The sequence below is a fragment of the Aphelocoma coerulescens genome, chromosome 1 (assembly GCF_041296385.1).
Source record: "Aphelocoma coerulescens isolate FSJ_1873_10779 chromosome 1, UR_Acoe_1.0, whole genome shotgun sequence".
NCBI classification, from domain to species: Eukaryota; Metazoa; Chordata; class Aves; order Passeriformes; family Corvidae; genus Aphelocoma; species Aphelocoma coerulescens.
In genome coordinates, this window is record NC_091013.1 from 116973479 (window position 1) to 117045567 (window position 72089).

Consider the following 72089-nt stretch of genomic DNA (forward strand, 5'->3'; position numbering starts at 1 on the left):
TACTACAGCAAAAATGCAATGAGGGGGAAGTGGTTTATGAACAATTTGATGTGCATGAGGTGTCTTGAAGCCCAGGAAAAGGTTAACAAAGATATTACATAAAAATAAGCTCAAAAAATTTTTTACCATGACAATTTAGCATTGGCTTTGGTCACCACCTCTCTGGAGCTGAACAAAATGGAACAGCTCCTTCCCTTTCTGCATGCTAAGGGCATGATAGGACAGGGCTTGTTGTTTGTAGAATAATGGTCAAAACAACTTTGCATAACCAGTTGCAGTTAAAAATGATCTGCAATATTTGCATCAAACACTTACGTGGAATGTTTTTGGCTTATACTTTGATTGTGGTTTAGGCTGAATTTCAACAGAAGTTTTTAAAGCAGAATTGAACCAACATTACATCATCTGAAGCTAAAAAGGAGTTTTACATAGCAGAAAAATTTGGATTCATACATCGCCCACGGAGTTGTTTTGTTTTTTCCTTAAAAACATGTAAAAAGATAATTCAGCAAATTTCAGTCACATCCATAATTTGTCTTGCATCACAGAATTTCCAACAAATTCAATGGTATGTGAAATATGATAACAGAAAGGCAACCAAACACTTATTGTTGTTCAGTCTGAGGCTTGGGAGAATTTTAATTCTCTCATTTAAATTTACTAAAGTTACAACTGTATTCTTTTTACAGGATATTGTTGGGGGGTTTTTTGCCTAGTTCGTGTATCATATTGGAATTGAGGTAATCTCCTTCTTATTTTGAATTCTGTAATTCCATTCATTCCACAATTAAACGAGTCACTGTGTGGTAATCTGGTGATTCTCACACTATCACCCCAACAAGGCTCTATGAAATAAAGTGGGGTTATCTGTGTGCTAATCCTGCAAAATCAAAATGGAAAATGTACAATAAATATATAGGTCATAAAAAAACAGGAATATTTAGTTTCCTGGGCTACTTCCACAGTTGTATAGATTGTATAGATTATTTGAAGGGGAGCTATAGCAGTGCACTCTGCTGACTCTTGGAAAATCCAGCAAATATTTTACAGGAGGCATCAACTGCTCAGCTTTGTGTGTAATGCTGAACTTTTACGAAATGTATTATTATTAAGGATTAACTACAGCATTACCTTTTAATAGGATCTTAAATCTTTAATTACAGTTCAATATGGTACCGACTAAAATTGCTTTTGGAATGAAATGTTTTTGTTAAATGGCAAAAATACTAAATTTCCTTCAGAAGTAAAGAAATCACAACTTATTAGGGAAAGGTTAAGGCATGCAAAATTCCCACTGACTTCAAAATTTGCTGGTGTCTGTCCACTGACTAACACAGAATTTACCCAGTCTGCCACTACTATTTTTAATACTTTTAATGTCATTAAAGTGTCAGGTCCCTCTGTGATTCTTATATTTATATATTTTTTCAACTCACAGTAGTGTCAGCTCTAATTATGTAAGAGATCTCATCCCAGGGAAGGGGCTTGGCAGGGCATCTTTTCCTGCAGTCAAAGATCAAGGCAGAGGAGAAACAACAAATTGGTGAAGAGACAGTTTCCTTCAGGAAATGAGAAGGTCCATTGAAATTTTATTAAAAATACAGCTGGAATTTCTTGCCAGTTGAGACATGAATGTCCATGGCTATCATTGCAGCTGCAGTTTCAGCTCCAGCTCGGTTTCTCTGCAGTGAGCTTTCCAAACATTTTTCTCCTCAGGCTCGGGGGCTGTGTCCCGGGACAGGGCTCAAATGCTGTAGTGAAGGGAAAGTTTGTCAATCATGCAAACCTTCAAATTATTGACTGAATGGATATTTCAGGCATGTCCCAAATGGATAATTTCTCTGACAAAAGTTTTAATTCTAGTTGTGTTCAGTTCAGAGGGCAGACATGGGACAAACATCATGGTTTCTCCAGAGAGCCCATAATGCATTTAAATCCTTTCCTGTTTGTTTAGTCTTCAACGTATTTTGTTTTCAAAACAGCCACCGACTTTTATGTGGGAGCATTCTCTGGACCATACCCTTGGATCACACCCATGAGTGGGAAGGCCATGCATCCTACCCACTCCTAAACTTTCATTCATGAAATGAAAGAGGAAATCTGTGCCGAAGACAGGGAGTTGCACGAGGAAAATGTGTCCTGAAGAGATGTGTAAAGAGGTAACGCTCCAGCTGCAAGGAAAGGGGAAAAGGGGACTCTGCTTTCACAGCAAATATTTTCCAGCCCACTGATGGCAAACCCAGTGTATCCTTATAAGGGTGCACAAGGTGGGGAATTCTTTCACACTCACCGATAAACTGGGCAAGGCAAAATTGTGTGTGCCTTTGGTGAAGCTGCATCACAACAGCTGCTGGTTTAAGCAGCTCTTTCCGCTCTGTGTAAGGATAAAAGATCATTGGCAAGCGAGGTTGGTGTTGGTCCCAAGGCTGTTCCACAGGCTGTCAGTTAAAAGCTAAAATTAAAGAGATTTTGCAAGTGAAACCGAATTGGCCTTCTTTGTATGCAAAAGGGCCTCACTGTAAATCAGGTGTGTAAGTCTGTTCACATCACAAAGATGTACACATCTGATTAATGCACATCTGCACCATTCTTCTTACCCCTCTCCTGAGCCCCTCTTGACTGCTGTTACTGTCCCTATGTCTTTTTTTTTTTTTAAATTGTTTTTTAACTGTCTCTGCTTTCCTCTCAGATCTGGGAGCACCAACACAGCATTTCCAAGGTAAGGTTGCAAAGTGTTTGTGCAGGCAAACAGCAGTGTCACAAGGCTGGGGAGGAGGATGAAATAAAGGTTGCCTAAAACCTCAATCTAAACCAGCAAACAATACTCCACATTAATTAAAGCATTATTATTTGTTGCAGATGAAAGGAGCAGAATTTGATGACTGAATTGTGCATAATTCCCAAGAACAGCAAATTTTGATTTTAAGGGGGTTTTATCAGATTTTTTAAAAAATCTTCAGTTTTACCCTGGGTTTTCAGTGCTTAGCTCTGCTTAACTGCAGAATGACCTTCAGTTACTGGCAGATCCAGTGTTGAACACCAGCATATGTTGGGCATACATGCAAAAAAGTTATAATTTAAAAGTTATAACCTAAAAGTTATAACCTACTCAAGTTTTTTCAGTCTATCTTCACAGCCCATTTCTTCAGGCAGTGCAACTTGTGATTTTGATTTTTATTATACTGCTTGGAAAAGTACAGGCAGCTTACAGTGACAAAGCCCCCAACAATCAGAAAGTTTGCAATTTTCTTCTCCTAAGAGGTTGCCAGCTTATTAGAGTAAGTTTGTGAATGAATACCACAAGTAATTTGCCTAAATTTGTGTAAAACTCATGTATGAAACTTCAGATTATTTTTTATTGTAGTTACCAAGCCTTCATAACAGAATAGGCAATTAATTAAATATTTTCTTAGCTTACACTATCTTCTGAAGGATTTTTTTCTAACAAAATATTATTTTTGAAAATAACTATGTGGATAGCTTTTAGGTGCTTTTTGGGTGTAGGATTTTTGTGTGTGTATGTTAGTCTCCCTGCTGAATGTACCTTATAATGTCAGAGAGACTGAGAGTTGATTTCTTACTCCATTTCCTCTAGCTGTAATTTACCACAGGATTGTAGATGTATGTGAGCTATAACATAGGGAAGGGAAAAATAGTATTTCTTATTATATTGATATTATTGGCTAGACTGGGTAAAAGACTACTGGCTGAAGCTCCAGGTCTGGTGGAACACATGTCATTTTTTTTTTTAATACAGCATTTGACAGGGCTGTACTTTTTATTTTATTTCTTCATTAATGTTTTTATTCATGGCAATTAACTGTTCCCCTTGGCACAGACGGCCCCAAAGACATTGCCCCTCACTTGTGGGTGGAGGGGTGAGTTGTTCATCCTGGTTGTCACAAAGCCTATTTTATTCCAGTTTTTTTTCTCCCATTTTCCAGACCATACAGCTCTTCCGTCTGCTTTTGTCTTTTTCTGCACGTATCTGAGCCAGAGAGCTGATGCCCTGTGTTTTCCTAGGGAAGTCCACCTATACTTTCTCTGACATGAAACTAAACCAGGCAAAAGTCAAAATTTACGCTCTGGGAAACAGCTTCCACTGAAAAGTGCTTGTGGCTATGAGCATGCTGTATTTTCTGCAGGAGAGGTAATATTTTAAAAATAATACTCTCTAGAGCCTGGGACCCCATAGGAACCCCTCTATTCTGCTGGATCACTTGTGTTTCATTCTGCCTAGCCCTCCTTACCAGAGTCTCAATTTATTCCCATATTTTACCAAATTTCTGTTGTGGGTACATTCCCACGTCCTTCACGGAAAATGAGCTGAGGTTTTGTATGAATGTTTTGGGCTTTACAGTTTGTTTTTTTAGGCACACTTGCTGCACAAAGACTGTGCAGTTGCAGTAGGGAGACACAGCACTTCTATTTCAGATCCAGCCACGGAGAGGTTTCTTTTCCTTCAAAGCAGCTTCTTTTTGAGATCCTTGGCCACAGGAATTGTGGCAGCAATTACCTGGCCCTGGGTCTGCTGTGAGTGCTCATGCCCTGAAGGGAAAGCAGGCTTTATCGCTGCTCTTCCTGCCAGTCTCTTTCTCTCAGAGCCTTGGAAGAGAGCACAGCATCTCAACAGAGCCACCCTAATTAGAAAGAGCCAACAAGTTGCCACTTCATTTGAACTGCCTCTTTTCAGCTGCTTCTTTGGAGGGCACAAATCCCATCAAAACAGAAAATCACTGAGTGGCATTACCATTTTTACTGGGGTAGGAAGTGGGTTTCTACTCTTTCAGCAGAAAGCAGAAAAGGGGACGCAAATACGCAAACACACAGAGACTCTTACCAGTTTCTTTAGGGAAAGTTTCATTTTTGGGACAGTAGTTCCAGACTGTTTGTCTGAGATGTGGTTTAAAGACTATGCCCCTAATTAAAATGCAACAAATCCAATGCTCCAGAGCCAACACAACAGTGTAAGGGAATTGTGGCCAACCTTCGACAGAGACTCTCATTCTTTCAGCAACTGATGTAGCTGTGTTGGCAGTGGTGAGCACAGACTGAAGAAGGAGCCAAAACCATATGAAAAATACATAAAATGACAACCTGCTGTCACATCTCCTCAAGTTATGATCTCATCTTTATTTCCAAGCCAAGTCAGCCTTTACCTTGTTAGTAGCACTGATAAGGGACACCGATCACATTGGCAGGAAGTGGAATTTATGGACAACTAATTGGTGGTGTCATTCCCTCCACCTTCATAGCCCAAATCAGTGTTGGAACTTATCCCTGAAATTCAGTTTGGATATTTTGGGCTGCCATAGGGTGACACAGCACCCAGATCCTGCCCCTAACACTGATTAACTTTCCCACAGCAGGTTTCACCAGAGAGTCCTATTAATCAGAGATGCCCTGCTCAGGTTCTAAACTGGGTAATTAATTTTTCCCTGCCTGCATTACCTTTGTAGTTTCAATTACTTTACAGCTTTTTTCCCCTCTTTTTTTTTCTGTTAAAACACGTTTTCCTGAAATGGTGTGCAGTCTGTAATTGCTCTCATACATGAATCCACCTCAGATATATCTATATTTGAACCAGAAAAATTATGTCCCTCCCAACATTTATACAGCCCTTGCAGACACTCTAGGAAATGAAGAAAATGTCTGCTTCCTTGGTGATATAACAGCAATTCAAGATATATCATCACCATACTTTGAAGTAAATATACCCACATTTTTTATGCACTTGAAAATGTATAAGTGGTGCGCCATTGCCCTCAGCATAAGAGCCCCAGAGACCTGGAGAAAGAGAGGGTGCAGGCCCCAAATATTTTGTTTTTTCTGGGGCACAACACATCTTTTAGCTGCCACAGCTCTTAACTGTTCTTGTAGCTCTTAGCCATACTCTTCGCTATTACTCCAAAAATAAATTTAACCTGTAGCTTAGTTCACCAGAGCTATCCAGAAACGTGGACATAAATTCCAAACAGTCAAATAAAACTTCATGCATTACATGAGGACACAGAGCAGAAAGTTTTGATTCAAGGCCGATACTGTTCAGGTTGTTGCACACATATAATTTCCATCCCTCTGAGAGATTAAAAGGAAGAAATAATTTAAAAAAAATGTTGTTAGTAGGCCTATCACTGAGATCTGTGCCAGGGGAATATTGATTTGGCACTGCTAACCTGCAGGAAAGGCAGGAGTTCCTGCTTTTGCTATAGCAGTAATAAGGTGAAGCTGCACTCCTCAATGATGTTCCTTTCCAAACACAAACAATCAATATTCAGGACCACTGTTCCCTACTGGAGAATTCCCCAGCAGGAGAAGATGGGGAATGAATTGTTCTGCCCACATGGATTTTAACACATTCACTGTGGGGCTGTGTTGGTTCTGTGCTTTTTACCCTGTGGACACTGTGAGGGGGTTCTTAGGTTTGATGTGCTCAGGTTTGGCTTGTGAGGCTGGTTCAGATGCTGCTGTGAGATCAGCACTGCTGGGGATCCCCAGGTGAAGTGGACACTGAATTTTCATGTAGCAGTACAGACCCTTTTAGCACAGCACCCCGCACACAAAGCATCAGAGCTGCCAGCACAGGAGGGCACTGGGGCAGGTCTGCAGTGGCCTGACAACATTAAGGGGGGGCAGAGACCTTCCCTTATCTCATTAATTTCCAGGGCTTGGTCAGTGTAAGGAGGAGAGAGCAAAGGGAGAGATGACATATGGAAGGGGAGGAAAAGAGAACAGGTAACAGAAGAGAAGCAAACATTGTGTTTGCCTTGGGATCTGGAACTGCTTTTCCTGCCTCGTAGAGCAATGTATAAAATTAACTATTTTCATAATTAAAATAATAATATATTGGTACTTCTCCAGCAAAATGAATTTTCATATTTGGAATGGCATTCAAATTCCAGCTTTTTTTCAGCACAGATGCAACACAAAATTTGGGTCCAGTGTGAGTCCTTGAGGGTCTATGTTTTCAGGTCAGCAGCAGTGATTCAAGTGTGGTATTGTGGTTTGAGTGTCCAATGCTGGGTTCTTCCTCTGTCCCATCCTCCCATCTCCTGGTAGAGTTAAGTAGGAAAAGACTTTGAGGCCACGTGCTGAGGACAGCTCTTCCAGGCACTCTGAAGGCTCAGCAGTGCAGGTATCAGGACCTAAGAATTTCTAGTTTAGGGCATAAGTGCAGCATGTAGGAGCTATTCCACAATCCTCCTTCCTGAGGACAGGAATCATGAAGTGTGGATGCAGAAATGCTGAATATTTCTCTATACAGGGCTTTCTTCAGTTCTGAAAGATCACCAGGCATCACCCCAGCTGGGAGTGCAAAATGGCCAGTCACTACAAGTGCTTTTCATACTTGGTTTTCCCACTATAAAAAAATCTAATTTTCCTTAATGTCATGCTGCCAGTACATTATCATCCACTTCTGTGCCCTTTCTGCTGCTGAAATGGTGAGAAAAGCATGTGGGAGCAGGGAATTGAGTGTGAGTCGAGGGCCAGTGTCTTAATCATTACAGTAATCTACTTTTCTGCTTGCCAGCAAAAATGAAGAGCAAGAAAATTGAAAGAGACATCGTGGCTTTTTCATTGATTTTGAAACATTTTCTACTTTTTCACACTGTAGACTTGATTCTAAACATTTGTTAATGTCACGGCTGCAGAAAGGCTCTACTGAATCCCCATTTCTCTTTCTTTTTTTCTTGCAGATTAAACACCACAGAGAGCTGCAGGAACTGCACCCAGCACTTTCCAAAGTGGTATTCCCACAGCTGTGAGGCTGGGAATGTCCCACTGATAAAATTCTTGCTTGGCTCAGCAGCCACAGGCAGCTCAGAGTTCAGCTGCCTTTCTCACACTCTTGGTTTTTGGCTTAGCTTCAACCTTAGTTTGCAAAGAGCTGTGTCTAGAATGTCCTGTCACAGCACCCTCACAACCTGCCCCAAATTTTCCTTTCCTTGGGCCAGCCATATGAAATCATTTCCATGACAATAAACAGCTCACTTAAAATAAAAATACCAACTGTGAAAATAAAACACCCCTTTTATTGCCCTGGCATTTCAGTACAAACATTAAATTAATTTTTTAAATGGTAGTAAAGCACAAAACAAGAAAAAAAAATGCTTTGATTTGGGTCTTTGGCTCCCACTAGACCCCAACACAAGTGAGTTTCACATAAGGAGTGCACATAAAGAGTGCACTGTTAGGTTGGCCAAGCCTATAAAGGCAAAAATCAATAAAAATCCATAGGTCAAACTAGTTATACCATATTTTGTTTATCTTACTTTACTTATTTCCAGTCTCCAAGGTCTTCATAAATAATTTTGGTTTTGTTCCTCGCTCTGCATTTCACTCCATTTCGTGAGGTAACCTTGTTTAAATCTGTATGAGTTTGTCTTTGGGAGGGGATCCTGCCAATACTCTTGTGTTTACATAATATCTTACAACTAATTTTACCAGAAAATTCTCTCAAATCACCAGGAAATTCTTGAAGAACAATTGAACATACTTGTTTTTTGGAAATAATGCTAGGAAATTTCCTTTCTGGTTAGAGGAAGTTTAAGATGGAAATCACTGTAAATATAAAACAAATCTAACTCTGTAAATGTGTTTGTCACCTAAAGAGTTTATAATATACTATAAGAATTGCTGGTCAGATGTCTACCCATCAGCAAAATAAATACTTCTTGAAATGGCATAGGCAAGTGTAAGAAAATTATTAAAATATTAAGGGAAAAGAAAAATTTATCCTGTGGAACATATCCGTGTGCTCCAACTACTACCTCCAGCAGGGAGCTAGGCTTTGCTCTGTAAAACTGTGCAAAATTGTAGTTAATCTAACAGTAAATTAATCACACACAAGTTTAAATACTGAAATGAAATAAACACATTTCTCTTGACTTTCTTTTTCTATTATTTTTTTAGTGCTATATTTACATGGATCTTGATAAGAAGAAAATCCACGTATTCTTTCCTTCAGAATTCTTCTTCTAACTTCTAATTAATTTTGCACATTCTCTGAGATGGACTTCCACCTTCTAGAAAAGCCATTTCCTCCGATTTGTATCAACTGCTAATTCGCTGCTCCTCCTGGAGATTCTCACTGCTGCTTCATGAATCCATTGGAAGGCTTTCCTTTGAGAAGCTGCCCCCACTGCTGTGTCAGTGATTGGTGCTGGCAAGGAGGACTTGTGTTGCAAATGATCCATGACTTAGGTGAGGAGAGACATTGCAGGCAACCGATACGATTGATATAAGCAAGCTCTGTTTATTAGCAATACAAAGGCACTTATATAGAGTATTGAGTACAAGCTTATCAGTTCTTTAATTAGTTGAAACTTACAAAAGCACATTCTGACCTCTACATAATTGGGTTAGATAAAAGACTACATTTGGCAAGCTTCTTATTATTTATGTTTTGTCTTGAGAGATCAAAGATCTTCCTCCTTTCTTAGGGATGGTCCATCTTATCAGCACAGCTGCACCTTCTCAAAAACTCCCTTCTGGTTCCCAGCCTGGTTTCTCACACAGGAATTTGTCTCATGTAGAATTTTTCTCACACAGGCCTTTTTACTTGTACAGTTGGATTATTGATCCAATAATTCTATCAATGAGCCATGTCCCTGCTACTCTAACCATTCTCCAACAGACTTGTGGCTCTCAGGAGCAGTTCACCTGGCAGTCACCAACAGCAAACCCCGTGTGCTGGAGCAGAGCGCCGCGGAGCCGGGAGCGGGAAGGCCGCGGAGGGAACAGGGCGGAAAATGGAAATGGAATTGGGAGCTGGTGGGCCCAGCTGACTTCTCTGAACCCTGGGCAGGTGACACACTTAAGGAATGGGGTTAGGAAGCTCAGTTTCCTGTCCTCCTGTGTTCTGGGCATGGTGGAACAGCAGCATTGCCTATGTGTGTGTAGGTATTGAAACAGGGAAGAGCAGAGAGTCTGTAACACGACTGGGTTCCTTAAAACTGTGTGGATCAACAGATACAAACAGGGGGCTTTCAATCACAGTTATTTTACAGAAATCCTTACATGAAAAAAAGTGGTGTTTGTGCTCAAACCTGTGCTGCTTGGAGCCCAGTGCTCCATTTCACAGGAGTGGTTTTATACCCACTTCTCACCACTGTGCCCAGCCCGTGCTTTTCTCTGGGAGCTTGCCAGGAACATGATGGGCCTGAGCTGCTCCAGGCACAAGGGAGGCCACACTAAGGTGATATTTTATGTACTCAGGGTCAGGGGCTGGTCCTACGAGGGTTCATTTTGCCTGTGTTGCATTACATGTGTGCATCTCTTCCTGCATCTTTTTAAACAATTGTCTCTTCCTTCTCCCTTCCTCCCCCCACAGCATGGTGTGTCTGGAATCAACAGCTTTGCTGTGGCTCCCCAGGCTCTGGGACAGGACTTGGCAGGGTCTGTGCTGCACTACAGAAGGAAGCTGGACCCTAAACCTGTGAAATCTGTGGTAAAGCATGCCAAGGTTTTTCATCTGACCTGATGTTTGTGTGCCACTTTGCTCTCTACATCATTTTGTATCTTTTAATTAATAGGAAATTTTGGTACCTAAAAAAAAGGTTCCTTTATAATCGAATGCAAATGCTCAGTTCTCTTGGCAGTAGCTTTCTACTGCCTATCCCTGTGAAAACTAGTTAATTATCTGATTTAACACCAATTCCTTATGATGGCAGCTGACAGGAACATATATGGGATACCTGAGACTGGTCCAGGGTTCTGAAATTGTCCAGCACCTCAAAATGTGATCTGACTTGTTTGGTGCTGAAGAACACCTGAAGGTTATTAGAACTTATGTAAGGTACAGACAAGCCTTCATTTAGTGCTGTACTATATGGTTTGTAAAGTGTAACAGCTCTAAACTTACACATTAACGCCATGAACTTGAAGTGGGTTTTGCATATTACATTAATTCCAGTTAATAGGGAATTAGTGCCACCCAATGTAAAAATGTAACCCAAGTGTCTCTGATACTAGAAGAGAAGGCCTTCTCATTCTTTCTCTCCCATTTGCAATAAACATTAGGGAAATAAAAATTACCATGGATTATGGAGCTGTTAAATATTATATATTCCTGTGCTATTAAATGTCATCTATTACCATTACATAAACCTTACCTTTGATTAGCAACAAATATTCTGCTTTATTCTGAGAAATTGGCCTTTTCATAATACTCTAAAGGATTAATTGTGGTAATGAAATATTTCCCTGTCACAGTCTTGTGTAAACTGTAATTATTTTGGCCCCAGTTCTGCAAAGGCCTATGCAAGTCCCTAATTGCACTCAGGTGAGGAAAATTAAGTGCGTGTATAAATATAATGTGGGTAGAAGCAAGGTCCTATGTGTAGCTTTTTCTCCTTTTGCCAAACATATAAGCCTGAATTCCAGTCTCTCTGGCTGTTTTGTACGAGAAAAATAACACTTTAATAAAAATTAGTGAGAGCAAAGATAAATACAATGAATGAATGCTCTGGCTCCCCAGTAATTAATTACCTATCACTTATCTGTTTTATTCTGTTGGTTTTGAAGTAAGAGTGTACCAGCCCATGACACCTTGAAAAGAGTCAGGATGAAGTAGAAGTAAATATTACTGGAGCTTTTGAGAATGTTTAGGTCAGGTGGGCAGAAAAGCCAGTGCATTGGTTTTGTTGTATGACTGACAGTGTGTTGTAAATGAGGTGTGAGGAGAAAAGTGCCCAATCTCAGCTATTCTGCTTTATTCTTTAATTATCGTTAATGTCTGGCTGAACCTGAGCATGCAACTTGAAAAGAATGAGGGCCAAAACCCCCCAGCATCTCTGTTTCTAATGTGAATTTTGTGAAATTTGTCATTTGGTTACATTAAAATTTATAATGGGATACATAATTTTTCTTAAAATCCCAAATTTATAAAAATTGTAGAATCAAATAAATCTTTAAAAAATCCAACCCACAATCTGGCTTAATAAACTTGACTTTGAGCCATTAGAAAGACAGCTGTTATTTTGAGACATAAGCAATGAATATTGTGAGGGATTTTGTAATAAATTTCAGCACAGTCCAGATTTTTAACAAAAATACGATACTGAGGGAGAAATGCATCTAGATAGGATGTTTTGACTATTACAGTGTGAAGTGACTAGTGTAAAAAATCCTTTAATAAATAAACTGCATACATTTCCTTCCCCACCACAGTAATTTAAAAAATGCATTATTTTTAAGGGATAGACATAATAGAAGATTCAAAATCTAATTGTAAAAGCAATAATTTGTGTCATGCACTCTTTTTTTTCACAGCTCCAATTTAACTCATATTTTTTTGTTACCACAATGTGAATGACAAACATGTTTGTAGCTGCCTTTATATCAGGTTATATATTTAAAGCTCTCAGGATTGCTGCTCATTCTGGTGCACAGAAAATGCTTTTTGGAACAAATTACACAACATGGCACTCTCTGGTTTTCCAGATAGATGTTGGGTCTAATTGTAAAGAGTTTGCCTGTTTAAGAGGGTCTTTGACACAAGTGGAAAGCTGAGGTGCTGCTGCTGAGCTGAGCTGGATGGTAATGCCAAAATTATCTACCAGGAGCTAAAGGGAGGCATGCTGCTCCCAAAAATTTGTCATTTCCTTTCTTTGGTACACATGAGGGGAGAGCTGCAGTGCCCACCCTGCAATCCCCCTCCTTTTGATTAGATGGCCTGGATAACACGAGCCACAAACCTAGAAAAGTGGTCATAAACCAAGGGACTTAAACACCCCAAAAGCTGCCCAAAACTGGTGGAGAAACTGAGGAATATGACTATCAGCTTGAATAAAGAGTAACTGGGGATTAAAAAGAAACTTTGAAAAAAATCTGGAGCCAACTTGAGAAGGAGCAACAAAGCAACAACGTGTTTGGGGCCGGCATCTGGGGAGGGCTTTGGGGTTTGTGTGCCTTGGAGGTGGCATGGGAAAGTCTGGAGCATCTGCAAATGCTTATTAACACTTTACAAGTGTCCAGTGTTGTGCTGAATCTCTTCTCCTGCTGGTATAGACCCTGAATACCCAGGTCACAGATTGCCAGTTATTTATGAGCTGTTAATAAATCGATAAAACTTCTGATCTTGATTTGATTTAAACCACCTGAACTGAGGAGATTTTCCCTGTAACCATTGTGTATTTCAGGGGGATGTTTTAGGCCTTGGTAATTTCTGCTTCCCTGTACAAGAAATTTCTTTTTCTTTCTCATAACTTTCCCTCCTTCTCATGCCCCAAATTTCTGTATTTGTTAAAGATGTCATAAAATTAGCTTCTGGACTCTAGTGGAGCCAGGAAAGCTTTTTTCCCCGTTTTTTCCATGCCATCATTTTGCGAGTCAATTAAATACAAGGAGAAGGGATGATCAAATACCCTTTGTACTAAGACCATTTATAGATTATACATTTAATTTATGTATAATAAAACCCCTTATAAAACATGCTGGGTAGTGGAATGTGGAAGATAAACAAACAAACAAAAAAATCCACCCATAAAAGCACAGGAGGTGCAGATTCCTGTGGGATCCTGTCCCCTTCTCTGAGCACATTTAAATTCAATTAGCACACCGAGATATATTCCAGACCCTTTAGTCCAACTGTGCATTCTAAGGTGGAAAACACAATGCAAACCCCCCCTTTGTACTGGGATCTATTTTTAACTCTCAGGGTGCATTTTAGAGATCAGGAAGAGGTACAGAAAGTCAGTGCAGCTTTGCTTGCCTGTGATCTTGTGCTGCAGCAAGGGCAGCAAATGCCTTTCTCCAAGTGAGCTGCTTTGTCTGTTTTCTGAGCCATTTCTTTGAACTGCCTCTCGTTAAAGAGAAAATAGCATTTTGCTGCTTCAGATTTGCTGGGAGATTCATATTAAGCTACAAAGAAGTTCCTCTCCACGCTCCTGTGATCAAGCTGTGTACGATGAGGGGAACTGGTCCCTGCATGCAGCAGCAGTGCAAGGCTTATTGCATCTCTCAGGTCCCAATTATGCTTTCGGAAGTGCTCCCTGCCATTATGAAGGCAAATTTGCCCACAGATGCATTGTACCCAGTATGATCCACTTCTGCTGCATGGTGAGCTTTATTGAGGTTTCCCAAGCCTGCCTTTTCCTGAGATTTTTTTCCAGGATTTTATGCTTTTGAAGAAATACCTGTGTAATGTGTTACAGGATGCTGAATAATCCACATTATTCCTGCTTTTTAATCAAATTTGTGCAGTTCCTCCACTTTCAAAATCCATATTTCTAGACAACCACATGCACCATATCTTTAAAACGGAGGGAGGATTTTCATGTTGCTTATGCATCCTGTGATTTTAAGGCATGTTGCCTTTGCAGGAGAAAAAATCCAGAAGCTTTTCCTCTACACTGGGTAATGAAAAAAGTATATTTCAAGCTGACAAATGCCAATACTTCAGTGCTCAAGAAAAAAAAGGAATTGTCTACTATGCCTAGAGAATTGTGCAAGCATCCTGCTTTGAAGAAATGTGATTGAGAGATGCTGGTCCACCCTATCTACCCCGGGTTGGTGGGTCCTGGTGAAAATTGACCAACTGAGCAGTCCTCAAGAGGTATGACAGTAAGTGTATTTTCTCTGCTTGCAGCTCCTGAAGACAAGGTTGCAGTGATGAAGGGAAAATGATGACAGCATACAAAAAGAGGAGCTGATGCTACTCGTTTTTTTCTGACCTTTCTGCACTGCTGGATATTGTGAGATAAATCAGGTGCAGAGAAATATTTTTTTTTTGTGAATTTGGGTCTTTATCTGCACACAAATAATCAAGGTTTGCCAAATGACTGAAAGGGTCCCACTTACTTTGAAAGTTTTACAGTGCTATGTATACTCTTTCTCAAATGTCCTCTTATAATAGTCCTGAAGAGTCATCTTGTATCTCCAGTCCTGAACAACATTTTTGGATGTATTTAATTGTTGGATTTATATAATTGCATAACACAGCAACAGCTGAGAGGATCGACACATTCAACCAGTTTTCTTAATGTAAAAATCATGTTTGTCTATTCTTTAATGGACACACCAAAACGATGGAAAGAAACACAAAATTGTATCTGAATATGAATTGCCATTGAGTTGAACTTCCTGTCTGATAAACAGAGTCTCAGCATTTGCAAGTACCTATCTGGTCACATATGATTTATTGCTAACTAGGCATATAAGGCATCTGCATTTGCATTTCACAATTCCTATGAAGAAACACGTGCTATTTCTTCACGCCACTGAAAAATACAGTAAACTTTCTTCTACTGTTGATTTTTATTTTGAAAGAGTCTGTGGGAAGGTGTTTTATGTTTTTTGACAGCAGTAAAAATTGAGTCAAATATTTGATTCCAATATGGAATTCCTGCTGTCTGTTAAGAATTAAGTAGAGGGCTGATTGTAGCACATTTATTTGTTAGAGCAAGATTTTAAAATACATACCTCACAGTGTGATTCATTTATCTTAAATAAGTTATTTGTTCTCCACAGTGTAATCTTTTCAGGGAGATATCGAACATAGTTTAAATGCAAACTCTACTGTAGGGAAATAAACATATAGGGGAACCAATGTAGTCATATTCCATTTCCATCCGTTCTTTCCCTGTTAACCTCAAATTTGCTTCAGTCCAGATCTGCTACAAATGCTGCCATTCTTATACTCTGTTATTCTTTCCTGGGACTGTGTTTTGTGTGTTGAAGGCAGAATAAATTCAGAGAGGGTTTGGAAAAAATTCTTTGGTAGCAGCTATCAGAATTTATATTTTGTGACCATGTCACACCAGAGCCGGCCAATGTTCATGTGCTCTTGGAAACACAACAGGGGTTGAGAACTTCATCACTGATTTGCAGGTTAAGCCTGAATGTTTTCCAGGTGATGTTCTAAAGGTGTGAGAACTGCTGTTCAGGATGAAACAAAGGTGGGGTTTGGAAGAAGCCTGAAGAAAGGTAATGCTGTATCTTTATAGAAAGCCATTTTTAGGCACCCTGGGGAGCCAAGCTAGAATTTGTGATCTTAGGACCATGAAGCTCAGAAGGAGCCTTATCAGAGGAGCTTTGCTCTTTGAGGAAGTTCGTTCTTTTATTGCTGTAGGTGTTGAATGCTAAACTATCTGCACCAAACAACAGCAAGAGTGATGAAAAAGTGCTGGATATAAAAGGGAATATTAGGCTGACATTTTGTGGAAAATCTGGTTTCTAACCTTCAGGATGCAATGAGGATCTAGGACAGGTGAGTTAAAATCTAATCCTGCCCCTATTACAAGCAAAGGAGTTCTGCCTTGTGACTTAATAGTGATTTGGAGAATACATGGGATTAAAACTTGGAGGTCTCCAGCTCAAATTGACCTTGCATCTTGATAACTGCAAATCAGATATACTTTGACCTTTTTTTTTTCAGTTTTGAAAAGAACTGTAGCTTAAGCGGCCACAAAATATCATTTTCAGAGTAGTTTTGGCCTTTGTAGAGCTTGCATCCACATGCTTCAGGAAAAGGGAGAAAAAGTGTGTAAAATGTGGTCTGCCTGTTGGAGCCCTGCTTAAGAGACCTCTAAAACGACCTGAAAAATGTGTTCTGTGCAACAGAGAGAAATGGACAACATCAAAACCCCTTAAGTGACAGCAATTACACCCTCTTTGCTTTCTTCAAAGCACTTACAGAAGAGGCAAAAGGGAGGAAAGAGGGGAAAACAGTGGTAAGTATGGAATTTTTTTCCTGGAAATCTCTGACCAACCTGGTGCTGTTGTTGGACAATGCTGGCCCACAAAGCAGCTATAGCTGAGCACCCACACCACTGTGACCTACAACCATTAACACAAGACAGAGCTGGAAGAATTATTCTCATGTTACTGGTAAATTGTTCTCGGGTTACTCCACTGGAGGCCCAGCTGTGGCTTTGTAATGTGCAATTACACTGTGTAAAGTGAGGCTGGTGCTTCCAGGAAACAGGAGCACTGATGGAGTGCCTGTGCTCTGGGAGCAGAGAAGTTTTATCCCTCTGTTGAATAATGGAAGTGTCTATTTTATCTTGGATCCATTGAACTGGGGTGGCATGAAGCTGAGGAGCTCTACCATCGCTCTACCAGTCCTCACCTTCATTACAGACTTACACTTGCCCCCTCTGGCCCCATCAGCAGAAGAGTTTGCCATGAGGAGCTTTTTTTGTCAGGTCAGAAGTGAAGGCTGAACCATCTTTTTGTCCGATTTGCCTTTTTTTTTGGTGTTGATCAGAGCTTCCATGCAGCTTCTGTCCTGCCTGCTGTGAACTCATGCTTGATGGAGTAGTCTTGCAGTCTTGGCCTGGGAAATGTGGTGTGATCAATTGTCCTTCATGCAGGTGAAATTCAGCCCACAAATTCAGAGTTAATTCAGTGTTGTAAAGTATTTGAACAAACCTTAATAGTGTGCCCTGTTGTAAAGTATTTGAACCTTGATAGTGTGCCCCAGCCAAACAATCTTTAGTTATTTTTACCAGAGCACTCAGAGTGGGACCAGGCTGGAATTACCCTCACTGGCTTTACCTGGCCTTTCCACCTTCAGCTGCAGCACATCACCCCCAAGAGGGGTTTCAGCTCCAGTCTGAAGAGTTGAGGGGAGAGGTGGGGTAGGTTTATCTCTGTTCTTTGTCCTTTGCTATCTTGTTTGGATTTCCTGGACTAACTTGGCTGCTGATCACTGGATGGGTTTTTGTTGCTGTCATCATCTTGGTGCTGCTTGCCTGGATCAGGAGCCCCACCTGTTAGAGCCCTCAGGAATTCATCAAGGACTGAGAGGTAAACTGTGCTAAATTGGGAAAGAAGAAGCTGAAAAACTAAATACCAAGGCAGCAAGGAACAGATAAAAGGGACTCTGCTGCACTGCATTAAAACCAATCATATTATCAGAAAAGTGTGTGCAGAGCTCATGGACAGAATAGAGAAACCAATCAAGCACTGTGAGATTTCAGATACAGCAGTTGCAAAATGGGTATGGACTGTATCATGTAAAGGTTGTGGGAGGTATAAGTAGAGTAGTCTGTAAAAGTAGGTACAATGTACACATAAGTACTGTGTTAGGTAAAAGTTGTAAAAAGTGTAAGTGAGAAAATGTCTAAGTAAGGTGATGTGTATCTGTACAAGTAGCATAAGATAAGCAATTGAAATGTATAAGTAGGTAGAATGTGTAAGTAAGCAAAGTGTATAAGTAGGGTATGATGTCAAAGTTGTGAGATGTGTGAGTGGAGTGTATTTTAAACAATAAGACACTTCTGTGTAATCATATTGATTCGTTGTTCAGAAGGTATGAGTTCCTGCAATTCAGTATTCCTCTGTATCCCTTAACACATTAATCTAATTTCGGCAGAGAACACAAAAAACCATCAGTTCAGCATGACAAACCATTAGAAGCACTAAGAAAGGACTATTAGACTTAGTCTACTATTAATTTCAATATTTTTTTGGACACTCATCTGCTAATAAATTATAGCTAATTCTGATAGATTCCATTATATCACCTTATTGTGTACAGTGAGAAACAGGTAGCTGAATAAAACCCTGCTGGCTGATATTATACAGAGTATTTTTATGTCAAAAGCTTCTTTTCCTTGACCACTGTTTAATATTGCTCTGTAATAGCAGTAATAACTACTTGCTCCAGCAGTTTTCCATGAATTTATACAAAGTCACTGATGTGAAATTTGACTGGTATTAAACTGCTTTTATCCCATGTGTAATTACTGCAGGCAGGCACCCTTCCCTTCTGCCTCCTAAATTTTAATGTGTTGCATCACATGTAATTAAATATATGCAGAAGGCATGTATTTTAGAGTTTTGAGCCTTGATTACTTAATTTTAAAATGTTTTATGGTGGAATGAAAAGTTTACAATACTCTAGCCTACAAAAATGTAATCTTGTTGTAAAATATCGCTGTAATTGAATTTGCAGCTCCCAATGACTTTCGAGGTGCTCTCAGAATGGCACTGGTGACAATGTGCAGCCAGGGTGGAAATGGCAGAGATATTAACCCACTGGCACTTCCTGCAGTGGCCACTGCTCTAACACATTTGTGACATGTTTTACTACTGGCATGTCCCACTTAACTCTGTCCTGGATATTGCCAGTAAAACACTGTAGGTATTTTGTTTTCTTCCTCTAACTCCTCCTAAGACACCCTTGGGAGTGTGAATTTGCTGCCAAGCCTGACATGAAGTAAAGATAATGTAGAAATAAAACTTCTCACCTACTCATCATGTTACTCATCTTTGATTTAAAGAGTGCTCAAAGCAAGTGGGAGCTTTCTTGATGCTTGGCAAATTGTGAGCACTCAGAGAACACAGAAGGGAGACACAACTTGATTAAAATGATTATTTGCCTCAGAGTGTTGGGACAAACAGACCCGTGAGGAATTTTGACCATGGTGAAAAAGAAAGGCTATGGGACAGCAGTAATTGTGGGAGTTTTAATGCTTGCTGCTTGTTTTTCCATTGACTTGAAGTGAATGGATGCCTTTCCTGGTCTTCACTGTTCTGTGTTAAGTAGAGAAGAATAAGATAAAGGGGTTCTGATTTTGCATTTCAAATTTCAAAATTTCATCGTGGGTCATTTTAAAGCACAGCTTTAAACAGCTTTGCTGCACTGGCTGTTGGAAACTCTCTCAACCAAGATGCTGCTTTAGACTGATCCTTGCACAGACCTCTGCTGCAGTCATTCTCAGGTTTTTATACTACCAGCAAAGCTTTGGCAACTTTCTTTTCCCTTAGTTTGCTTTCTTAGGGAAAGAGAGCTCTGTGGGCATTTTTAAAGTATCTCTGTAGTCTTTCTGTGTTTCACGGTGTTTTTAGGGACTTATCTTGTTGGTGAGTGAAACAGCTACTAAAGAATGCTTTGAAACTTTCAGGGGTTTTGTTAGCAGGTTTATGCCACTACACAGGAATGGCTTGGAGAAACTTTTTAAATTGATGAAGTCTCAAGTTCTAATTATGCCATCCAATAAAGTGGCTTGAGGGTAAACAGCAGAAGCACTTTCAGACTCTCCTGACTCCAGTGAGAAGTGTGGATGGTTGGGACTTACTGCACTTCTGGGACATCAGACCATTCATTTTAGTTTTCTACTGGTAAAAGGTGCTATTAGAAAAGAGACAAAAGAGACTTCTTTGTAATTGTGGGAGGCAGAACAAAAGTCAATGGTGACAAGGGAGATTCAGGCATTCAGAAGAAAGAAATTCTTTCCAGAGGTAAAAATAATGAAAAATCCAGAACAGCTTGCCTAGGGAAAATGTTGAGTCTCCACCCTTTGAGATATTTAAGAGCAAAACAGCATCAGGTGTCTCCAGGGTGCCCTAAATTTTGTTGATCTTGCCATACAAAAGGGAAGCTCTGGGGAGAATTCTGCAACCTCTTGGAACTTTATGTATTTGAGTTATGTGTTAAACACAGCTCTGTGCTCATGGATACTTGAACAAAACATAAGCTGAAAATTTTTTTCACAAATTACTAAATTTTGTAAACTTATCCCAGTGTTAGTCTGACCAACTTAAGAGTACTGAGTTTGCAATAGTAGTAGATGGTGTTTTTATTCATAAGATATCCTCTTTTATTTTTGTTGGTTTGGTTTGGTTTTTTAGGGGGAAGCAGGGGAAAAAGCTTCTTTAAACCTGCTCCAAAGTAGATCACTGTAATGCCATTTCCATAGGTATATAATGCACCTACAATGTGTAGTGTGAGTCCTGCAATGAAAAAGTCTCAGATACAGAGAGTACAATAAAACTCTCCATTTAAAACTTACAACTTTCTGCATCATTTGATTGTTTGGGATAAATGCAAAAAAAAATCCCTTATGAGATCCTGTAATGAAGGAATTTTAATTTTTCATGTGCTAAATGGCAAATTTCTGGGTCAAACTCCTGCCAATTTAATTGGAATTAAACCAGTGGCATGATAGCTCTGTACATTATTAGCAATTCAGGGAAGCATGAAATTTAGTCCTACCCTGTGCTGGGTCACCAGCATATTGCTGTGCTGACATTTGAACATGACTGCGTTTCTTCCCTCTCTGCCTTGCAAATGAGTAGGTTGGAAATAAAACCAGAATTACACTGAGGCAGGCCTGGCAACAGAGAAGTTTCTCCACTCTTATTGATGCTTTATTTCAGGGCAAAGTATTATAGACACTTGTATAATATTATAAATATTATGTATTTAAAAGACATCTATAATTTGGTAACTAACATTTAAATTTAAATTACCTAATTATTTAATTTGAATTAAGATGGCTTATTCTATGCACAATATTGGTATCCTCCATAGTGAAACCATGGCGATGCACAGTGAGTGATGTCACTTGTTACTGGTGCTGTGCAGTTCTGCCATTACTATAGTCTTTATTAATCTACAGCCAGTGACAAAAGCATTGGCAAGATAAAAATCAAGACTTTTTTTCCCTGGCTCCTAGCCTTATCTAAGGCAAATTTTTGGATTAAAATGAAATGGCAGTGTTGAAACCTAAAGTAAAAGTTTCTACTTATAGAGTCATCTTTCTGTGAGCACATTTTCATCTTTGATATACTGGGAAAGAAGTGATCCTCTTTATTAAAAAAATCCCAAGCCAATATAAAAAATAAAACGCCTTCTCCTGTATCTCTTTTTTTCCATATCAACTTTTCATGGCTCATAGGATACAATCATCTCGTTTGAGATGGATTCTGGAGAACTTATATTGAGAGCTATTATTGGCAATACAGGAAAAAAAAAGAAGAAAAGAGAAAAGAAAAAAAAAATTATTTGTCAGAGTGAGTGGAAATCATCAGCTTTAAAAACTGATCATAGCATTACACATATCCTTGGGGAACATCCTGAACTGTCACAGTTTGAATTTTGGAAATAAAACATTAATAAATCACGTTCTTAATGCATGAACAACTTTTCTCCTAATAGGAGTTGTTGAAGTATCTTTGTCTTCCCAAGCCTCCACCACTTACTTTCTCTTGAAACACATTCTTATTGTTGACTTTTTTTTAAAAGATTTATTTGTATTTCATGCTAAATGGAATGCTTTTAGAGATAAGTTGTGTAGTTTGCTCTGTAAAGTGCCAGAAGAGTTTCTTCCAAGAGACTTTCTCTTGCAGGCAAAATATCCTGCTGGCATTTGAGATGGCATTAGAAGCTTCAGTCAACTCAAGGCTTCATCACAGCCTTCAGTGGTAACCAGGTGAGTGAATTTGGGAGTAATGTGAAGAAAATTCATGTTCCTTGCAGTTCAGTTATCACTTCATGTGTAAGATCAGTTACAATGAGAGTGTCTCATTCTGTTGCAAAAGGTTCTGAGCAGGACTGAAAGTGGTATTTCCTATGTTTGATGTCGGCTTTTCCCCTGGATGCAAGTGTCACCCTGAAAGGACAGAAATTCAAATCACAGCTCAAATTTGATTTAAAATGTGGTTTAAAACCAGTCACACCTTGCCTGCAATTATGAGTTGCATATCTTGCTAATACCAGGGATGCAAATATGTAAGGTGGTTTTCAGTTTATGAATGAGGCATAACTGATATGAACACAGGAGGACCAGCTATGACAATAACCTGATTTTAAAAAAGTCTTTTATTCTACCAGCACTGTTTCACTCCCCAGCCATCATAATCCTGAAAACTCTTCCATTATTTTTAAGTTTTTCTCCCATAAGGTTTTACTTTTGGCATAAAATACTTGGAATAAAAATTTATGGAATAAAATTTGGCCCAATTAAATCAACTTTCTATAGGTGAGGAACATACAGAATTATTGAAGACTGTCTTAACATTGATAGTACTATTATTTCAAATATTAATTATGAAAATTCATATGTGTTTACATGTGATTCTTATATGATGTTTGCATGCATTTAGAGGTACACACATGCATGATATTTACATTGAGTTTGCAAATGTTTTCAGTGCCAATCCAGGAAATATTTTATACCCACTGTTGAATCTGCATCTAAGCAAATGTTGAGCTCATGGATGCATCATCAAGCACATCTAAAGGCCTAACCTTATCAAACAACCTTTGGGTTGTTTTTTTGGGTTAAAATATTTACTACTAGCTAAGAGGAACATGATGTGCTGACAATGACACTGGAAGTTATTTGTATTTACATAAGTGTTAATGGAATGGTTCAAGGACCCAGGAAAGGGAACTCCATAAATTTGATGCTGTAATCTTTGCAACCTTGCCTGTAATTTTCCACTAGGGAGAAAAATATGATGGTCCAAATCACATTTATTACCAAAGCAGGGTAAAACTGTGGAAGTGACTTTAATATGAATAAGCACTGGATCTTTGAAGCATCACATATGACACTTTCTGAAAGGAAGAAAACAATAGCTGGTGTGAGGGCACTCTAATAGAATCCCAAACATAAGAGGAAAAAGAACAACTTTAATCCAGAGACAGCATGTAGCATCAGGTTATTCAAATTACTCTTTTTTAAGGGTGTTCCCAAGCAAAATACATCATTATGGGAAAATAGCAATGCTCAGTCAGCCTGGCAGTATCAGATCTGATTCCCTATTCACTTCCCCTGTTAAAAAAGAAAAGAAAACCCGAAGAGTTCAAAATAACTCTTTGCCACTCTATTTTCAGTGCTCCAGCTATTGATCCCCACATATTGCAATATCTCCCTTTTGCCCTTGTGTATCCTGTACTTACTGTATGAGTCTACTAAAAATCAGTGAAGCAGAGAAATTCTTCTTGTTCCTCTGCCATGAAAGGCCCATGCACAGTGCCCCATGATATCAGTGCACCTTTTTCTGTCATCCCTTGTGGCCCACAAAGAAAAACAGAGCCTGTTTTGTGGTTTCATTCTGAATAAGCAAAAAGCACAAAGTAAAGAGCAGTAGAGGAAAGCTGCCCGTGCTGTGAGCTGGGCAGAAGACTGTGCTCACAGCAGTCCAAATTATCAGCTGCCTGAAATATTTTAGTACCAATCAGGCATCTTCTTTGGAGGAAAGCTTTAAAAAGAAAAGTGAAAGGTTCCAAGAGGCAGCAGGAGGACTTGTGCCTGTGCAACAAGTCACAAAACAAAACATTGGCATATTCACTGTGCATGGCAAAATGGAAAATAAAATGCAGCAGCATCTCCAGCTCTGCTTTCATGTGATATAGGAGAGGAGAATTATGAAGCAGTTTTTAGCTGGGTTTATAGGGAGGAAAGGTTTCGCAAACTTGACGCCCGAGGGAGTTTCCCAATTAAGAATGAAAAACAGAGGCACTGAGCCTGTGCTGGCAACGGTACCACACAGCAGAGGGTCAGGCCAGAATTTTTTAAAGCATTCCTAGTGAGTTCCAGGAACACTGACATTTCCACACAAACATTTGTGAAGGTGTTGCAGGTCCTGCTCTAGCAGGGTGTCACAGCTTTGCTTGGTGTCTCTCTCATGCAGGTCTGTAGCCCAAACCCGCACCTGGCATTAGCTCTACCCAACCATGTCCAGCTCAGAATTTTACCCTGTTCTTCCCTCACCCAGTGTTTGGGTTGCTGTTTTTTAATTTGTGTATTTTTATTTGGCTGTTTTTTCCCTCAGTGTGGCATCTCTGCTGACTCTGTGAGTTGGCTGCCCCAAACCTGGAGTGCAGCTGGGAGGAGGACTGATAATGTAATTCCTTGATTTTTTTTTTTTTTAATCTTCCCCAGAGTAAAACCTCTCAGGTGGGACAGGAAAGAAGCTGGAAACTGCAACTGGCATGATGTGGTGCAGATTATGTTATCTCTTAAGTGTGATATGATGCTTCTGCATGGGGTCATGATCAGGAAGGAGCTAAAGATCACACATGTTTTATTAACACCACCATGGCTTTAAGGGTTGTAGTCAGTGCGGGTTCACAGTCATCGAGGTGACTTTCATATTAACCTTGTGAAAAAAACCAGCTTTTTAGATACATAAATCTGAAAACACCACTGAACGCCTCTCATCATTACAAAGATTAATATTAGTCTCTGTCATTATGCAACAGACTTTTGGAGTAGACTCAACAGAATTGTTGATAGGTGGAATAAAGTTCATTGTGTACCAAATGCAGCTGGGATTGCAGTGAGCCTGGACTAGACTCCTACTTGAAGTGCTTTGAAAGCAACTGTCTGGAATTACTCTTGGAAAAAACCCTGAAATCAATGCTTTTCAGCTCACCGGGAGATGCTTAAGATGCTTGTTTTAGTTCTGGTCTAAAAGACGTAGGGACTTGCTTCTGAGGGGGAAAAATAGCCTACAGAGAAAGTTAAATGCCTTAGTGCTTCAGTTTAGACACTTGCCAAGGTTGAGGCTTGAGAGTCAGATTTTTAATTTTGATTTTCAGTTAGGAGAGAAAAACCATTCACCTTGCTTATGAATCACTACATTTTCATTTGATTTCAAAGTCATCCTGGAATTCAGTCCAAACTGCCCTCTGGCTTTTATAACTATCACTGGACTACTGTTGACTGGCTTCCAGCACTTTTTCATACAGATTCAAGGCATCTGACTCAAACATGTCCCAACGTGGGACTGTCATAGGGCCTGACCTTGAGAGTTTTTGTTGGTTTTTTTCGTGAATGAGAGAGAATTTCAGCCATCCCTTCTGAGGTTCAGGAGAATTCTCTTGTCCACCAGGACCCCCAGGTCCTTCTCCACAGAGCTGCTTCCCAGCAGTTTGGCCCCCAGCCTGTGTTGGTGCCTGGGGTTGCTCCTCTCCAGGCGCAGGGCTCTGCATTTGCCTTTGTGGAATGAAGATTTCTCTCTGGCCATCTCCCCAACCTGCCCTTTGTGTCCTCAGAGAACTCTCTGAGGAAGCACTCAAACCCTTCATTACACTCTGCTTTCCTTCCATCCCATCTGCTTATCGCTTTGTCTGAGTTCTGAAGAACATAATTTTTAGAAAGAGCTTAATGATAGGACAAACTTTTCCAGACAGATGGCTTCAAATTGCAGTTATGAGAAATCCAACCTAACAATCTGCACTTTAATATCTAATCACTGACGAGCCCTTGTTTTAAGCTTCTCTTACAAATGTCATTTCTCTGATGTAACCTGGTAGATGACTGACAGATTCAGAGATTCTTAGACAGTGAGTTCCCCTCTTACCGAGGCACAGGTTTATCTGTCTATCCAATGCCTTGGAACTGCAAAAATCTTTTTCATACAGCATTAACATGGTGCCTGATGTAGCTGAATTAGAGTAATTCAGGCAGTTCCCTACAGAATGCAGATAATACCTGCAATACACACATATATCTTTCCTATAAGATATTCCATGAAACTACTAAATTTGTATGGCAGAGAAACAGAAGTTTTGTCCTCAACCAGTGTAAAATTCACTGACAGTGACTCTCACATTTCTTAAGATGTCCAAATTTTGTAGCAAATAAGCATTTATTTGAATTCTGATAATGTTTAAATAATTCTGTATCCACATTTTGTTTGAAATGGGACCCAAAAAGCCTACATAGTTTCAGCAGCTACTATAACATTTTAGTATAAAGAATGTACATTTCTCTTGTCCTTTTCCTGCCCCACATCCACCACCTTGGATGTGCACTTTCCATGGGTATTCTCCTTTTCAAAAGAACAGATGCAATCCATCTTTGGGAAATGATCCACATTCCAAGGAAGCTGAAAATGCCTGGGACTGTGGCCTTGTCTGAGGCTCTTCTGCACTTCTCAATACCAGGACAGTGAAGGAATAAGCACAGGAGCTCTCTCCCAGCTACAGGAAATTGAAACAAGGAGTTTTATACTGTGCTCTGGAATTTAGGAGCCTCCAAAGGGACCCAGAATCTAACACAGGAAGACAGAGAAGCAAAATGGTTTTGTCACCCTTTATTTCTCAGAGATTTTACAAATCTGCAAGCCAAACAGCATTCTTACATACACACTTTGTTTCCTCTTTTATTCATGGTTACTTTTAAAATGTATTTTCCTAGTTTTTCAAAATGCATAATTTATAAAAAAGGAGAGGGAACACCATTTGTTTATGGAAGAGGCCAGAACAAGCACCCAGAGTCATTCTTGAATAAGTAAATATGGGAGCCAAGTGCAGTTAGGAAGGGACATGACTGAACATTTACCTTGTTAGCTGAGAGACTGATCATTGTCAAAATTTTATGCTTCTTTAAATGCAGTGATGTGATTTAATGCTGCCACTTGAGTAACTTTGTCTCAGAAACTGCTGTGAAGATGAAAGGAGGGCAAATACCCCTCCATTATACACCACTTTTCCTCCTTGATTGGAAACTCTGTGATGAAAAATCACCTTTTCTCCTCACAAACTAGTGGTAGGCTCTGAGATGGTTCACAGTGGTCTATCTCAGAGCAAGAAATAAAAGAAGCTGAGCAAGGGTTCAGCCTCGTGGTTCCTTCCTTTAATACAATCCCAAGCTTCCCTGTAAATCAGTCACAAGGTGACTGAGCTTCTGCCCCACACCAGGACCTTGCCCTAAGGTTGATGTTAGAGCTGGTTCAGGTCAGCACAGTGAGCAAAGAAAACATGATCAGAAATCAGAGATTTGGCCAGAGCCTGGCTGAACAGCTGTGTCCAGTCTCACTGGCCCTCAAAGCTGTGGCTGTGCTTGGGCTGTCAGGATTTTGAGGTAAGAACATAGAAATCTATCAAGACTGCAGCAGAACTCTCTGTCACTTCAGGAAAGATTTCCTATTTACATGGATTAATTAGGTACTGTTAATGAGGTACTGTGGTGAGAAACACTGGAAGTTACAACAATGCTTACTATAGACTAAGTGCTTTTTTCCTAAAATAGTTGTGTTAAAGTCAAGAGGCTGCAAAACTCTGCAATATCAAGCATTGAGTTTGGTGGCAAAGAGAATGCAGGTGTTCTTTCCAGTGCAGTGGCTTCCTCCTTTGCTGTGAATTCCTACCCATAGTTCAACAAAGAACTTTAACTTGAATACTTTCTAATGCCTGCATTGATTTATTCAAGGAATGGACTGTGTGGTCAATCAAGTAACCCTGAAGTGATTCATTTAGAACGTGTTTAGTTTATTGACTTGTTTTCATATGATATACCAGTGAAGGAAACTGGCCCAGTAACTCTTTTTGTCAGAGAAAACAAAAATAATGGAAAGGAGATTTTGGCTTCAAATGAGTTGCTTTCTAATCAAGATGTGCAGAAAAACTCCATGTTTTTCGCAGTACTACAAAACACATAAGCATTTTTACATCATTTTAAAACTTCTTGACATTTGAAAATAGTAATTACATTGAGTTTGTTTTTAATGTCCAAGCCCTTAGGACACTCCTTGGTTTTATATTTAAATTTTGACAATGAGGATTAAAATAAAAGTCAATTTTCAACTTAAAGTCAAGGTTATTATATTAGCATGTCATTAGCATGTCATTGATGAAGATGTCTTTCTGTGGGAAGAGGAATAGGATTTTTGGGGAGCCTCCACCTGTTGGATGTCATGGTTTGACAAGGCTCAAACCTTTAATTCAGCTGGCAGGAAATGACACCAGCACACAAATAAGATAAGTAAGATAAAGTCAGCCAGTAGGAGAAGTTGAGTCTTACACAGACAGAAGCTGGAGAGGTGACACAAAGCTGTGGAATTGTAGGGATGCTGAAACAAAGCTCGGTGCTTCCTGAAGAAACAGAAACTCTTGTGCTCTGCAGAGCACCCAACTTGCCATTGGCATAGGATCCTGCCTGAGAAAAAAAAAACCAAATCCAAACAGAAAAAAATAAACAATTTTTGTCTGGACTTCAGATTCTAAGTCCAGTAAATGTGCTCTAAGTACATATTGAACAAGTGTTATGATAAAGCAACATAATCAGACAAGTAACTGCCCCTGAATCACTTTCCTGTGCCATGGAATACTCTAAAAGAAACAGGCAAAAAGACATCTGGTTGGTGGAGAAGAGGAAGCCACCTAGATGGAAATGCAGCTCACATGGAAATGCAGGCTGGCATCCTGTCAGTCTACTGCACCTGTTCTTGCCCAAACAAACCAGAAGAGTGAAACAAAGTTCACAGGATTTTCTATCCCACATCAGTCTTCCAGGTTAGTCAGCAGCATCAGACATGCTAGAGGAAAGCACAGAGATTTTAGCTGCAAGCAATTTAAGGAATAAGAATAGGGGTAGGATTAGGTTTACATGCTAAACATTTGCCTTGCCATATTCTTTTCACAATGTCAGTGTAAAAATGGCTGTCTTTTAGCTCTATAAATTCCTATTACTTCTGTAATTTCAAAAAAGTCTGCAGTGTTCATGGTAGCTAAAACTGGGGAATGCATTGCAGTGCTTTTAAAATACTTCTGTCAGTTGTCCTGGTACTTTTTGAACAAGGCTGGTTGCTTTTCAGTCTTTTGAAATGCACCTGTGCTCTCCTATTCTAAAAATGATTCACAACAAGGTAAGGAAAGGTGCCTAAAATGCTGTCATTAATTCTTATATTCTGTTATTTATCTTTAAGCACAAATAGTAAAGGGAAAAAAAAATCTTTGTGCAATTAGCTAAAGTCATAACCCTATAACCTTTTTTTCCTGCCACTGCAGGGGCCCACAAACTTATTAATTTTCCTAATTCTGTCACTGGCATTAAGTGAAGATATTACGGCTTCCCCAAACTGCAAATTTTAGATTTTATGTAAAGTCAGGCCATATCCTGAGGTATCTGACATCTCTCCAACAAAACAATCCTCAATATGATGGCTGTGCTTTGACAGAGGGAATTAAGACAGCTTTGACAGTACATCACTGAAGTGTTTGTGATCACTGAATATTTCCAGCAATCTTTCTGACCTCACTGAGAACTAATGTTTTTCCTTGCTTTTCTCATCACTGTTGGTGTCACCAGATGTGTTGTGCTACCCACAGGTCTTTTTCCAGAGTGGCAGCAGGGAGAATACTGAAGCTCAGGGCAGGAGACAGCGTAAACTGCTGTTGTAAACTGACAAAATCAACAGAAAGGAATGAGTAGTGTGAGGTTTATTCAAACTAGGGTCCATTTCCATGAAAAGAATGCAACAAATTTATAATACAGCTCCTCAAAGTATGCAATACAGCATGGGTAGTTTTAATTTGTAGGTACTGTTAATTATTCCTGTTCCGTTATTAACCATGGGAATTTTTTTTGGAGGAAATTAGAAATCAATTTGAAAATTAATTACTTCATTAAATTTAGTAATTATGTGCTATAACCATCTCAATCTTCTTTAAAATGAATGACAAGATGCTTTTCTCATTCATTATTCTATATGAATTTAAAAAGTGCTACTTTCCTTTTTAATCTTAAGATAACAAAGAAGAGCTATTGAAGACATCCCTGAACCAGAAGGGTAGAAAAATTCAGAAACTGGAAATTTATGACAGTACTGCAGCCAGAGAAAGCAAAACTGAGATATTTAATTGCTGACTTCAATGAAACATGGGCTGGGAGGTCCTTTCCCTTAAAGGCATTCTCCAGGTAAGAAAACACAGCTCCTTCCTGGGGCTTCCACTTCCCACATGTACATGTGAGAATAGAAAAAAGGAAAATTTCTTGCAAGTATTCTTCTTACTTGAACCTTAAAGAGGCAACATTTTCTTTTAATCCAGTGTGTGGTTTGTTAAGCTGCCTGCAAAGAAATTTTTAGGCGAAAGGAACAGGAAAGCATCAAGGAAAGAACTTATATCTGCTGAAACTCATTGCAAAACTTTAGCCAACAGTTCAAAATGCAAACAACTTTATGCCCAGAATGTAGGCTTGAAAATAGGACTTAAAAATATGCAGGAGTTGTCACAAAATAAGGTTAAGTACCTAAAGGCCTCACTAAATGCCTCCCTTTCAGTTAATCAGCCACAGTCCTCTCACATCTTCTCTCATTCAGTTTATGGAGCTTCTGGCTGTTTTCACTCTGGCTTGTGTGTCAGCAGCAAGGAGTCAAATGTAGTTATTTGCATGTTTTTCCTCTTCATTCTGCACTTCTGTGGGTTCACAATGAATGCTGACTGACTTTTTTCCCCCACACCTCCTCTCGTGTGTCTTATACCTTGAGTGATGAAAGGGTGGGAGATAAAGGGGAGTTGTCAGAACATCAGTAAATTGGGATCTGTAACAGTAAGGTGGTTAAATATTCAACACAAGCAGTTGCTGTGGCACCAGAAAAGTCTGAAAAACAGCAGAGGAAGTGAGTTGTTTCATCATTCCTTGAGATTGCTGTGAGAAATACGCAAAACATAAATCTCTCATTTAGGTAGAATGCAGAGCACTTCTAGTCACCCAGTAACACGTGGGGCCATATGTGCTTCTGCTTCCCTGGTGTGGCAGAGCCTCTGCTGGGCTCTCACAGAGTCCTGAGCACGGTTTCTGTTTGTATTCTTGGGCCAAAATTTTGTCTGTTGCTGCAGCAGGAGGGAACATGTCTCAGCAGCATGGAGAGAGCACAGGGGGAGAGATGGGGCTGGGAGAGGTGGGAGAACAGGGTAAGGATGGGCACACTTTTAGATACTCCCCCTCCTCTGCCAGAAGATATTGAAATAATCAGAGCTTTGGCACAGTTGAGCTCCCTACTTTCAACACCAAGAAGCCCTGGGGAAAACTGATCCTCTGGAGCTGCTTCCTTTTGCTGCACTCTGGTCAAAGCTGTGGTCAAGCCTTCATCTTTCTTCATTCTTTCTTGCAGCAAGAGAAATCCATGTTTCTTGTATGCACAGCCTCTTTAAGAACTCTTAACACTTGAAAAGTATTAATATCTATTTTCTCCTAATTCCCTTTCCCTGGCCTTTTTAAATTTAACCTGTGTTTAACCTTCATTAGCACTTCTGCGTAGTTCTTGGCTTTCAAGGACTTTAATATTTCTCACTCACCTGTAGACTTTTTAAAATCAGTCCACACCTCCCCTGAAGCACAATGTCAAAAAAACTGGATGAAGCCTTCTAATTGGTGTCTTGCCAGTGAACAGTAAAGGAGTTTTTTGACATTTTCTATTTATATTCCATCTAAGTATCACTGGTTGAAATAATGTCATCCAACTTTATGCTGTAGCTGTCGACACCTAATCCAGAGAGTCTTTAAATTCCTTTAATTTCCTGACTTTGGGGTATGACACATATGAGGTTTTTACCTCTAAACTTTAGATTAGTGAGTGGAATTGTACCTCAGACGTGCCTGTTCATGTTGGTTCATGGGATCAAAGAGTGGTTGGCTAAAATAAAGGCACTCACCTGCAGTGTGCAGGACTGCTTTTGTCCAGATAAATACCATTCATCTACCAGCTGTTTTGTACTTCTGGATGCTGGAGAATACAGGACTGGAAAATATTCCTTGGATTGTTGAGTCCCGTCTCCTGCACACATTGCCAACCAGGATATATATACATACATGCATGCATACATATATGTTTTATTTTTTTAAATATAATTATATAATTCAGAAGCAACTTCACACACAGTGGCACCCTGCAAGTCACAGAACACACCCAAACACCCATTCCGTGTGTAGTAAAAGACCAAAGTTTCAAATCCCATGTGCCTCAGGAAAAGAGAAAGGATGATGATTCCTCTGTGCTCCTGGGAGAGCACAATAATGAAACCACCCTGAATGTCCCTAAAAAGCAGAAAAGGACAACACCTACCCCGGAGGGTCAATGTTTGCTGCCAAACTGACAAGGAGTTGGAATTCTCTGCCTTCCTCAAATCTGGAAGTTGTTTTTGTCTTGTGTGGGTGAACACAGCACATACACATCAGGCTAAAGTAAACCCTGCACCCTGAGACCACAAACTCTAATTTAGAGGATTGAAAAAGTAATTACTTTCTGGTTTGTATCTACATTTGTCCCCTCCTGAATCTCTGCACCATGCACATGACAAATGCAGTCCTACTGTTTTGTTGTACTTATTATCTGCTGTTCTTACAGCAAGGAAAGGAATGCAAGGCCTGAAAAATGCAGATTATTTGGAGTAACTCCAGTAGTTCAGTCAATAAGGAGGTTCAGTCCTGTTTCTCTTCAGATACAGACACAGGATTTAATTTTCTTCACACATTAAAGAGTGCACTATACTTTTTTTGAATAAAACAAATATACACTTTTTATTTTGCCTGCAATGAATTGCAGTTAATATGACATACAAAATGCTGAAGGAGTAGCAAAGTATTAGCATTTTTGAATGAAAATATGACATTCTATATACCCTTAAGGAAAAATATTGTTTGCTCCCTGGAGCTACCCTGACCAATTTAATTTACCACATCAGTACACATATGAAGTCAAAACTTCCACTGCCTTTCCATCTACACATAAAACTCACAGTATCAGAACTTTTTTTCTTCTTGTATGTTTTCATTATATTTCCTTAGACCTCCTACTTAATGGATATTCACATAGTTGTGATTTCTGGTCTCATTTAATTTGATCTCTGCATTTCACCGGAACAGAACCATACACTCAATTCTTCAGTGGTGGAAGAAGGTCAAAGCCAAAAAGCGAAGGCTGCCCAAAAGCATCGAGGAGTTGCAACATTTAGGTGAATCAGCTAGAGGAAAAGTTGAATGGATTCCTATTCTCTATGACCCTAGAGCCAACAAAGCCTATAGCAGGTAAATTCTGAGTTAAAAACTAAAAATTTCAAACCATCCCTAACCAGAGGTTATTTAAGCCAAACCTAAAGGTGTGAAAAGCAAACACTGACTACAGAAAATCTTTTTCCTGCTTCCAGGTGAAAGCCAGGTAGCTTAGTTTAGGATGAGAGGTCCAAAGGTTTGAAACTGTGTGCATTTCATCCCTAGGAATGCTGAAAGGCTCGGCTGAGCCTGAAAAGATTTGGCTTTATGTGTCTGGGGGTGTCACGAGGCCTCAATACTGCTCCTAAAACAATCTAAACCAGCAATGCTGAATGGATCACCCTCATCAAAAAGCACCTTCCAACTAGCTACACAATAAAGTTAATTTCACATTGTAGTACAATAAATACCTGAGAAAAACTGGAAATTATGTGCTCAGATTTCTTCTGTCATGTTCCAGGTTTTCAACCTAATTTGGCCCAAGCAGATTTTTCACCAAGATTTTGCTTTTTGGAAGAGAAAATTTAGTTTGGCTTTCTATATTAACATGTTCTTTTATTCCTAAGTCATATCTTGCTAAATAATTTTTGTCATTACAGGGCATTAAAACCTCCAGCTGGGAGACATTTAAAGCAGTGACATATTTCCACTTCAAATATAGAAAGAAAAGCAGGAAAAAAAATTGGTGTGTGGTGCTGAGGGAGAGCGTCGGAGAAAAAATCTTTGAAAGATGAGGCATATGAAACTGGCTGGCTGCCTGGCTGCCTGATGTTCTCTGTTAGGTTCTTGCTGAGACTTACTTGAATTTCAAATTGTTTTCTAAGCTGGTGAATAGCAGGTGCTTGCTAACCAGCTCATAATGAGTACAGAGGTCCAACTCCATGGAGGCTTTTCTCCCTGCTTTTGGCTGTCTCTTGTACTTGTGGAGAAAAAGCACTGGACCTAAAAATTGGAAATTTTAATTGAAAGCACACACACACGAGACAATTTTGTAGCCCTCTGAACATAGAGGGCTAAAAAAGAAAGCAGGATGTTGTTAATTTTTTATGCTATGTATGCTGTGATGTATTTGGGGATGTGTATATTAGATCTGAAACCAGGGGGGTTGCAAAAAATGCTGAAATCAAACATTAACCACTTTTTCCCTTACCTAGGCAGATTCTTGTTCCATGCTCTTCATTCGAGAGACAAAAAGCTGAGAGACAACAGTCCAGGCTCTTTCTTCTCCCTAACATCTCTCTAAGGTTTAATCATGGAACATAAGAGATTAAAGAGTCTTCACTAAATTATTCCATTTTTCTAACCCTTCACCCATTAATCCTAGATTAATGGTTTTAACATGTTTTGGGACTTTGTGGAATTATATCTTTGCAGCTCTGGAATGTGTGTATCACATAAAATGTGCAATCTTACTACAAAATTGCCACATAATTCCCCAAAATGAGGCCATTAATGATGCCACAGTCAGGTGATACTGAGGACAATAAGTGGCAGAGGAGGAAAAAGGTTCCAGCACAGCATAAAACTCACGCATAAGCTGTAAAACCTGAAAGTTTTCTCAGCTCCACAGATGGAATCACTCTTCTGACTCTGTAAAAGACCTGCCTCCTCTCCTCCACCACAGTTTCCTTGGAAAGGAAATCCAGCAGGAATGTTGGAAGCAAGTCACAGGTGAGAGAGTCCCCTGTCTGGGATATCCCAGGGCCACCTGATCAGTTTAGCAGAGCCATGATTGTCTTATCCATTGCTAGCCAAATAGGAGACAGAAACTGAATAATGACAGACAGGTAAGCAAAATAAAGTCTTAGTTTATGTTTTTCAAGTAGAGATGTAGTATTTTGCCATTTTTAATAAATACATGTAGACTTTTCTTTAGGAAAAAAAATATTTTCATAAATTTAGAAGGATTGTCATGATAGCAAAGGAACCTTTATTTACAGAAAACTGCACACTGACTATCACCTAGTTCGACTGAGTGTCATTCCATTGATTCGTGGAGTCTTTGTCTATTTATTGCAGTCAAGGATCTCGTCCAACATTAACAAATTCCACTTTAAATGAATTGTTATAGAGGTTGCACTACCTCAGGTTTGGTTTTTTATTAAGCAGTGAACTGATTGCATAACCTATTGTGAGAGGAATTTATGTATTCTCCTTACTGAGGAATTATCTGCAATGCTTTATTGATGGATTTGTGTTGGGTAATCCATAATTATCGGTGGCTAGAAATGTCTGAAAAACTACCACAAAAAAGTCAATGAAAATGCTGATGGAGAAAAAAGTAGTTCTGTATTTTGCCTGACCCAAAATGTGGTATATAAAAGCCATTCCCTTCAGGCAGGTGAGGAGATAATGTATTTTGATAGCTCTTATCATGAATGTAAAGCCATGGAAAAATTGGATATTGCATTGCAGGCACCAAGAGGATGGAATGAGAAGTGGTCTTTCTTTGCCAGGTGCAAAAATGTCATTAGCACAGGAAGCAATCACTTCTCATTGATTGTGTGGCAAAATAGGTTTTGTTACCTGTGAGGAGATTTTATTTGGAAATTCTGGCCCTTTGCATCCTGTTTGTGCTCCTTTCTCAAGAGAGAGCTCTGGAACTGAAGTGAGGTAAATAGGCAATCCCTGCTTGGGGAACTGGCTGGTGACATTGAGGAGATTTGACAGTGATTTTAATTTCTGCACTCTGGTCTGTCTTTGTTTTCTTTGGAGAAAGAACCTCATAATGTTTCTTCACAATCACATAGGAAGATCTTATTACCTGGGCTTTTGAGCAAAGGGATCATGGTGAAACTCATGTGTTGGAAAAGGAACTGTGATTTTATTTTGCTTTGCTTAGTAATATATCTGTCAGTCCTTCGAAGTATAGGTTTACTGTGTTGTGAAGGCTGGTACAGATGGAAATAGACCCATTTTCTTGCTTCATGGGCATAGCCTGAGCAGCTCCCACATCTTTATTGCTTGTTGGCCAGTTATTTGCACAGGCCATGGGAGCACATGTTTGAAGGGGGAATTGGATGAACAGGGGAAGAGTGACCTTGTGAGTGATTTTTTAGAAGATAATTCTCTGCCTACAGGGTTTTGGGAGACAACATGAAAGGACAGTTGTGTGTCAGCTAGAATGGCTGTATCTTTTCTTCAGCTTCTGGAAGCATCAATTCCATAAGTGTGTCAGCTGTCTGTATCATCTCCCTGCCCATCAACCACAGCTGACTTTTTCTCCTTCTAGTTTCATTATCCTTTAAACCACTCTTCATCAGTCAACCATTCCTTCATATTAAAACCTAGTGAGGGAAACATTTCTTACACCCCCCTGTCTGTTAGAACACAGTTGGTTTAAACTGTTTCATGTAGGGGAAATGTATTTTGCATCTTGGTGGTGTGGGTTTTTACTTTCACCTTCTGGGCATGAAACAATGCAGATTCAGTAAATAGATCTAAGTGTGTGTAATGAGAATGATTTCAGTGCTTTAGGTTCATTAGTCTCACAGTGTGAACTTTAATAAAAATGAATTTGACTAGATTAGATGTAATTACAGCAATTTGAATTAAAATTTGTGTACTCTTACATGCTTATAAAAAGGGTGATTATTTTAAAAGTATATTTGGGTAAATGACAGAGAATAACATGCATGGCTGTCATACAAATCAGTGACTGTAATTCTTAGTTTACAGGAAAGGAACTTTTAGTCACTGGGCCCAGTGGTCACTTCACTCTCTAACTAGACAAAATTATTGATAGTCCACCTTTAATAACCATGATCTTTACATAAAGTCTATACTTTATGTGTAGGCATGGACAATCATCTCACAGTGGAGCATTCAAACATTTTCACTGTTTGCACATGGTACAAAAGTCACTGAATTGGTGCCAAAATTTGTGTGTAATTGAGACAATCTGTGTTCTCGACATGTTATGGCTAATGGTGATGGTATCACCAGCACTGGAGGTGCTGAAGGACATCTTTAGCTGAAGGGCAAGAAGGATCTACACACCACAGGGAAAGCAGATTAATTTACCCTGGCTGGTCTGAATAACCCAGAGATCTTTGCACTCACACTTCCCCCCCCTGCATGAAACATCCCTTTCACCTTTTTTTTTCATTTCCCCCCTCCTCTTTCCCCACAGGATTTTCTCACTGTAGCAGAAGGAAGGCATCAGATCAGACTTGAAACACACTGCAGAGTGTGAGATACCACAGCCAGGCCCAGAGTCCCCTATTCTTTGCCAGCTTTTGTTTGCATGGTACTGCAGCACTCTGTAATGCCCACAAAAAAACACATGTGACATTCTGAGATCAAATCTGATTATCAATCCCTTTTACCACTAAAACACTGCAGATCTGCAGACTAGCTTTCCTTAGGGAACTTGCAAGTACAACACAAAATTTCCCAATACTGTGCAGCTAAATTACCCATCCAGTCTACATGTGAAGGTCACTTTGGAGGGCAAGATGGCCTTTTGCTGTTTTGCAGTCTTTCTGTCTCCATCTCTCTCTGCTATTTAAAACCCCTAAAAAGGATAAAAAACTTGTGCTAGCAACTAGCTTCAACACAGAAGAAATGCCTGGTTGGTGCCTTCTGTGAGAACCTGATAGTGCTGTTGTTTGAGGCACTAACTGCAATCAAAAGTAGAACAGTTCTCTTCTGGTTGTTCTTAAAAGGTAAGGAGAAGTAAACAACCATAAATAGTGGAAAGATAATAAACTCAGAGGAACCCACCACTTCAAAATGTAAAAATACTGGAGAAAGCCTTTGTCTGAAAAAATGTGATTTCTTTCATTTCAAAGTGTGACCAAACAGAGCTGATTGAGTGACCTCCACAGGAACAGAAAGGTATGTGGGGTATTATATCTCTAACAAGCAGAAAACTCGTGCATGTTTGATACGAGTAATACACAAACTGTGTTCCATTCACATTCAACTTGATGAAAGTCATGTCTGGGAACTCGAAGTTTTGAGAATTAGAGAGTTTAGACAGTCTAATTGCAAGCCCATACCATCATGACATTTGAGTTTGAAGGTGGCATGAATGTCTAAGAACCAAAATATTGCTGTGCTTTTTAAGAAGCTCACCTCCTATGATAAAGCTGTTTCTTTCAGTAGGCAGAACAGATTAGACCAATCAAAGCACAACATTCTTGAAATTACAGGTTTGAGACACAAAAAGATGAAGCGGTATTAGATTTAGGCTTTGTGAATGACCTGGAGCAGGAGCTAAAAGTAATTTAGGTGATAAGCAGTGCAGTTATTCAACACTTGATATCACCAGTAATCATTTTAAAAATCACTCAGTGTCTCTGCAGTTTGCCAAGCAGCAGTATTTGCTTCTTCCTGTAATTCAAATTCCCCTGGGAGGTGCTGTTTTCACAGGAGGCAGGGATTAGCAGCACCGCTAAAGCAGGCCAGAAGTTCTAGAGGAGGGAGCACCTAAGAAAAATGAGATTGCATTCAATGGGGATCATGAACACAGCCAGGGGCTAAAACAAATGTGGTTAAATATACAATATGTCTTTATTTTGTGTTCTGAAATCTGCCAATATGTAAACTGAAAAAACCCAGAAAGTAAACACGTAAACATCCATCATTCCCTGCAGAAAATATTTAGCACACTCTGAATTTCAAAAGGTTGGCCTCTTAACCCTATGCTTATGATTTGAAATGGATGGAAGCCACCATCTGTTTTAAAGACAATGACATTTTATCCAATTCCATTTACAGATTGAAGAGAAACTGGGATGATTTGCTGAGCCCATTGATGAGCAACACAATATCCATATAAAATAGTCCAGAGATTTTGATTCCAACATACTGTTTGTTTGTTATTTCTTCTTTTTAACCTACAGGTCACTGCTATCTCAATCAAAATTTGGTTTGTATTTGTTTGTTTGTTTCTTTCCACTCCCTTTCAGCTCCTGGCTGTTTTGCTAGCTCAGTGATTTTGCAATTTATTTTCTAGTGAGAAAGCATGGATTCATAACTACAGGCCCAAAATTAATTAGATATAGAAATAATATGACAGCTATTGATATGCTTTTCATGGAGAGAAATCTTCAAGAAGAGAGGTTCAGACAGAAAGACAATAAGCAGAAGACCCCCATTCCTCCCCTGGAAGGCTGTAAAGGAAAGCAGATTTACAGAATAAACCTGTGAGACTCTCCAGAAAGAATAAAGGACAAAGCAGCCCCAGCAAAACGCAACCAAAGCAATAACTTCCCAGTGTCCTCTGGCAACTACGAGCCCATTCAGAGATCACTTTAAAAAAGGTATTACCTGCTCAGTGCACAGAAAATGATGATGAGAATATGATCTGCTGTGCTTGCTGGTTCCTGTAATGATGACTCCACTTTGAGGCAGATTTTCAAAAGTTTATCAAGCCAACCATATCCTTTCCTCTCAGTTTGCAACTTTCAGGCACTTCCTTTCTCCAGTGTCTTCACTCACCTTATTTCAGTCTTTCTCAGCTCAGACAGTTTAGGAAGCTGGAGCTGATTCATATGTCTAATCTGAAGTCACTCAGATCCTGGGTGGATTTGGGTCACTCTAGCCACCTGGGAAATGTTACTCTTTTTCTGCCATGGGAGAGCAATTGTATGTATAATTAAGTTTGATTTTGATGATACATTAACTAATAATTAATGTTTGCTAAATGACCTGTGTTTTACGAAGAAAGAGGTGCTCTGCATGTGTATGGAGGCAGCACAATAAAGTCCTAATTTGTCAGGGGCTAAAGCACAAAGAACTGAGTGGATCTGTTTGATTTCCTGGAATGGCAAGCTATGGAGCACCTTGGCCTTGTGTATGTCAGGCTGCAGAAGTGGTTTACTGTGTAGGACTGGATGCCATAAAGTCCCTGTGCCTCTTAAACTCAGTGAGTATACAGAGTGAACAGAAGATAAAAGTGACTTCACCACAGCTTTTAGTGAAAGCACCCTTCCTGTCCATCCTTTGGGGTACCAATGATTCCTTTTCTATTTGGTGACAAAAGTTTATCTCTGCAATTTTATGTTTATCATCTACTCCACATTCCTTAGCTACAGGAACGGTATAATCTCATTTTGGGACACTTCTACGTTTTATAAGGGATGGTGGGACACAGTAATTCCAGGTTTGTCTCCATACATCAATGGAAAAACTGTAAGCATCTATCTTATTGCATACAGAAGGCCCAGCTCTACAGAAGAAGAAAAACAAGCAGAATCTATAGATTTTCTGGTTTTCAGGCCAATTTCTACATTTATTTTGTTGGGATGTCTTGTCTGGTTTCTCCTAAGGACTGAATGTAGATCTTCTCTTTCGGGTGATTGACAGAATTTGTGGTTAGACAAGTCTTTTTAGAGTCAGACATAACCCCAGCATAAGGGATCTCAGGAAAAACACTGATTTGTTTATAGCACAAACCTCCCTCTCCCCTGAGTACCATCCTATTACAGTCATTGCTGACACAATAAAGAACTATCAAAACAACAAGGTTCAAAATAAAGCTCAGGGAGTTCTTGTGAAACATGAAAGCTCTGTGCTTCAAAATTCTGGACTGAGGACAGCACAATATGGTCCCGGTGAAAATTTGGAGGGGAAAAAAAATGAAAGAAATCAAACCCCTGTGTTAAAACAAAGAAAGCTGTAAGAAATATTTACTATGCATCAGATTAGCTGTAGTCAAATGCCCACAGTGAACTCATTCACAGTGGCATATATAAACCTAAATGTTAATCAGGGTAGGGATGGGAAGAGGGAAATGACAGCGCTGGGTTATGTCACCACTCCCGCTGGTGAAGCTGACAGACAGGGAACAGAAAAACCTTGAAAGCCAGGAGAAAGTGAGGCATATTTAATACCTGGTACCCCAGGATCCCTGCTAGGGCAGCTTTTGGCAATCTCAGAGCCAAGAAATGGAGAGAAAAGTAGTGGGTAGGAAGATCTTACCCAAAGGGGGAAATTCCTTACATGCTAGCCTTTTGCTTGACAGCAAAGGGAAGAGGACAAACACTTTGGATGGGCCCATCTCAGCCCGAGGCTTGTCACATGGAAAGAATCTTTTCTAGGATGAGTATTTAATTAGTTTTAAGGGATTATGAACCTTGTGCTTACAATTTTCACTTTCCTATGCACCACTTGCTACAAGTTGAAACAAGCACCTCAGTGTGGAAGTCCTTCCCCATCGATTTCACTGAGCCAAAACCATTTTGTGCAGAGGGCTGAGATGGTCCAGACTGCTGAAGCACCATTTTACACCCTAGCTAGTGTGTCATTTGAGTTTAGCTGACACTCAGCAGCAGGGCCTTGTTACCCAAATTCCTTGTCAGCCTCTGGAGCATCGTGGGTCACTGTATCATACCTGCAGCTCGTGTATATACCATTACATTGTATACATTTAGGAACTCCTTAATAACTTTGCCTTTGTCCTTTAGGTTGTTACTGCATTGGTCTATGGTATTATTTTAATTGGAAAATGGTAATTCTGCTTATTCCTCAAAGACTGTTGAGTTACTGATGAGATCTGCATAATATACCCTCACGTTTTCTAATGTTTACTAACCCAAATTTATGTTTTGTTAAATATTTCAATGATATCCATGAGAACTTACTCAAGGCTTTTTCTTTTTTTAAGTAATGATTTCATTGTTGTAATTTCCCCTATTTAATTCTGCAATTGCTATAAAAAATAAAGGAGATTTATTTCTAGATAAAACTTAATTCCTGCTACCAGGAAGTAGAGAAGGAAACAGGGAAGGGACAGATAATTCTCGAATCCCATTTTTACATTAGGTTTATTAATGAATGCACTTTTTTTCCAGAGTAGCATCTCATTCAAGTAGTTTGAAAGCTTTTATAGTTTGAGAATTGTCTTGTGTTCTGTCAAACAAAAATAAATGACATGAAATAATTCATATAGAACAAGGTGTTTATAACCTAGTAACAGTAAGAGATTGTATTTCTGAAGTGTAATAGTGCCATTGATAAAGGTAAGAAAAGACAGGAGAGCAGTGTTGCAGGTTTTTACAGAAATGTATTTTGCAATAAGCACTGCTTCAGGCAATGCTTTTTTCTGATCTAAATCAATTTATTTTGGCAATCAGCAGATACCATCACTGTGCCTACTCAAACTAGAGACAATAGTTATTTAAGTGTATGAATACAAGCCCACAGTGTCAAATTCAGCTCCTCTTCAGATGCTCACCACGGAAGTAAATTAATTGGAATGTCTGAAATATCCCATTGGTCTGTTATGAAGTGGTTTATGGCTTCTAAAAATCGGAACCAGGACTTAAGTATTGAGTCCCATTTTGTAGTATTTTGTTTTACACAGTTTCTCAGACTTCCACAAAGCCAAGAATACTGGAGGATTTAATCCATAGGTCCTTGGCCTCAGCACTTATTAAATGGAATGCACTCAACAGTACAAAAATAGGTATCAGCAAAGAAATTTTGGTCTCCATTTTTAACTGTGCTGTCAAGATATATCCTACTCTGTTACTGCTGCATGTAAATCTGAACTCAGCTTCATCCCTGCCTGCAGCACAGCTTCAAAAGATGCGTGTACACACACAGGGACTGTCCTATATCCTGCTTCAGGAGCTCCTAATCTCGTGCTGAGCTCTGAGTCTGCCTGCTGACACAGGTGAGTTTTCTGAAATAGCAAGCTGCCAGATTGCTTGTGGGGCTGGGAAACCAGGCATGTGATAGTTCCAGAGAAGTGTGTTAATAACGGATATCAGTGCACATACTCTATTTTTTTCATGGGTTTTCGTGTGATCATTAACTTAATTTTATCAAAAACTTTTCTTTTCTGTAAACTTGTGACAGGGGAGGAGATCTTATCTAGCAATCAGAACCTGTTGTATCAGTCAGGATATCAGAGGGATATGAGTCAATATATTAAAAAACTTCTTGGTGGATTCATTTTTAAGTTACTTCCACTCAGCCTTTCCTAAACTACTTTCAAATGACTGCATTGCTTAAGTTCCATTTCAATAACTACTAAATAGCACTTTTTTCAGTGATATGCATGAATTAAACTCCTCATTATTATCACTTGGAATAACGTTCTATGGATTCACTCGTTGCATGGTCTTGAAAGGTTTCCATGAAAAGAGGCTGCTTGATTTCTGTATGGAAATCTGACATTTAGAGTATGAGGCAAATGAGCTGTGAAGAGGATGGGTCAAATAACATCAGTGGCTTTTAAGTACCCTCCTGTTTATTGGAAGCATGACATTGATTAGAAGCGTGAAGCAGTGATGCTAATTTATGATTTCTGCTTATCAACTTGCACAGGGCTGGTTTGGGAGGGACAGTCTTCAAAGATTTACAACCAACCAGAGAAAGTGGCCAGTTAGTACCTTTACCTTTCTGTCACATCATTATTAAAAGCATTGACAACACTCCCTACCAACTTCTCCCCCTCACCTCTGTAAAACAAGGCACAATTAGAAAGGGTTTGAAAGGAAGCAACCAGTTTTGGGCACCCCAGCTCTAACCCAGCTTGGTCCCTGCCACACTTTGTAACTTTTGTCAGTGGATACCAGCCTGAGCTGCCTGCCAGGAGATGAGGATGCCCGTGCTGGTACAGCTCCGGTGGGTGGCAGTCATTATGGGCACCATCTGTTCACTTCAGCGACAGCATTTCCAATCTGTTCTCCTGAAAGGTAAATGCTGCAGAGGGATTCCTTCCAGCTCTGCTGCAGGAAAGAAATTTTGCCCACATACAATGATATATTTTTCTCTTTGCTTCCTTTCTTACGCTTCATGCAAATGTGTGAAGTTCCCATGCACTTGAAGGTAAAATAACTTCCTGAGGCAACAAAACAGAAGGGTCTATTAAATTTTGGTACAAAGTCTGTGTGTTTGACTTCTTATAATCAAACATGTCATGCTTTCTGGAATAAAAATGTATATTGCATATGTGACTGTCCACTATGTGGATAATTATGCTTTCTTTATGATAAATAAGAAATCAAATTTCATGGAAATGTAACTTGAACACAAAATGTGGCCAGTATTTGGTGTGTTACTTATCAGCTGGCAGAGCTTTTGAGGAAATACATGTGAGCAGTTTATGAGGAGGAAAAATAAAAGTATAAGGAATTAGCCACTTATGATACATGGTAATACTCAAACTAATGTTGCGTGCTACTAACAATTCTATGACACATGAGCAATAATTACCTTGACTGTTTTGAATCATTTACCAGATCTCTATAATTTATAGCTCAAGCTTTATGAAACTTCTGAAGTTAGAAAAAATCAGCCTGAAAATGTAAGCACAGGAGACTTCTCCAGTGGTTCCTTTGTTACACTATATAATGAACACATTCATATCAGCATGCAGTAATATGTTTGCCAAAATAAGATGAAGTTCTTAATTTCCTCTGCAGTCTTGAATTTTACTTTTTCACATAACTCTAAAAGGCAGAAATTTCATTTGTAAGCTGACTACTGGTTAATGAGTGCACATCCTTTATTCCCTTTTTTCTTTATAGTAGTGGCATTGAAAGGTCTCTGAAAAACAACTGGAACTGGCAAAGTTCTGGATAATAAACATACCCTGACTGGGTGAGGCAGAAGGATGATCTATCTTTTAAATTGCAGTGTAGAATAAAGATGTACAAGATTGGGTAAACATTGAAAGCATTTTGGATATGGTAACACAGGTTTAGACAATTTTGTTCATACCACATTATTGTTCAAAATGATGTTGTGAAAGCAAATTAATTCAACTACTTAGCATGGACCAGAAAAGGTCAGGAAAAAATTTACAGTGAAATTTGTGTCTTGCATACACACTTCATTTTTGTTTCTGTTTGCTTTTGCAAGTTATAAAGATAAATAGAAAAGGCACATTTCGAAAAATGTTTCCTGTCATAAAAATCAGTGCTCACTATTAAATATTAATGTATAGTACACACTGAAAGGACAATAGCAATTAAGGCTCTCTAGTGCTTTAAAAATATTTCCTCATTCTTTCAAAAATTGAGTAAAAATGAGGAACTAGGAGAAGCCAAAGCTGTAATATTAAAACAAAATAAAGACAAATAGGTTTCCACATTAATTCTATATGTTGTACTGGCATTCTGTCATGGTGAAAACCATGGTGAGAACACTATAAAATAGAAGGTTTTATAAGTGGAGCAAAGCTGGAAATATTGCAAGTGGATATAAACTGACTTTCTCAGCTACAAGAATAAAATAAATAGTTCAAAATAATTACTGTTCTTTGTTTCTTGAAAGTGTTCCAGAGAAATTGGAATTTACAGGAGTCTAAGGAAACTTGGAGCGAACAAAAATAATGCTACAAGTTATGAGGTGAAATGTCCACTTTCCTACTGTAACTCTGTCCCTGACACAGGGAATAGTTTTTGTCAAGTCATTTATGTTTCCTTGGGCTAGACTCTTGTTTTTGGTGCCAATGGAAATGACATTTGTTTACTCCATAGCAGTGGCCTAGTAAAGGGATCTGTACATTCCGGAAAATTTTAAAATGCTGCAACAAGGAGCATTTCGAAGTTATTGAGCTGAATCTGGGAATTTCATTTTTAAACCTATCTTTATCTCTTTATGCCACTTTGGTTATTTGACCTCTTTGTTCTTTATTTTCTCCTACAGTTTAGCTCCAAAATAGGAGGGGTTTTGCCATGTTCAAAAGTTTTCCAGCCATGACTAAAATGAACAGAGAAGAGTCCAGGAAAAGCTAGTTTTCAATTCTGTATGCAGGCAGTATGTTGTAAAGTATTTGAACCTTGATAGTGTGCCCCAGCCAAACAATCTTTAGTTATTTTACCAGAGCCCTCAGAGTGGGACCAGGCTGGAATTACCCTCACTGGCTTCACCTGGCCTTTCCACCTTCAGCTGCAGCACATCACCCCCAAGAGGGGTTTCAGCTCCAGTCTGAAGGTTCGAGGGGAGAGAGGTGGGACAGGTTTATCTCTGCTCCCTGTTCTTTGCTGTCTTGTTGTTTGGATTTCCTGGACTAACTTGGCTGCTGATCACTGGATGGGTTTTGTTGCTGTCATCATCTTGGTGCTGCTTGCCTGGATCAGGAGCCCCACCTGTTAGAGCCCTCAGGAATTCATCAAGGACTGAGAGGTAAACTGTGCTGAATTGGGAAAGAGTTGGGAAAGAAGAAGCTGAAAAACTAAATACCAAGACAGCAAGGAATAGGAAAAAAAGGACTGTGTTTCACTAGATTAAAACCAATCATATCATCAGAAAAGTGTGTGCAGAGCTCATGGACAGAACAGAGAAACCAATCAAGCACTGTGAGATTTCAGACACAGCAGTTGCAAAATGTATGTGTTCTGTATCATGTAAAGGTTGTAGGATGTATAAGTAGAGTAACATGTATATATATAGGTAGTATAAGATAAGTAAGTAAAATGCATAAGTACTGTGTTAGGTAAAAGTTGTAAAAAGTATAAGAAAAGGTATAAGTAGAGTGATGTGTATCTGTACAAGTAGTATAAGATAAGCACATGAAATGTATAAGTAGGTAGAATGTATAAGTAAGCAGGGCATGATGTCAAGTTGTGAGATGTGTGAGTGGAGTGTATTTTAAACAATAAGAAGCTTCTGCGTAATCAGACTGATTTGTTGATCACAAGGCATGAGTTCCCACAGCAGAACTTTAATATTTGTCTTTTAGAGTAATTTTCATATAAAATGTGGCTCTAGGAGTGCCCCTTGCTGGGGATCAGTACAGCCTCCTGTTCTGGAAAAAGGGGGAATTTCCTTCCTCCCTTTGTTCCCTTCCCCTCTAGGCCAATAAATGAAAATTAGGCAATATTAGCAAGAATTTTCCAGTCAAGCACTTAAAGTAATGCAGGTCAAATTAAGAGAGCACTCACATAATCTGCTGGATCTGCTGTGGTGGTGACCAAAAGGATAGAAATGGGGCAAAGCTCCTCATTAAGAGAGGGTTGATGCTGCTTTGTCGGCAGGCACTGGAGGAGGGTGCATGACCATGACCTCAGCTAAGTGGAATTGGGACAAAAAGCCTGCACTGATCCTTAAAACTGTTCAGCAGTTCAGTCTAGGGTACCTCCATTTTTCAGGGGAGCCTGAGAGAAGCAGATTTAAGAGTGTAAAGCTGTGGGTCCATTTTATATTTTTCTATTGACTCCTATTAAAAGTATCTTTCCTGTGCTTGACACAGTGATGAAATTAAATATATGTATCCAGAGCAGGATATGCCACTTCCCCAGTCAAGGTTAGGAAAGGATTACCTCAGAAAAAACATCTTCTAGTGGCTGGGTTGTCAAACACAGCACCTGCTGTAAACAGAGAGACAATTCACTTTTTTTTTTTTTTTTCTGTTGATATAGGTCTCAATTTATTTCTTTCTCTTGCAGTTTTAGTGCTGTTATTTCTTCATGCTAAGGTATTTTATGTCACTGAGACAAAATTTGCCACCTTTTCCCAAACAACTGCTCAAATTAGATGCCATTCTCACCTTACAAGCACTGTAAAAGTTATTAGATGGTTTGTAACTTCCAAATAACTTACATTCACATCTGATCTGTATCCTTCAATAGTTGGAATTCTTAGGTTAAGTGTGATAGGAATTCAAGGGTGAAAATCCATGTTTTTAACAACTTTAAAAAAATTGAAAACACATTTCAGTCAGTATCCTGACTTACAAACGGGCAAACAAAAGAAATGTTTCATAAGAAAAAGAGTAGGAAAGTTGGTAATCTGAGGAAAGCTTTCTTGTTTTTCATGTTTTCACTGGATTATTTAGTTAAGTGATCTTTTTAAAACATAAATGAAAAAAAAGTTTCCTAAGAGAAAGAACAGCAAAATTGGTCATCTGAGGGAAGATTTCTTTCTTGCTTTTCATGTTGTTTACTGGATTATTTATCTCAGTCCCATTTTTACATACAGGCATCAATAAACAAGTTATATGGCACAGTAAGAATTTATGACCTGCAAATCAGCTGAGCTATGCTCAGACAACACCTTTAGGTCTAAGTGATGTGACTAAGCCTGATAGTGATCACTATAACAGAATAATCTGATTTTTTTTTTTTTTAATGCAAGCATTCTAGGTGTTTTTCAAACAAAAATCCCAGAAACTCACCACCCTGCAGCAGCCACTAAACTCACTTGAGCATAAGACCCAGCACAGTCTGACCAAGAGTTCCATGGAAAAAAAAACGAGAAACCAGCTCTCAGCCAAACCAGAGATAAAATTTATTTCTTTATCTTTTCGTTTCTGTGGAAATAGCAAAATGCAGCTGTTCTGTCAGTGCTCATAAAAACCAGAACTATAGTATATGCAATGAAAAAAGGTCATCTAGAATATTGAAGAAATCTCCAAATCTGTAGGATTAAATACTCCATTTCTTAAGGAAAATACCAATATCTCTTTTCCCAGTAAAGTTCTTCACTAGAAATTAAAGCAGGGACTGAAGGGGGCCATTGCACATTAGATTACTGTACTATAATTGCCATAATAAAAAACTTGCTCAACCACTATACATTAATTTATATATATATATTAGAAACATTATATAGCAGTTTATTCTGTGTTAAAATCACAGTTGTTTATACAACTTATTATTGCCCAATTTTCTTTCCTGGAAATGGGTGGTCAGCAATTATTTTCCTGTTTACCACCTCCATTTTTGGAACTGTAATCTCTCTCCAATGAGTAATGCCAGGACTTAGTGACACTGGACAGCAGAACTGCAAGGTTTGATGTTCTCCAGTATTAACCTGCTGGACAGCAGATATTTTGCTACTTTTTTTTTAAATTTAGCAGCTTTCTCTTTCTTTAATTTTATTTTTTAAGTGACAGTTTTACATGGCTGGTGAATTCCTGCTCCATGCTGTGTAGTACAGACACATCTATGGATTTTATTTTGCACAAAAACTGCCACATCATAACTCAGCTGAACCTAATGCAACTGATTAAACAACAGAGACCTCTGAGTCAGGGAATCACATATTTGTGGAGTTGTGAAGATCTATCAGTCCATCCTCTTTATCTTCCTGCTAGAGCCAGGCTTTTCCATGCAGTGCATCTGCTTTTGTTCACTGTGCTTTAAATGGTGCTAAAATTGGACAGGTTTGTATTTAAAAGGTAATTAGCCCAGTTACTACAGACGTATTTTAGTGGAAGCTGCATGGACCTCACCAAATTCCATCAGGTGTTTGCAGGGCTGCCTCTTTTCTGAGTACTTCCAACCTCTCAGAGCATTGAATTTGATGCTTTTTGGGATGTATAAACCAGTATCTCACAGCTACAAAATCTAAAAATTAAAGAATCACAACTTCATACCTTCAGTCAAAAACTAAGGACAGGAAAAGAAATGAGCTTTGGAAAGCAAAAAACTTTGAACAGGAATGGCTAGCAGTGGAAAAGTCCTTGAAAGCAGAATGGGGATAACTTGATTCTACAAAGAGAATCTGCAGAGAGGAAGGAAGCCTTCGAGCCATCAAATTTCTTTAGAAATGAAGGGAGGTTATGGATTGCTCAGTTTCAGCTCTGCTGAGTTCTGCCTGGCAGACTGAAAATTTTATTTAATTTTGAATTTATAACAGAACCTGAACAGATGTGATTGACCCTGGTTTCCAAATTGTTTTGTGTATTTCTGATTATGCTGCAGAATGAGTGCAGCTGTGAGGAGTGACATGAAGTAACATCACCTAACTAGAAAAGGGACTGCACTTCAGGGTTCAGCAACACCAAAAGGAAGATTGAAGTCATTCCCATACCCTGAGTGTACTAGCATTACAATTTTGGGTCATTTTAAATCTCACAAATCCTTAAAAAAAAAAACAAAAAAAAAAAACAAAACAACACCACCACCCACAAAAACACAACCAAAAAGAAACCTCCAAACAAACCAAACAAAAAACACAAACCAGACCAAAACAAAAAAACCCAAACCAAAAACCCCAAAGTGCTCCATTTCTGATATACTTAAAATTATTAATAACCAACTATACCAAGTAAGAGACTGATAAAAATGTGTGCAATATTCATTATAGGAGAAGTAATGTTCTTTACAGATAATTAGATTGTTTTCCTGGTTCACCCCAAATATTTTTTCTGGTTGGAGGGATTTCTCTGCAAGGATATAATACTCTACCTCTTGCCTGCTTGAGGCTGGGGCTGGGGGAAACCTAAGAAATGAGGAAGAAACAGAAATTTGTGCTGAACACCTTTATTATGCTACTTAACCTTGTCATAAATCCTTAAATAACCACCAGCTTCTCTATTGTTATCATGCCCTTCTGAGCTTAGCTGGTTAAATCTCCATCCTGCTTTTAAACTTCTTGGTAAAAGTAGCTTTTTTCTTGCAAAGTCAGTGCTAAGGCTGAACAGCAAATAGCCAAGGGTCTGTGTCCCAAAATCCTGCTCATCTCCAGGCATGGCTGCTCCTCCCTGTTCCCATGAATGGGGAAAGGCACACAGAATTCAGCAAAAGAGTCTTTTAACGTGATGTTTACAGCTTCAAAGGGAAAATAAAAGCCAGGCAAATCCTTTGGTTTTTCTGGATATTGTGGAGGATGCGTAGAAGTCATTCCAGGAATGATATGGCAACGGCTCATAATTAAGAATGTTCTGTGTCTCCTGAAATCCTCACATGCTGGTGTGGGGAATCTCTGTTGGCATTTTTTAGTAAAAAATATTTCCAGATCAATGAATTGAGAACATTTTTGAAACACGTTTCTGTGAAAGCAAAGAGAGGGATTTCCATATTTAGCTGGGAAAAAAAATACCACCACATTTAAAAAAAATAAACTTAATTTGTGCGATGCAGAGAGCACAGGGGAAGGAAGAAAAGTCAGGATCTTTGATTGTTTAAGGTTGAGGCTATTGAATTATTCCATTTATTTTCAGCTTACTCATGGTCCTGTGTCCTGCAGCCCTCAGGGATGATGAGGCTAAAATGCCAAAAGGGATGTCATTGCATAAAAGCTGCAGAATTTATGCAAGCAAGCTTCCTCAGCATATATGTGACCTCTTGACTTTACCTTAGCTACAAAAGAAGCTGCTAAATTAAGCTTGCAGAAGAGCTCAGAAAGGTCCTAAACTGTTCTTGCAAACAGCCAAAGTTGTGTGGTCAGGGGTACCAAAGAAAGTTGGTTCTTTTTTCATAAACTTTGCTTCTCTGACTGTCATTTTCACTTTGACTGTTTTTCCTCTTGGAGGAAGTCCTCCAGGATTTTTCCTTCTGCCTTGTCTCACCACAGTGACTCAGCTGGGAAAAGAATGTAGCCTGCAGTTTAGCCAGAGTGCTTTTATCAAGAGGCTTTTCTGGAAAGAAAAGAAGATTTAAAGTGAAATTCCTGAGTTTAGCACAGATTAGGGCCTTCTGGTACTTCACATGTGCAGAGGTGAATTATCAACCTTTGGGGAAAGGCAGCAGTGTGTTCACACTAACTTCTCACAGTGTTTGAGGTTTTTTCCAAGTGCCCATTGGGGAGCCATTGGAATGATAATAATGAAGAGTTTGCTAATTCCTACTCCTTGTTTTATTGCCAAAATCTTTGCAGAGTGAGTACAGCACAAACCATTCCCAGCAACTATTATTATTATTTATTATTATTACTGTGTTAATAATCATATGAATTTAGAATAAAATCTTCAGCATCTCTCAGATGGTGTTTTTGTACCTTGATCTCCACGTAGACTAAATTTAAACAGAGTAGTAGGCTGTTTGGGGTGATTTGTTTGTTTTTCTATTTGTTTGCTTGTTTTGTTTTAAATGGACTAATTTCTTCTCATGTGGAAGATCAATCATTCTTCAGACTCAAAACTCTCCCAAAGTGGAAGCCTCTGGGCTGAAAATAATGGAGTTTCTGGGAGACACTGCACATGCAAAGGTATAATATTGATGTGGAAACTGCAATGTGGCATCTATTTCTGAGGAAATCTTGGTTAAGGAAACATTTAATATTAAACATGTTTGTTTAATATTTCAATTGAATTTAATTTAAACAAAATATTTTTTTTTGGCATCAGAGAAATGTATCAGCATAATCTAAAAAATAATGAATCTTTTCCTTCCTTATCTGTTACTCATTGCATTTTCTAAAATTTAGATAAAGTAATTGAGGTAGCATTCACTGACCTGTATAGATTTCTAAACCAGTAAAGCAGAGGTTTTTAACCTGAGTAGGTTAAACTCTTTGAAGAGTTAAAAGCAGGTTTTTCCAGCCATATCCTCTTGACAGACAGACTTGCTTTGAAGGTAGATTTTTTTTTTCTCCCTATGTCAGTTCATTAAAGTAAACCAGTTCAGAGAGTAATTTATAGTAGAGAATTTTCTGAGGTATTGAGAAATTGGCAGAACTGTTTTCCTCAAAAGGTATGGCTCTAAATGAGGAGTGAGAACTAGCAGTCCCATAATCCAGGATAATTTGGACCCTGGAAAGATAACTCATTAATTAAAAATAACACTTCCCTTTTCTAGAATAAGCTGCCTTTTTTAACCTTTTTTATTATTTTTCCCAGCGATATCATGCCTACAAAAAATGTCAGTCCCTTGTTAAACTGTAAGCTTGAATTGCAAATTTAGAATTCTATTTTTAGGCCTTCCTGATTAAAGTCAAAAATCTCAGATAAAGTTTGCAAATCACAAGTGGAAAGGAACAATTTAGTAAATAAATGGAAGTCAGCATTTACTAATATATGGCTACTCTGAATAAATTGTATATTACTAATATATAAGTAGTTTGAATAAATGACATACTTTATCACCTATAATAATGGGGAAGTCATCCATAAAAGAAAGAGACTACTTCTTTTTGGGCATTTGCTGATTCTCTTTTGTACAGTTTCATCTTGTTTCAAGTCAATTTTAGGTTAAAATTTGCATCCAAACCATTTCCATTTTTGACAGCGATGTAAGCAAAACCAAATTGCAGCTTGCTAGTCGTTCAGGGGAAAAAAAAAAAAAAAAAAAGAAAATATGTAACAGGCTTGAGTACACTTAACAGCATTTCTGAGGGAGAAAAATAAAGGTAGCACAGATCCTCCAAGGTGACTCTGCCTCTGAAGAGGTGGCAAGCTGTTATTTCCTCAGTGTCATGGCTGGGCTGCCTGCTGAGGGATGCCTGGTGATGAACAGGGGCTCTCTGACAGGAGCCTGATCACCACTCACTTGAAAAAGTTGCAGGGAGAAAGATTATCAAAGCATGATGCCTTTATGGAGTGTGGCATTTAAAGCACATCCCCAAAACCCCTTCCCTCATGTCCTTTTAAGAGTAAAACAGATCTCAGGGGAGAAAAGAGAGATGTCACAGTGTCTGGCCTGGCAGGTAATGGTGCACAGATGAAAAGCCTTTCACAGGGTGTGTTCAGGAGGATAAAGTCAAATATTTTTCTGGGTTCTAAACACAGAGCTGTCAATCCCTCCATTAATCAGAGTATCAGGACATGTTTATACCCACACTGGGGAAACTTCAGCCAGTGATTGAACCCAAAAATCCTTGAACAATTTAAGCCACTGAGTGCAGCTGGATCATGCCCCACCCGGCCCCAGGTGCAGATGGTGATCTCTCCACTGCACACCTTGGCAGCACTGTGGGGTTTGCAGGGTCTTTTTCTCTTCAGGACTGTGGTATGCATCACTGCAAATGTTTAGCTGAGACACAGACTCTCCTGTTCCACATCAGCAGCCTTGTTTGCCCCTTTGGCAAGCAAGTGGCACTGAGTGTCTGCTTTCGGAAACAGAACTGTTCCATAATGACTCACACAGCTCTAAATTTAGCAGTAAATCAGGAAGGAGAAAAGTCCCAGTTAGTGGATTTCCTTTGAAAGACTGAGAGAAAATTGCCTTTTTTGCTTTTCCTCTTTTGGCATTGTGTCTAAAATAAACATTCATTAAAACTTACTCTGTCCGTAGACCAGCTACAGTGGTTTAGCAAAATGCCTCAGGAATAGTGCAGCAGCAAAATGTGAGGAAGTGGTATCAGATCACCATGGCAGGCTAAAAATTTAAAATTATTAAACCTTTTCAAAGCCCTCAGGTTTTCAGTTGTTAAAAAAGAAAAAGAAAAATCTGATGCCAGATGTAATGTTGACATTTTTTCAGTAGAAACCAGGGTACTTGATAAAAGCATGATCCAATTCCTGGCTGGCACAGTCATGCATAGTCAGAGTTCAAGTGCTTCATGTAAAACTACATTCAGGGTTAGAACCACTTGTTCCTTTTCTCTAAAAATAATGGTTTAATTTCCTGACCCATGCTAAAGAAATTACTGTTAATTATTTAGAATATATTTATGGTACAACTGCAATGTAGCATTAAAACACCCAGCTAATAAGAGAATTTAATATATACCAGGAGGAAACTTGCAAGTTTAAACCTGGCTAGAAGTTCCTTTGCTGTTGTTATATATAAAAACCTCACTTTACACTACAGTGAAAGGATCTGAGGCTTTCAATTTCTAGAATAGAAGGTGGCAAGGAGCCCCAAAGCCTTCATAAGCATTGGTGAAGAATTCATGACTTAGTTATGACCTGGCCATAGTTCTGGGCCATGGCAAGCTTTAATCTTTCCAGTCTTCCACTCACATAACTTGGGATCTTCCTTTGAATCCTTCAAAGTTTGGGGCACCATTTAAAATATGAGTGTCAGTGTTTAATGAGAAGAATCCATCATCTTCTTGTCAGCTTCAGCTGGAATGCTTTGAGATCTCTCCGGTAATAATGGAGTTTTGAGACAATCAATAGCTTGGATGCAAACATTTTGGGATGCAAGAGGCCAGTACCTGAGAAAGGGCAGCTAAAGAAAATTCAAGAGGAAAACACTTCTGTGAAAACATGTAGAACTCCAAGAAAAAACCAGCAGAGATGGTAATTCAGCAACACTGTAGGATCAGCCTGTTCTGAGAAACAAAGAGGACCGACACATCCCCGTTTGATTTACAGCTGCCTGGCTGGCTAAGCCCCATCAGGTGTTTCACTAGGAGGTGAGGAACATATTAATGTTTAGCCTGGCAAATCATCATTCACAGTTAGCTGCTGGGTGCATCAGCAAGTTCTAAAAAGCTTTGCACACCTAATTTGTGCACACACTGCCTACAGACACTGTTTTACTGTATAAGCTGCTCAAATCATCATAGCACTTTGAGGGGAGTTGGTTCCCTGCATGCACACACACACAAGATGCCACCTGCCTGGCAGCAGATATGAAACCAGCTAATAATTTCACATCCATCCTTAAATTAAGGTCGAATTAACTCCAACAGTGAACTTGCTTGGCTCTACTGAAGGTTTGCTGCTGTAGGAAAGGGTAAAAGAAAATCTGCTGAGTTGTGCAAATAGCATAGTTTGACATATATACTGATTATTTAATAAATAAGGAGTCTGCAGGATGGGTCTTGGGGCAAAGAAATTTATGGGTAGCTTAACTTCAAGCCCCTCTACTATTCTTAATTGGTAAATTATACGTCCTTCTTTACCACAGCAATATTCAATATTCCATTTTAACCTTGGTTACTTACCATGAATACATGCTATTTAAGGAACTTTTAAAATATTTGTTAACCTGTAAAGATCTACATGAATGTAAGTGGATATTAAGATAAAGACTCTGAAGAGAAGCCCTTGCTGAGGAGAAACAATGTCTACATGATACATAAAGTAAGACTATATTTAAGGCATGTGATCTCTGCAGTTCTAATGACACAGGATGTGGCCAAGCCCAAATATTTCAAAATACACGAGTACCAAGGCTACAAAACATGAGTGGCAGATGGCCATCAACAGCATCCTGCAGTGATAACAACAGACAAGCCATGAACTTAAATCCTGGCTGTCTTGGAGTCTGGTCAGTCCTTTTTCTGTCAGCCATAAATTTCAGGCCAGTGCTCGTATATCAACCAAATCATTTGAATGGTCCTTCACTGTATCATTCCCCAGCTGTTGACTGGATGCATCCATCAATAAGGTAAGCAGCTTTTGTTGCAGTTGGAGTAAAGACTATTTTTCTGTTTGAAAAGAAAGTCAGTGGCAAGGTTACCTAATGCTGTAACAATCTTCCTATTAAACCTTTTATGCCAAAAAAACTTGATGTAAGTGATAGTCACCCCTTTAGGACACAGAAACAACACTTAGACTGGTTGTCATTACAGTCAGTGTGGATATCAAAGTGTGGAGTAGTCCTGAACTGCTGAACTACTGAATGCACCACCAGACAGTACAAACCAAGATCCATTTGTACTCTGGGTGCTTAGAAAACCTCAGGGTCTGACCTCCTTGTTTTGCAAGTATTTATTTAAATCAACAGCAATGAACATATTTATTCAAGTGTATTGCAATTTGCTGCAGCCAGTTTGTAAACAGAGGTAAAAATGAGCAACTTCAGCCTTGTGTTTGTAATCCTGGGAAATGTATGGACTAGAAAAGATAACCTTAGGCTTGAACTTCCTAAACAGACATGCAAATACCATCAGACAACTGAATTCCCTCCTGGTTTCTACGCATCAGTTTTGCTTCTCCCATTTTTTAAAAGCTCCTTTAAATAACCAGCCAACACCAAAATCGCACAGAAAGCAAGCTGCAGCTATCTCCATCTGCATGTGGATTAGCAGGTAGACAAGAAAACAAATCCATTTTCCATATAGGAGCTGTAAATCCTAGGAGATGGTGGAATTGGACTAATTAACAAAGAATTGAAGGTAAGTAATTTTTGGCATTCCTACTTCACTTATAATTTTATGACAAGCAAGTTAGGAAAGCACCAGATGAGACTGAGAGATGAAAGTAATTTACATCAACCAGCTTGGCTAGAGCAGTAACACTGAAGCCAAATAGCATTTAATAACACATATTTTCATTCTGAAATAAGATTGGATTTATTTTCTGGTTTGAACTGGGTAAGGGAAAAAAAACCACCTTTGGTAAAACCTTAAAATATATTTAAGAAGAAAAAAGAAATTTTAATCCCTTATTAGCTGTTTGCAAACCCAATGAAACTTGTCAAGGGACTTATGTTTTGAAATATTGCCTTTGGCTCCAAACACATAAAAATATTTGGTGTGCTCAGTACTTTCAATAAGACTACATTTCTCCTAAGTCTTGATAAGTCAAGAGCATAATTTTCAATTCTGTGAACGTGAGTATCTGGTATCCTTTACTAGCCCAAATGTTGCTTTACCAGTTTCACCCTGATGAGAATTTGTGAACTTATGGAAGCAAAAGTTGCAGCTGTGTTTTAATAAGCCCTTGGGCAACTGATTGTGCTCTTGAAGTTCTCTCATTCTCCAAGAAAATTCATCAGCTTTGGGCAGTACCATCATTTAGCATCTTCTCTTCTGCAACATTCATGTATCCAAAAACAACAGTTTAGCCACACACACTCCACTATTTGCACACTGACTGACAATTTGCTGACAATCTGCTGTCCCCATCTGAATGTTGTTGAGTTGGAACTTTTTTGGTCAGTGAAAGATGGTTTTACTTTCCCAAGTCCAGGGCAAAACACATAATCTGCCAAAAAGTCACTCTTAAAAACAAGACAAGAGTCACTCAGAAGGTTAAACAGACCACTCCACCTAATGGGTGGCTTTTCTTTTTGCACCACATTTAGTTTACCAAGTATCAAATCCATTATGTCAATTAACATGCTCCACTTCCTATTAGATGCCATTCTACCAAACTAAAATTGTCCTAGGCAATTTTCCCGTTTAATTTAACAGCTCCTGCTATAAAATCTGTCTCCTAAGTTCCACTGTAGAGCCTGCAGCCCACAGCACCCTGTGCAGCCTTGTCAAGGTCCTGACAGGTGAAGCAGGTTTCCAAGAGTAAAATAAATACTGTCCACATTTCAGCTGGGAATCTCCAAGCAGACATGCTGCCCTTTGCTCTGCACATTTACAACGTTGGTTCTGGCAGTCACCAATCATTTACACAGCTCAGAGGAGAACACCAAGCCTTGCACTGCCTGCCCAGTGCCAACAACAGTACCAGACACAGGAGTGTGTTTGCACTCTACAGAGGGAAGCAAATCATTACAAACCCATTACAGAACCCTCCCACACCATGGGCAAAAGTCCTTTTTTTCTTCCTGAGGGACTCTATCAGAAATATGATTAATCTGAAGACTGATGAACTTTCTTAATATGCTTCTACTCAATATTTTCAATGATCCCATTTCCTCCAAGTTTTTAGAAAAGTTGACCATGGGAAAAAAAACCTAATTCAAAACAACTTTAACATGAATTAGATCTCTGAATTGAGCTGGGGTTAAAGGGTAAACTGATTTTCATCTAACTGCTTCTCATGTGGTTCATTCTTTTGAATGCATGGCTGCAAATCTGCTTGCTCATACTGCTGTTTCCTAGGCTGGAGTGACTATTAAATTTTGTAATTAGTGGAATGTAATTATTTCCCGTAATGGGCTGTAAATTCACATTATGCAATAAATCATTCTTATGTACACTTAAGGATTCATTACTCCTCTTAGCAACTGAATAGCATATTTACTAAGCACAGAAATGTTCGGTTGGAGTGCCTTGTAGGTTGTTGGGAAAGCTTGAGTTGTTCCCAAATGAACCCTCTTTGGTGAGGGAGAGTGGTTAGCGGCAGGAAAATTGTGGTTCTAGCACTGAGGTTAGAGATAAGACCTGGAAACCTGATTCAGCAGGGCACTAAAAAAATATTTGCATATGAGTTCCACTGGGATCATTTATTGTCCTCATTAAGGCTATTAAGTGCTTTCTTAAATCATCTTCTGAAATAATAGCCAGGGAGAGAGAACTGCTGTTATGACTAAAGATTTGTCAGCCAGGATAGGACTGAGAGAGCAACAAAATCCATGGAACTGCTAAGCCCAAGTCAGAACAACTCTAAGCCCTGCATGTGCCTTACCAATTTTGTACTTTGGGAGGGTAAAAAACACCTGAAAAGGCTGCTCAGTAAAGATGAGGAGGAAAGTTTATTATAAACTGAGCTGAAGACTGCACTAATGTAGCCTTTAAATTATGGTCGTCCTTGGAGATATGCTGTTTGTCACATCTTAGTCAATTAAAGGAAGCAGAAGCTCAGAATGTTTTTCTGAGAAAAATCATCAAGAAAGGAAAGTGCAGGAAAAGGGAATTTGTTCAACAGAGAAAAAAGAAAGATTCAGCACGGAGTTTGTTATCTGTGTTGTTGGACTGTTGGCAGAATTCAGATTCTTTCATACACTAACCTAATATTCCTATAGAATTTATGTACACATGTACCTCCATGTACCAGCCATATGGCTGCTGAGGAGTAAACCAGTCCAGAGATACATGACTCCTCAGCAAAATTGAGTTTTATGTATAAACAGGCAAACATCACCCTTCACAAGATGGACAATTTCAGTGTAAAAGTCTTTCTTGCATTTTTCCTGTACTACTTTTGTTGCAAACTTTCCTCTCTCTAAATTAGATATTATCCCACCTATCTCCTCTTCTTAGTCACCACCAGTAATGAAAGTAAAACTTTAAGAAGGGTCAGAATCTCTTTTCCTTGTTGCTGTTACCATTAAACCCTCCTTTACTGAGGTCGTGATGCTGCAGGACTGGCACAGACAAGAAGCCTTCCTATAATGTTTACAAGACATACATAAGATACATGACCCTAATTAAAAAAGGATAAAGCTAACACAGGAAAAGAGAAATCCCCATCTGCACCTCAACCATTCACAATCAGTGCCGTTCAGATGTCTAAAATGTGCAGGCTGCAAGAATATCCTAATGCCCTTCAAACCCCACACAGAGTGCTAATGATTGATTTAATTGGAAAAAAAATAATAGCTAATCCAACAGCTAGTAGCATTGAACTACATGTCAGTAAGGGAATCTGAGAATGAGCTTAACAGATTTTCTGGAGAAGCTACTGCAGTGTAATCCTTGAAGGCATCAGCTTGTGGCCAGCAAAGATCAGGGCTCCGCTTGTCTCAGCCTGATCCTGTGCATGTGATTAACAAAGGTGAAGGGAAGCAGCTCCAGGGAACTGTCACAGTGATAGATGGATGGTTTTAGACACTTTTTGCTTATGCTGTGACTAAACTCCAAATCCTAATGCTGTCCATGAATTTAGCCTGTCTCCACTGGGCGCTGTCAGATCCCATCAGCCTTGTTACCATACCTAGCGGAAATCTCTGTCCAAACACACAAACGCCTTTTTGCTCCCCGGAGGCTCCGCTGGTGCAGCTGAATAACCCAGCACAGTTATTCCAGCTAAAGAGAGGGTAAGCATGGCTGTGCTAGACCTGGGCAAAACCCAAAATTAAACATTCTGAATGATCTCCTAACTTGGGGTCTGCAGCACCAACAAGCTCACACTTGTCACGGTTCAGAGAAGGCTGCCTTGAAGTTCTGAGCTCTTTAATAGGAGTTAGTCAGTGAAAGGCCACTTCTTGGTTTTTCTAACATGTTCTTCAGCAGTGGTGGGACAACAGTGTGTGGTCATTGAATACAGGCTCAGAGAGTTTCATACTTTTTAAGAGCTTGGCATCAATCTGATGATGGGGAGTGCACATTAAAGGACATGCACAGTGTTGTTCTGGCAAGGCTGTTCAGGACCAGTCTCCCCATGGTTTTAAAGACAAGCTGCTGTGAGGAGTTTTCTGTCACTGGTTTTAGCTCTGCTGCTTCTTCCAGAAAAGGCTGTAACTAGTAAAAAGCTCCCCTTCAGCCCCATTAGGACACAAGAATTCACCAAGAAGCCCCTCACAACCTTCACAGTATCTTTTTGACCAGTGGCAGGAGTATCTTACTTGTTGTCTTCACACACTGAGGGAAGAATATGGAATAGAGCCAGAGACTTGCAAATAATTTTTTTTAAATTTTTTTTTCTCAATATTTGTGTGCTTTCGAAAGGGGCAAAGGAGAAATTAAATATAGCAAAAAGAAAACTGCTTTTCAGAAGCTGAATGTGACATTTTTTCAACTAAATATGAAAAGTGGATTTATGTATCACTTCTTCTGTCTACTTTATAAGTCTGTAAAATACCATTAAAATGCAAGGTACTTCTGAGATTCTTATGTTCAATAAAAGGGTCAATAAGAAGTTGTTATGGTAACAAACTCTTTTTCCTTAATTGCTTATCTGCTTACAATGCAAAGCTTTCTCAAGGACTTCTATTTCTATAAAACGTTTCACAGCAGAGTACAAAGTTATAAAATATTGATAATTATAGCTAATTTTTAGATGAATGAAACAATATTTCTTCTGAGTAAAAAAAGCTCTTCCAGTTTCATTATCATTGCGTTACATGTACTTTTTTATCCCACAAAAGCTTTGTCCTGGGTTGCAGTGTATTCCATTACCATCCTCATGAGCTGTTGAAATCAGGTGGGGCAGTGTTTCCTTACCTCCTCCCCCCAGACTATCTTGCTGTTGATGGCCCATCATTGTCCTGCTGCATAACTCAGAGATAACTCCCTCCAGACTATCTTCTGTTAACGAGCCTAATCAACACTTGGCCTCATGACTCATTACCCCATTGTGAGATGCTCCACTCAGAGGGAGGAACCAAGCATCCCATCGTGGATATAATCTGAGATTCTGAACACCAGAGTCAATGCTTCTACTGGATTTCCAGAGGACAGGAGCTACACAGCCACCACTGGACCTTCCGAGGAAGAGCAGATCCTTTTTTACTACAGGATCACCGCTTCAGTGGATTGCAGCCACCATTCTAGCAGACTGCTACCACCACCCTGCCTAACAGGGACTCAGGTTGTATCTTGACTCTGTCAGTTTGAACCAGTGTTTTCTTTTAGTTTTTTTTTTCCTTTTCTTTAATTTCCCTATTAAATTGTTATTCTGACTTGGTGCCTCCCACTGGTTTGTTTTCAAACTAGTACAAGCTTTTTGTTCTTTTTAATCTTTTTTCCTCTTGCTTTCTCTCCTGGAAAATTTGTCACTCTCTACTCCCCTTCATACCCTTCTCTTCCTGCTTTTACTTTTCGTTGCTCATCTGCTTCTTGGCAATCCTTCACTCTCCAGGGTTTATCTGATGATTATTTAGGTCCACAAGCCAAACTGTAAAGCAGCTTCTGAAGGCAACACCTGAGCAAACACCTTTTGTGGGATAAGGTAAGGGTATATCAAGAGCCTTTAAAAAAAAATTATTATTCCTTTAATGATAAAATCTACATTGCTCCAAAACCATTTCTGAAAAACCTTGCTAAATTAAAGGTATTGAAGGCAATATGAACCTCTGGGCTGCTCTGTCTTACAGTTCCAATCACATATGTGGCTTAACTTCATATCTTACTATTAGCCAAGTAAGAAGCCTCACAGAAAACCTATCCAAATAAGTAATTAAAAAGTAAATCATGCCAAAAATTTGCTGAGGACTGCTGAAGACAGAGGTTGACTCAAGTGAACACACCCTTGAAAAAAATTCACTTCAGAAAGGGAACTGCCTCTACAGCCCATCACAAGGATATAAAGAGTGTTGTACATCACAGCCTAGAGACTCAGTTTCTTTTTAATGAAAATAATTACTAATCACTTCCTTTTGACTACATTTCTATTCCCATATAATGAGGAGGGCTAAGCCAAACAGGTGGTTTTGTATTCATTATTTTTTAGCAATTGATTTTCCCAATTATCACAGACTATTCCGAGCTGGAAGGGACCCAAAAGGTTCATCAAATCCAACTCTTAAGTGCATGGCAGGAAAAGGCCTTAGGGTGGCCAAATTTTTAGCTCTTCAAAGAGTCCAAGTAAATTTTAAATATTAAAAGAAATCAACAGTCAGTCAGTTGTTAGTCAGTCTTAGTCCAAGTTGTACATTTCACAATGAATGAAAAGGGAAGCACGGAAGAGAAAACTTGATGTAGCAAAAGATGACAAATTAGTACAGCTTTGTCTCAAATTCACAGTTAGTACAAGACAAAATGAGCGGGTTCAAAGGCAAGTCATAAATCAAGCTCATGAAAGGAGAGTGAGGAATTCATACACAAATGAAATCTCTTGACAGCAAAGCCAGTGTGGATCACTCCAAAAGATCAAAATAAATAAGAGTAAAATAGAAACAAAAATTACTGTTAGGAACAAATACCTAAGAAAACAGTAAGTGGGAATACAGCCTCTAACCTGATACAGAAACAATCTTGTCTGAAAGGAAAACAAGGGGAACATTTAGCAAAAGTGTGAAAGCACAGTGGAACATATTTAGAAATCTCACAAAGCTCCTAACTCAGGCCAATGATTTTAAACATTTCTGGTTTTTAGATTGTGGGTAATGCTCTGACATGCTTTGAGGTGTACTTAATTAGCCAAATACACATTAAGGAAGAGACTCTTCTCTATAACAAATCTTTAAAACATTTTAATAAAAACAGATCAGATGGATCATGCTCCTGACTTTCTCTTGGAATGGAGAAAAAAACCTGTTGCAAAATTCGAGTATAATACTGGTTTAAACCATTAGAAGTTGAAATAATTTTGCTAAAATATATGATATACTTTGTCTTATTCAAAAGTATTCACACAGTGCTCCAGTCTGCCCTCCTTGGGCCTTTATGATAAAGAGTTGCTGGGAATGCAGGCACTGTGTTCACTGGGGCGTTCTGTAAGCCTGTCTTGAATTTAATCCCAGCAAAGTCTAGGGAGAGACTCTCACTGATCTCATTCACAGAACAGGTAGCATCTTTAAATAAACCAAAGGCATATCTTGCCTGAATTTTTATTTTGGAGCTGTTCGTTAAAGTGCTGAAAGAAAGGTAAAGTTCCTTTCCTCTTCGAGAAAGCTGCAAAGGTTTTATTAATTAAGTATAAACATTGGGGGAAATATTTGTGATTCCTACAGTAAATACATGTGGCTTCAGTCCCGCTATTTCTACCTGATTTAAGTATTTCCAATTCCAGTGAAGTGAAAAATATTGAAAGAATAAATGAAATATTAGCAGAAGGGACCATTTACAGGAAGATTTCCACACTTATTTCAACAGAGGACTCTGGCCCTTCTTATTGGCACATTGTGATTCTTTTAATGAAGAGTTTGGATTTTCAGTATTTAATTGTTGTAGGTTAGAATAAAATTACAAGGTTCCTCCTTAGATATGTTTTCTTTAGGATTGTAGAGCAACTTTTCAGTTGCTATCAGAAGGTGGCAAGAATGAGGTAATGAAACCAAGATTGCCTGGGAGAAACACAGCAACTCAGAGGGAAAATATTACTGAGTTTAATAGCTAAAGCATCTCAAAAAAAACCCAGTGACATGCTGATCTAGGCACAGTGGTTAAAATGCCTTTGTTCAGATTCACATGAACTGACTTTTTAAAGAACTAATCTAATTGTGGGAAGTTCTGAGTTAAATTAGAGAAAAAATGACTGTCAGACAAAAAAAAAAATCTTACAGCTGAGGTGTTGTCCCAGAGAAATGGAATTATATAGCTTGTAAGGTAAATGTGTCTAGACAAGACTATTATCTCTAAAATTACAAATCTGGCATCACACTTCTTTTAATGAGTAAATAAAAAACCCCTCCAGAACACAATATTAATGAATGTTTAAATGACTTTCAGCATTAGTTTATCAGTGTCATATAAATAAATTTGATGGAAAGCGTTTCTGATGGGACAGATACATGCATGTCCTTAATCTTCAATGCAAATTGGAGAAGTCTGTCAAAGAAGAAAGGAAAGTGTAAATTCCATCTGCTGTTTTCTAATAACCAGCCTCATTTTAACAATAGTTGAGCCTGTACCTGCAGATCAAAAGGAAATTTGATGGCTGCTGGGGTTTGTTTCACTTGTTTCCCTTTATGAGGTGCAGGCATCCTGAAGAAAGAGAAAGTCTGGACTAAATTTATGGCACAAAATACCTTTTTGATCTGTTATGCTGCAGAAGTTTTTAAAAAACAGGAAGAAAAAGCGATATAGATGTCAAAGGTTAGGAATGAGCCATCTCAAGCAGTCTCTGATATCAGATCCAGGCCAACACCCTCTTGATACTCCCACCTCCCTGTGTTGGTTTGGTTATGAGCCCTTCACAGTTTTATGCATTGTTTCCCCCATGCTCTTTGATTTTATTCCGGTGTGTGATGCTCCAGTTAAAAAAGGGCCTCCATACAAAACCTGACTTAAGACTGGAGCACATTTTTAGAGGGATGTGAAAGAGCACTTTGAGAGTAGAAAGTTTTTTCCAGTATGGCTTTTCCATGAAGAAAAGAGGCAAAATTAAGTAATAAACCCAGATAAATGATATAGCCTTTCTGAAGTGATTTTGAACAAGCAGAAATCAGGTTTTTACAGAGATGGAGAAAAAGTAATGTATCACCAGAGAGCAACTGGTGTCAAGTCATTGATTTCAGTAGAGTAACAGTCATCATCTGAGGATGAAACTCTCCCAAAGTCCTGAAAATGAGCTGAGACAGTGAACCTTGGCAGAACCTGTCCATCCTAATTACCACAGGGATGTTTTATTGTTGGACTCAGCCAAGACATCCATTCTCACATCACTGATCCCTTCACGATGCAGAGCAAACGCGGCACTTCACAAACAGCTGCTCGTGTTAAAGTTGTTCTCTGTACTGTGGAAGAGGCACATTCCTCTCAGATGTGTCAGATGGAGCAGCTCAATTAAGTTTTCTGGTGGGCTCAGCAGCTGCAGAGAGGGACAGGTTTTCATGAGGGTGTCATTCCTATGCAGACTATAAAATAAGTCTTGACTTGACACTCAAATTGAGCTTCTTCTTGTGCTGAAAGATTTGCAAGCCTTGCACCACTTGTGGATATTATAAATTTGCAATCATGGCTACAGGGATTTTTTTTCCCAGGTTTTGCTGCATGTGGGAATAGGATTCTGTTTAGCTCTATGTGGTCCAAATGAAGACATCTGTATTTGAATATTTCATCCTTATTTTGCTACATGGAGAATATAAATACCCCTTTCTCAGTGGGCAGAAATCAGTGCTTATAACACATGATTCATCTCATCTTGAAGCAGAAAATTATCAGGAAAATCACATTCTAAAAATGTTTGTTTCTGCCCATTCATTATAAAGGAAGTCTACAGGAAAAAGACTATGGTTTTATATATATATATATATATATATATATATATATATATATATATATATATAATGTTTCTCTGTGTGTATATATTTATATATAAACTCATATACTGTAGCTGAACTCATCTTCAGTGGGTTATTAAAGTGATTTAATGATTTATTCCCTCTATTTGACACACCTCATTTTAAAGTTATTCTGTTACATTTAAAGGCAAAAATAAGACATTAATCTAGAAACATTTTTTCTCTAAATTTCAGCACTTAGAACACAGTCTTAAAGCTGGGGGGTTTTTTATCCCACTGAAGAAAACAAAAACCAGCCCAGAATTGCAGTTGCCCTGTACATCCAATGACAATAATGATGTTTTCTGAAAAATATTTTCATTTCTTTTTCACTCCTAAATTGGGGAACATTGTTAGAAGGAACCTAAACATGGAGACACTAGTTCACACGCAGCACTCAGAAAACTGCAGTTAAAATTAAAAATGAACATCACCAAACCTAGAAATGTGCATTCTCAGGCACAGATATAAAAGTTATCCAACAAGAGGACATAAATAAGGAGCAGGATTTGGGGAAAAGATCAATTTGTCTAGTGGTCCCACAGGAAAACCTGCAGCAAAGAGACAACTTCAGTCCATCAAGGAGGAGACAGTTACAGCCTATGATCAGCTGCAAAGGAAAAAGACCTTCTAAACTGAATAGGAGACTGAATCTGATTTTATTTAAAGCCTGTGCACAATGGGTAAAAGCCTGAGGTGTGGGTACTGGACTCGCAGCCCCTTATGCTTGGCCATATTCTAATGACTAGGGTCGATAAACAAGTCCTGTGGGCAGAGATGTGCTTGTCTCAGGGGTGTATTGATATTTTTTGCTCAGTTTGTGTCTGCCAGTTGCTGAAATATTGCACAACCAGTAAAATACTGCGTCATCAGGCAAATCTCATGTATTTAGAGGTGTGTGTGGTGCAACGATATGCCAGAGATTGGAGCACAGCGATGTTTTCGGAGATCCTTGGTCTCCATGCTGGTATCTCTCTTAAACTCACTTTTCTCTGGCTTATATTCACACTTTGCTTTTTCTGTACTCTTAAGAACAAACTGAATGGCAACACGTTTTTCAGGCAGGTAAGTGGTTATCAGCTCTTACAATACCTGATTTGTAAACATTCAACCAGAGCTGCCTTTTTACCCTCAGCTGGCTCAGATGGAGGAGCAAGATCCCATCTCTGGTGTTTTTAAATGCCCATCATGGGCCTCATCTGCCTTTCCCCTCACAAACCAGCTCTGAAAGGTGAGAGGCACCTGGAGACAACACTCAGAACAGCAATACCCTCCTGGGGAAAAGCTGAGATTGATTTTTTTCATCTGGATCAGGGGTTTAGCATTTACACTCTTTTGCTTGTACTGCAACCCTATAAATGCACAGGATGTTTACGGTTATTATAATGGACATTTCTCATCTCTGTTTGCAGAACATGCTGATGGCTGTTTATTTTTCTTGAGACTCAGCTGTTATTTCCCACCTCCTACAGAATGACAATGATGCTATTTTAAGAAAAGCTGATCCTCGTGGTCAAAAGACTCATTTCACTGAGGCCCACAATACATTTCTGCTCTCAGCACACTGACTTGCTAACTCGAGACTTTTAGAAAGACAGAATATTTCTTGCAAAGGATTCAAGGCAAGGTTGATGGGAAAATTCTGCCAGCAAGATAAAACCTTGTCCTATCATTCACTCTCCCCTGGAGCAACACCTCTCCCCAAAGCTGAAAGCCTGATAAACTCTGAATTTTAGGGTAGCATTGCTTACAACCATTTTGCCTCTAACTCCTCAGCACACTCCCGGTATGCTCCAAATATTTGTATTTACTCTTCCAGAGGATACATTTAAAGATATTAATGTGTTTTACAGCTGCATAAACAAAATGCTGCTACTGAAGTCTGGGGCAGCTGGAGCTACTCTTATGCTTTCTAGGATGGGGAACTGTATTTTATTTTTTCAGCTGAACATACCAGCAGGTACCACAGGGGTGAAGACATCAATTTCAGTCCTCCTTATCGGACCTCTAAGGAAAACTTGTACTCTATCTATCAAGCAGGAGGCCAGGTTGTGTGTAAGCACTGAAGGTGCTGATCTCAGCCTGATCCTCTTTTCAATCCGTTGCTGGCTGTAAATGGGATTCTGCTACAGGTGAAGCAAAATGATGAAGCTCAGAAGATCTGCCCTGCTGTGCTTTTGTGCGTTTGCGTTTTCAAAGAGAAAACCAATTGATCATAAGAGGCAGTGGAGCATAACTCTCAGTCTCTCCCACTGAACTGCCTCCCGTTCAGAGGTACTACAAGAAGGTACCCTTTTTTTTTCATGTGGCTGAAGGAATGCAAACATATTTTGTGTACATATGCACCTGACCACAGACAAATCTCAGTGCACCAGGACTTACTTGGGCAGAAGAACAGGAGCTGCATCTCTAAAAGAAGATGCTGTCTGAGCTTGGTAGTGACATATCCACAGAAGAGAGTAAATCTAAAATGTTTTTAACAAGTTGTATATTTTCCCACAGCTCCTGAGCACAGCCCACGATTCCACCAGAGCAATCACTCTGCTGAACATCCTTCTGCCTCCCAAGTCATGCTTAAATCAATGCCTTTTTGTGGAAATGTAGCAGAATGATGTATGGCTGAGGATAATAATATCTGGGGAAAAGATATAAACCAGTAAACTGTTTCATCTTCTGTCACAGAAAGAGTGGCCCTGAATGAAAGCTTTTTTTCCTTGTAGTAATTTAAACAACACAGCTTCAGCTATGGCCTTCTAAGCTATGGTGTGTTGACTCTGACTGGACACCAGGTGCCCACCAAAGCTGCCCTATGACTCTCACCCTCAGCTGGACAGGTAAGAGAAAATAAAACAAAAGGCTCATTTGTCCAGATAAGGGCAGGGAGAGATCACTCACCAGTTACTCTCACTGGCAAAGCTCAGCTTGGGGAGATAAATTTAATTTATTACCAATCACATCAGAATAGGTTAATGAGAAATAAAACTCATTAACTCATGAGTGAAACTTTTTCCTGGGCTGTGCAAATGCACAGCTGTTTTTCTTTTCTGAGGTTTGGTAGGGATGGTGAGTCTTGACCTACTGCTGAATTTTGAATCGTCAGGTTTTTAGGAAATTATTTCCTCCTTCTAAGAAATGCTAAACTTCCTCTTTTTAACACTGGAATAAAGCCCAAATTTTCTTTGGTGATGTTCTGTCCGCAGTTTCAGACTATTTCATTTACATCTCTACTTGTGGAGCTACAGAGACAGTTTGTATTGTACAGTTCAAACTCTTCTACCCTCAGTGAACACTTAAATTCTCATTGGCGCTCAATCCCTCAGCTGAAACATTTAGGGAACTCCAGCCATGCTGGGAAAATGCCTGCTTTGAGCCAAGTTAAAGCAAGAATTTGTACGTGAAATTTCTATACCTTTTCACTTCTGAGAGTGTTAGAGGTGGACTGAAAAGCTTTCAGCTTCTAAGAGCTGTTGAAGTTGTTCCACTTCTCGGTAGAAATTTACTCATATCAAAAATTGCTGCACCAAAACCACATGGACATTCTTAAAAATTTGGTGATACCCCATAAATATACATGCTTTAGTATTTTTTGGAGCAGGTTATTTTACTGCATCTTCCCTTTACAGTAAGGGAAGTGTAAAACAAAGGGTAATATTCACATGAGAGCAGTAGATTCTCTGATGTTTAGCAATGACTTCAAACTCAGAACACACCATCATTTTCTCCCTTCTTCCTTGCCACCCTTATTTGATAATTTTTTAAATCAAAGCTTTGAGATCTCTAATCCTTTGTCAAATTTGGCTTAAAATTGCTTGAAAGGTCAAAAGTTCATTGGAGCAGGAGACAAACAATGTGATCACATAAATCTTACCTTCAAAGAAAAGAAGGAAAATCATGAGATTTAAGAATAAAAAGAAAATTCTTATCTGTTCTTATGTGAATGTTGTCATGGGGAAAAAGCCTTACCTTGATTTAGTAATTCTGTATTGTTTTTCCTTACTGGTGATGGTTTTGCTAATCTTTGGTTTTCTATGTATTTTTTAAATATTTGGATTATTATAAGTGTAGAAATTAGAAAACTCACTAAATTAGTATCTGGTCCATTCTATTGAGAAATTCTTTTTTGAAAAATTTTTTTTTCCTTGTCTGAGTAACAGAAAAAGTCATTTTTACCGTGATTTTTCTAGATAATAATCAAATCACCACTAGGTCAAATTTACAACTAGGTTGTTTTTATTTCTTCTAAATATCTGAAAATCTGTGTTACTCAGACTAAGCCTTTGCTTCATGTCCTCAGTAGCAAGAGGAATGCATGATTGATATTTCTGGGGAGGGAATGGAAGGAGGGAGGGAGGGAGGGAGGGAGGGAGGGAGGGAGGGCAGGAAAGGAGGAAGTGTGTTTTTTGTTGGATTTGTCCTCCTTTTTTTTTCCCAATTGAACTATTTCCAGGTATCCTTCTGTTTTTACCTGGCTGGGATGAATGCAGCAATACCCATTCAGTGCCCACTGATTGCTATCTACTCTTCTTATCTGACACTATTTTTGAAAATTTCTTTACATAGATGATTTCCCCATTTATTTATTTATTTATTTATGGCTGACCTATACCAACATTCAGCTGAACACACTGATCAATGTAAGCTTCTCTCTCTAATTAGACCCTTTTTTAATTAAAACAAATTAAGAGGATTTATTTACATTAAATCAGCTTTGCCACTAAGAAGCCTTTATTGGTATTTACATGATTGCCTGCTGCACATTTGCTTTGGTAATTATACACGTGTTAGCTCTTAATGGAATGAAAAGGACACAGGGACCCAATGTTTTTAATCTACTGTCATTTATATCCCAAAGTTGCCAAATTGGGGCTCAGCTAAAGACAGTTTTTCAATGGAATAGTGAGCACTGCTTTTGTTCATCTAATCTTGAAGCCACACTTGTACTCCTATCTATTCTCAAGATAGGAATGGAAAAAAAAAATGGAAGAAAAAAAAAAAAGGCTGAAAAAAATCTAAATAGAAACTAAAATATCCTAGAAACTCAATAGTAACTGAACCTGCTCAGCAAAGAGAATGCATCTGTACCATGACAAACAAAAAGGGAAAAGGACACCTGCAGTTCAGCACAGATATTTTTGAAGTGAGTGAAGTTCTGTGGTAGAACAATAGACTGCCACAGAATAAAGGCATTTTCTGAGGAATCAGTTGTACTCATAGGCCAGCTTGAAACTCTTTTTTTTTTTTTTTCTCTTCAGTAAAATCACTTTAAAAGGGGCCTGCACAGCAAAACCAGAATCTCTGAAAAGGAATGATTGCTGGGTTTACGTGTTGAAGAAATGTAGGAAAGTAATTAGGGAGAAAAGAGTGTCAGCTTGTTATACTTCAGCTGAGGGAAGAGTGTGGTGTTGATACCCAGCTCCTGTGTTATTTGTACCCACTCTGCCATCCTAAAGACCTCTCCTTAGTTAGCCTGAGGGGAGTGAATTCAGCATTTCCTCCCTGTCTATTGAAATGCATTAATCCATGTATGAAGAGTCACTTGAGCAGCAGGACAACGCTTTATTTACATGAGAGGCACGTAACCACAGTGCCTGTAGGCACC

At 39.0% G+C, this 72089-nt stretch overlaps 2 long non-coding RNA genes across 3 annotated transcripts; both read left to right on the plus strand.

Annotated features, from left to right (window-relative positions):
• Positions 1–688: 688 nt before the first annotated feature.
• Positions 689–9189, plus strand: LOC138116547 (uncharacterized). 2 transcript variants are annotated; one of them, XR_011154196.1, is made up of 7 exons: positions 689–740; positions 1983–2159; positions 2690–2719; positions 4024–4150; positions 7698–8152; positions 8289–8354; positions 8914–9189. It is a non-coding gene; the product is annotated as an uncharacterized lncRNA (long non-coding RNA). The 2 variants fall into 2 exon arrangements; XR_011154195.1 differs by having other exon boundaries at positions 7698–8354.
• Positions 9190–17409: 8220 nt separating this feature from the next.
• LOC138119993 (uncharacterized) lies at positions 17410–35207 on the plus strand. Its single transcript, XR_011155693.1, has 5 exons — positions 17410–17751; positions 22081–22163; positions 30217–30386; positions 33336–33497; positions 34616–35207. It is a non-coding gene; the product is annotated as an uncharacterized lncRNA (long non-coding RNA).
• Positions 35208–72089: the final 36882 nt, after the last annotated feature.